This window comes from Theropithecus gelada, chromosome 17, assembly GCF_003255815.1.
Source record: "Theropithecus gelada isolate Dixy chromosome 17, Tgel_1.0, whole genome shotgun sequence".
Classification (NCBI taxonomy): domain Eukaryota; kingdom Metazoa; phylum Chordata; class Mammalia; order Primates; family Cercopithecidae; genus Theropithecus; species Theropithecus gelada.
The window spans coordinates 52970658-53042746 of NC_037685.1; the positions used below are offsets into that span (position 1 = coordinate 52970658).

The 72089-nt window shown below is 43.9% G+C and overlaps 2 protein-coding genes and 2 pseudogenes across 5 annotated transcripts in view; 3 read left to right on the forward strand and 1 right to left on the reverse strand.

The window, feature by feature from the left end:
• The first annotated feature begins 1940 nt into the window (after positions 1-1940).
• EEF1AKMT1 (EEF1A lysine methyltransferase 1) lies at positions 1941-54573 on the forward strand. Of its 3 annotated transcripts, none has more exons than XM_025364850.1 (5): positions 1941-2042; positions 20898-21060; positions 44541-44623; positions 50356-50636; positions 53268-54573. In XM_025364850.1, the coding sequence occupies exons 2-5, from the start codon at positions 20917-20919 to the stop codon at positions 53402-53404; spliced, it is 645 nt and encodes a 214-aa protein (XP_025220635.1). In that variant the 5' UTR covers positions 1941-2042; positions 20898-20916; the 3' UTR covers positions 53405-54573. The 3 variants fall into 3 exon arrangements, with proteins under 3 accessions (XP_025220635.1, XP_025220634.1, XP_025220633.1); XM_025364849.1 differs by having other exon boundaries at positions 1941-1978; XM_025364848.1 differs by having other exon boundaries at positions 1962-2700.
• LOC112610673 lies at positions 3340-10995 on the forward strand (annotated as a pseudogene).
• Positions 37491-38465, forward strand: LOC112611122 (annotated as a pseudogene).
• Positions 54574-59228: 4655 nt separating the features above from the next.
• Positions 59229-72089, reverse strand: part of IL17D (interleukin 17D) — a 22073-nt gene continuing 9212 nt past the window's right edge. For both annotated transcript variants that reach the window (XM_025364821.1, XM_025364820.1), the window contains exon 3: positions 59229-60653. In XM_025364821.1, the coding sequence (XP_025220606.1) occupies positions 60335-60653 (319 nt within the window). In that variant the 3' untranslated portion in view covers positions 59229-60334. The remainder of the gene's footprint in view (positions 60654-72089) is intronic.

Sequence of the window (72089 nt, forward strand, 5' to 3'; positions counted from 1 at the left end):
TGATTTGCAAAAACCATTAAATTACAGTGCACAGGTTTCACCAGGAAAATATTAATCTTACTGTATTACAGTCATGCTGTCTGAGCAATGACGTCTAGTGAAGGTATAAAAAACTCTTTGACATCTATGGTCACTTTAATAGTAAAAATAGTATATAGTAAAATACATGAAGATAACATGTCTTATATGCTATTAAAGCAATGTCAGCTTTGAAAGAAAATGATCTACTGTTTCAGACTCGACTGAATGTAAACTTCTGTTTAAAGTAGTTATAAGCTGAGGCAGTCTCTTGTTTATTGAACACCACCTCCATAAAAAATGCACTCATAAAAGTTGGTTATTGTTTCTCAGTTTGTGTTAATTTCTCTTTTTTTGAGACAGAGTCTCACTTTGTTGCCCAGGCTGGAGTGCAGTGGCACCATGTCCGCTCACTGCAAGCTCCGCCTCCCGGGTTCACGCCATCCTCCTGCCTCAGCCTCCTGAGTAGCTGGGACTACAGGCGCCGCCACCACGCCTGGCTAATTTTTTAATATTTTTAGTAGAGATGGGGTTTCACCGTGTTTGCCACGATGGTCTCGATCTCCTGACCTCGTGATCCGCCCGCCTCAGCCTCCCAAAGTGCTGGGATTACAGGCGTGAGCCACCGTGCCCAGCTGTGTTAATTTCTTTTCGTTTTTTTTTTTTTTAAAAAAACATATTTTCTTCCTGTTCCTTTTCCAGAATACATCTGATCTTGAAATATTTGGTTAATAGACTTGTCATCAATTCAAAACAAAGTCAAAATGTAGCATGGGATATTATAAACTGGAAATAGTTCTTAAAATGGAAATTACGGTACATCCAAAGTTATAAACCTACTGTTTCATGAACTACTTACTGAATAGCATCATTTGCCAGCTGAACAGTTTATATCCTTACCTTATACCAGAAAGGATTTTCACGTTGCTCAGCAGAATATATAAAATTTAGCAAGATCATGAAATTGGTAAAGAAAATGGAGGAAAGGGAGGTAGGAGCATAATATAGATTGATTTCTTGGGGAATTGAAAACAAATACTTTGTATCACTTATAATTTGGTAACTGCTAAAACGTAAGGGAACCTTTTAATAATCAGTGCCTGTATGTGCCCGATAATTAAGGTGTTGTTGACGAAAATCGTACGTACTTACAGTGCTAGATGTCTAAATATATATATTGATCAACGCACTCAACACTGAAGACCCTGAAAGACTAACGAGTTTTAAAGGTTCCCCCCCGCGCACCGCCAATCCGTTAAATTTTACCAAAGCCTCAATTTGATGTCAACATTTAAAGTCAACGATTTGATTAAAAGACTGAGCAATCGACCAATGAAGCCTTGACTTTGAAAACCTACGTGACTCAGTGCAAAACAGTGGGTTTAACTTTAATTAGGATCTTAGTTCCTTTTTTTTTTTTTTTAGGCGGAGCCTTGCTCTGTCGCCCAGGCTGGAGTAGCTGTGGTGTGATCTCGGCTCAGTGTGGCTTCCGCCTCCCGGGTTCCAGCGAGTCTCCCGCCTCAGCCTCCTGGGTAGCTGGGATTAAGGCGCACGCCGCCACGCCCAGCTAAGTTTTGTATTTTTAGTAGAGAGGACGTTTCACCATGTTGGTGAGGCTGGTCTCGAACTCCTGACCTCAGGTGATCCGCCCGCCTCGGCCTCCCAAAGTGTTGGGATTACAGGCGTGAGCCACTGCGCCCTGTGAGGGCCTTAAATATCTCTTGCCACCATCCTTGGAGGCAGCGGATGAGACAAGTGAAGGAACGACTCCAGGACGGAGACAACCCCCAGGATTGTAAACGCGAGATTGAGACGCTGCCGGGAGATGGCCTGTCTTGCGCAAGCGCCTGGGCGGGAGGGTCTGCGCCTGGGCGGGAGGGTCTGCGCCTGCGCGAGCGCGACTCTGGCCAGCCCCTCCCACTGCCCACGGCGAGTCTGGGCGACTGCGCACGCGCGGCTGGTAAGTGGCGGGTTCCGGCGCAGCTGTGGGGCCCGCTGCGCGCCGCTGAGGGGTTTTGGACTGGGTTAGGTGCCTTTGGTGTGTGTGTGTCTCACCTTTTTTCCAGGGCGGTGGTGGTGGAAGAGTTTAGTTAGCGGTGGCTGGCGGATGCCTGAGGGAAGGAGCTGGCGCCGGCCTGAGAATGGGTCCTGGTTGCTGGTTGGGCGCGGTCGGGCCTCGTGCCCGGGTCGCTGAAGAGGCCGCGTCCTGGGCCGCGCACGTTGGCTCCCGGGCCTCAGGCGGCCTTGGTGCTGAGGGGGACGTGAACCCTTAGGCTGCGGCAGCGCGTGGAGGCCTTCCTTCCGCGTAGAAACAGGACTCGGCCTGCGGTCCTTTCCATCTTTGCTCTCAGAAGTTCGCGGAGGGATTTGGCGAAATACCCGACCAGGCTTGACTGTCCGCTCCTGGAGGGCGGGCCCTGTGGCCGGGGCTTCTGAGGCGGGCACCCTGCCGGGTGCGGGGGCTGCGAGGTGTAGACTAGGACGAGGGCGGCTTTGCTGCGAAACGGCTTCACTGCTGCTGCCTTTACTCCGAAGCCAGTAGCTTCGGAGGTGCAGAAGAAGCGCTGGGACGATCCCGGAGGGAGCCACGTGTCAGACAGGAAGGCCTTGCTGATGGGGGTTGTGGTTACACGCGGTGTACATCACAGCGTCGCACTGCACACCTACGACCTGCATTTCACTGTAAGCGTTACCTCCTTTTTAAAGTTAATTTTAAAACAGGATAAATAGAATTCTGGAAAGCTATAAGGAAGGAACTGTTGGAGGCAGGGGGACTCAAATATGAAAAGAGAATCTTTGGCCCTTTTCTGGACGTAAATTGGATTCAGGGTAGAATCATACAGCAATCTATAAAAAGTATTTGGAGAATATCTAGGCCTTACCCATTCGTAGAGGGAGTCTTGTTCTCCTGCGGTTTACTGGAGTCTGGGATGGCTCCTAGGTTAATGCTCTTTCCGCTGGGTCACACTGTCTTAACCTAATTTCACACAAGAATGAATGTGGAAATGATAGTATGGTGGTTTTGCCCTAAGTAAATTTGATAACTTGGAAATTGAGTAATTTTATACCAAAAGAGACTAACCACAGCCCATGAGAAGCTGGCTAATCCCTGCTTACGCTGCAAGCCAACGTGTCTGACCCTTTGGTCAGGCTGTTCCATCCTTCTGAAATCCTCACTCTTCATCCTTACCTTTCCTTCAGGCCGAGTTGAAACTCCACCTGCTCTTTCACTCCTCTCCGCACTCAGGCCCTCCACTCTGATCCCAGAGCGTGAATGGTGCTTCTCTATAGAGGGCCTCCACCTTACCGCTGGTGTTCGCCATGTGTCTGCCTAACCTAGAATTTTTCGGCTGCAGCTTGTGGGGTGGGATACTTCTTTGATGTGGAGGGCTGTCTTGTGAATTTTAAGTTCGGCAGCCTCTACCCACCGGATGCCAGTGGCACCCTCCTTCCCATTTATGGCAACCAAAAATGTCTCCAGGCATTGCCAGATGTTCCCCTTAGCGACAAAAGGGCTCCTCGTTCTGTGAGAACTGCTGATCTAGAGTCTGAGCCACATAAGGTCCAAGGTCAGTTTAATAATAATATAATTTCAATATAATCCATAGGTACAAATTTTAAAATATAAAGAAAAATTTTTTTACTGCCACTTGTGGTGCAGGACTACCCCATAGACAGTGTGCCCAGAGTAGCCAGAAGAAATTTAAAGATAATAATAATATAACAGTACTTCCCAACTCTTTTGGATCATAAACCCCCTTAGAAATTTTAAAAATAATAAAGCTATAATGAAATAGTGATTTAAAAAATGTTAAAAATAGGTTAATTTAATTTTTTTTTTTTGAAATGAAGTTTCTTGTCACTCAGGCTGGAGTGCAATGGCGAGATCTCAGCTGACTGTGTAGCCTCCATCTCCCGGGTTCAAGCGATTCTCCTGCCTCAGCCTGCTGAGTAGCTGGGACTATAGGCGGCTGCCACCACGCCTCACTAGTTTTTGTATTTTTAGTAGAGATGGGTTTCACCATGTTGGCCAGGCTGATACCGAATTCTTTACCTCAGGTGATATGCCCGCCTCAGCCTCCCAAAGTGCTTGGATTATAGGCGTGAGCCACTGCTCCCAGCCATTTCATTTAATCTTTGGTATTTATCTTGCTAACCGATTTCAGTTTTCCTCATTAGAAGTGATGTACTTTTGAACTCACTTTAACAATGTAGGAAACATTCTACGACTCTTAAAATTGCAGCCCCCTATGCTCTCCATGTGTTCCTCTGTTAATCTTACTGTTATCTAACATTTATTTCATACGTATTGTTTTAGTCTGTCTTCCTCTCTAGAATGTAAGCACCAAGAGAATAAGGACTTTGAGACTTACCACCTAGAACAGTGCTTCCTACATGGTAGAAAATGATTATCAAAGGAATGGATATGATACACTTCAAACTTTTATTTTGGGATCAAATTCTTACATAGATTGGAACTTAATTGCCTTTTACAGCTATGAAAGTAGACAGTTTTATTAAATTGCTCTTTGGAATTCCTTGTTTTGCACTTAAAGTCAACTGATTCCTTTTTGGTTTTCATGTTTTATTTCTAAGTGATTAACAAGTTACAGGCTGTAATTTAAAAGCCCTTCTTCGATGGCCGGGCACGGTGGCTTGCGCCTATAATCCCAGCACTTTGGGAGGCCGAGGTGGGTGGATCACGAGGTCAGGAGATCAGACCATCCTGGCTAACATGGTGAAACCCCATCTCTACTAAAAATACAAAAAATTAGCCAGGCATGGTGGCGGGCGTGTGTAGTCCCAGCTGCTGGGGAGGCTGAGGCAGGAGAATGGCATGAACCCGGGAGGCGGAGCTTACAGTGAGCTGAGATCGCACCACTGCACTCCAGCCTGGGTGACAGCAGGAGACTCTGGTAATAAAAGCCCTTCTTCAGTGGTGCAGCTGTGGAAAGTACTAATAAAAATGGAAATGGCTGGGCATGATGGCTCATGCTGGTAATCCTAGCACTTTGGGAGAACAAGGTGGGTGGATCACTTGAGTCCAGGAGTTCAGGACCAGCCTGGGCAACATGAGGAGACCCCTGTCTCTACAAAAATTAGCTGGGCGTGGTGGTGTGCACCTGTAGTCGCAGCTACTCAGGAGGCTGAGATGGGAGAATTGCTTGAGCTGGGGAATTTGAGGCTGCAGTGAGCCATGATCACACCACTGCACTCCAGCCTGGGCAACAGAGTGAAAACCCTGTCTCAAAAAAAAAAAAAAATTATTTCTATGTCAAAGATAAATATATATGCATATGTGTGTATGTATGTGTCTGCATATGTATATGGACACACTCACACACACAAACACACTTTTATTTTTCTTTCAGTGCTAGGCAGTATTGTGGTGCAGCCTTTTTTAGGAACTTGTACTCTTCAATTTTGCCAGGCAACATTGGCTTTTAATAGTTCCCTGATTTTTTTCCTGTATGAACTCACAATTCTGAAATACCAAATTGAAACCTTTTAGTTGTTTGAAGATCATTTTGCCGTGTTTTCTCAGTTCAGCATGCGCACAAGCTAATCTTTGGAATTTTTACTTGGAAATATTCCAGCGTGTTGGGTCCTCGTATGCTTTCCTGAAAATGTGTTCTTTGTGCTTATTGCAGTAAACTAGAACTATTCATTTCAAGTATTCATACCATTCTTTGGTGGGACTTCTATAGACAACCCCGTGTTGACTGAAATTATTTTTAGTTCTAAGTATAAAAACCTTAAAAGTAGATAATCCATCACTATTCAGCTTATAAAACTGAACACTATACCCATTCAACCCTATTCTCCCCTCCCCCAAACCCCTAGCAACCACAATTCTACTTTCTGTCTCTGTGATTTTGACAACTCTAGGTACTTCATATAAATGGAGTTACGCAGTATTTTTTTAAATGACTGGCTTATTTCACTCAAAATAATGTCCTGAAGGTTTATCTATATTGTAGCATATATCAGAATTTCCTTCTTTTCCAAGGGAATCATATTCCATTGTATGTGTATATTTCATTTTCCTATATTCATGCTTGCTGATTCTCTTTTGCCTGCTTAAAACTGCTTTTAATTCCTCTAGTGAGTTTTTCATTTAATTGTTGTACTTTTCAGCTCCAGAATTTCTAGTCTTCTTTTGTTTTCTGTTTCTATTTATATTTCCAATTTTGTTCATATGTCATTTTCCTCACTTACTCTACACCTTTCTTTAGTTATCTGAGAATCTTTAAGATAGTTATTTTAAAGTCTTTGTCTATGAGGCCAACCATCTAGTCTTTCTCAGGGATGGTTTCTCTTGATTTATTTTTTTCCTTTGAATGGGCTGTACTTTCCTATTTCTTTGTGTGCCTTGTAATGTTTATGTTGAAAATTAGGCATTTGAATAATAATGTGATAACTCTGGAAGCCATTGTGTTTGAATGTCTCAGTCCTTAGATGTCTGGCTTCCCGAAAGGGTAAAAAAGAAAAGTAAAAGCATGGGGGAAAGGTGCTGGCACTTTAAATCTGCTGGAAGTCACTTTAGCCAGAGGGAGAGGGGCTTGCAACAATGACCGCCACCTGTGTCTTTGGCTTTCTTATCAGAAGCAGCAAAGGTAGTCAGAACAGATTATTCCAATGTTTGAAAGACAGGTATTTCCTGTAAGTTTTATGCAAGGTGTTCCTCAATGTGTGCATAGCCAAGCTGCTCCTGGAACTATTCTGTGTTTAGATTTTGTGTTTGCCTATTTGGCATGTATTAATTACAGGGATAAACTAAAGGCTAAAGTTGTTTACATCATCCTTTTAAGCCCTCTCTTGTGGGTGCACAAACCTCATATCACAGACTTCCTGGTGACAACCATAGAATGCCTGTTTTTGCTTTATGCCCTATAGGGGATGTCCCCACCTAGATCCTTCCCACTTACTTAGCAATAAAGGCATAGTCTCAGGTCCTTTCTCTGCTTTGTGGTCTCTGCTCATGACAGAGTTTCATGTGGCCCCCTGTGGCATGCCATGACCCTCATTTCTGGGGAGAATTGTAACATTAAACTTTCTTTTCAATGGCATTGATCTCTCCATGTCCTCCCTGTCACCTTTATAAATTAAGACTTAAGAGTGCATGCATAGCTGCTTGTCAGGGGGCTGGAGGGTGAGAATGGGTAGCTGCTGCTGATCAGAGAACTGAAATTCGCTGAAATTAACCACTATTTACAATCTTAGCCTTCCAATAGACCCTTCAAAAGATTGAGGTGTCCAGTCTTTTGGCTTCCCTGGGCCACATTGGAATAAGAATTGTCTTGGGCCACACATAAAATACACTAATAGCTGAGAATCTGGGTAGGCCAAGATGGTTAGAGTGCAAGGCTGAGTACCAGAGAGAATAGAGAAAGAACTTCAGGTATCTGCAAAGGGACCTCCTTGAGAAACTACTGGAAGATACGGAAATAAACATCTGAAAAGATTTGAAGGAACAGTACCTGACTCATTCAAGACCAAGAATAGTGTCTTTTTCTACCAGCTGGACTGGAAAACCTCATAATTTATGGGGCATTGGATAGAGTACTTCAAAGGGTTTTGCCTCAGTAATGGGGCGTAATCAGTCTAGACTAAGTGCTGCTCTGCTCTTGTCTAATAGTCTTAAAAATGAGACCTGAAAGGATCAAATTGTTTCCAAGTAACTAAACTGTGTCTCAGTGCAAATCAAGAATAATTATATAGGAATACAGAAATATATAGCATACAAGTTAAAATTCACAATGTCTGGCATTCAATTAAAAAAACTATCAGACATGTAAAAAATCAAGAAAATACAATCCATAATGGGAAAATCAGTCCACTGAAACTGACCCAGAATAGATGTATGTTAGAAGTAGTGGACAAGGATGCTAAAATAAATTTATATTCTATGCTTTCAAAAAGCTACAGGGAAGATTGAACATGTTAACTGGAAATATGCAAATAAAGACTCATTTAACTTTTGGAGATGTCTGAGATTAAATGTCTGGTGAAAATTACACTGTAGGGGATTAATAGATTAGGCATAGAAGAATAGAAGATTAGTAAACTTGAACACTAGAAATAGAAACCATCACAAATGAAATACAAAGAGAAAGAAGTTTAAAATGAAGAAAGCTTCAAAGAGCTGTAGTACAATGTGAAGCTACTAAATATGTGTATAATTGGAGTCCCTGAAAGGGAAGGGCGGCAGAAGATTACTTGGGAAATAATGGTCAGAGTTTTTCCAATTTTGGTGAAAAACTATAAACCCACAGATCTAAGAAGCTCAATAAACACAAAGTACAAGAAATATGTAAAAAACCACACCAAGGCACATAATAATCAAATACCCAAAACCAGTAATAAAGAGAAAAACCTTTAAAACCATAGAAAACAAAGACATGAAGAAAAATAAGAATTACAGCAGATTTTATGTGTGGAAACAATGCAGTGAATAGACAGTGGAGGACTATCTTTAAAATACCAAAAGAAAACGTGTCAACCTCAAATTCTATACCCACAGTTAAACAGACATTATCAGAAGCAAAAGCTGAGAGAATGCATCACCAGCAGAATTGTACTACAAGGAATGTTCAACGAAGACATTCAAGCAGAAGGAAAATGACACCAGCTGGAAATAGCTATTCAACAGAATGAGGAGTTAAATATATATATGAGTTTTTAATTTAACAATGTAATGTGGCATTTATAACAAATGTAAAAAGTAGGATGTATGACAACAGTAACACAAAGATTTGGAGAAGAGAAATGGATTTATGTATACTATCAGAAGTTTCTTTCCTTTTTTTGAGACAGAATCTGGCTCTGTTGCCCAGGCTGGAGTGCAGTGGCGTGATCTCGGCTCGCTACAACCTCTGCCTCCTGGGTTCAAGCAATTCTCTTGTCTCAGCCTCCCGAGTAGCTGGGACTACAGGCACCTGCCATCACACCCGGCTAATTTTTGTATTTTTAGTAGAGACAGGATTTCACCATATTGGTCAGGCTGGTCTCAAACTCCAGACCTCAGGTGATCTGCCTGCCTCAGCCTCCCAAAGTGCTGGGATTACAGATGTGAGCCATCACACCCGGCCATATACCATAATTCTTAAGCAACCTCTTAAATAGTCACAGCTAGTAAGCTAACAATAGAGAAAGAAATAGGTTTATAAAATGTTTTCACTGCTGTGTAGTGAATATATTTATACTGTAGGAATATATAACGATCTATACTATCTAATAGCTGGACATTTCAGTTGAGTTTAATTTTTTCTATTACATGTTTTTTTTCCTTTTCTTTTCCTTCTGTTTTTTTTTTGAGATGGAGTCTCACTCTTGTCACCCAGGCTGGAGTGCAGTGGTGTGATGTGTGCTCACTGCAACCTCCACCTCCCAGGTTCAAGCGATTCTACTGCCTCAGCCTCCTAAATAGCTGAGATTACAGGTGCACGCCAACATGCCTGGCTAATCTTTCTGTATTTTTAGTAGAGATGGGGTTTCACCATGTTGCCCAGGCTGGTTTTGAACTCCTAACCTCATGATCTGCCCACCTTGGCCTCCCAAAGTGCTGGGATTACAGGTTTGAGCCACCATGCCCAGCCTCTATTATATATTTCTACTTTGAGCATCTTTTCATATATGTATATGCCTACTTGATGTTAGACTTCTTAATTGCGGTCAGTCTGGTAGGTGTATAGTGGTACCTCATTGTGATTATAATTTGCATTCCCTGATGACAAGGTTGAACACCTTTTCATATGATTTTTGATTATCTGTGTGTCATCTTTTATAAAGTGCCTATTGAAATGTTTTGCCTGTTTGTCTTTTGGTATAAAATAATTCTAAAAAGAAAAATTCAAGAAGCATATATGAAAGCTAGAAAATGAAACAAGAATTAAAACCAAGGGAAGAGGGCGGGCAGACCACAAGGTCAGGAGTTCAAGACCAGCCTGGCCAACATGGTGAACCCCTGTTTCTACTAAAAAATACAAAAATTAGCTGGGCGTGGTGGCGGGCACCTGTAATCCCAGTTACTGGGGAGGCTGAGGCAGGAGAATCACTTGAAATCGGGAGGCAGAGGTTGCAGTGAGCCAAGACTGCATCACTGCACTCCAGCCTGGGCGAAAGTGAAACTCCATCTCAAAAAAAAAAAAAAAACCAAGGGAAGAAACAGAAAGCAAATAATGAAATAGCAGACTTAAGCACAATATATCAGTAACAACATTAAGTGTAAAAGGTCTAAATGCACCAATAAAAGAGCTTATCAGTAAGGATTTATTTTTTATTTTTATTTTTATTTTTGAGTTGGAGTCTCACACTGTTGCCTGGGCTGGAGTGCAATGGCACAATCTCACTTACTGCAACCTTCGCCTCCTGGGTTTAAGTGATTTTCCTGCCTCAGCCTCCCTAGTAGCTGGGATTAGAGGTACCATGCCTGGCTAGTTTTTGTATTTTTAGTAGAGACCAGGGTTCACTATGTTGACCAGCTGGTCTCTAACTTGTGACCTCGTGATCTGCCCGCCTCAGCCTCCCACAGTGCTGGGATAACAGGCGTGAGCCACCCACTGCGCCTGGCCAGGATTTTTTTTTTTTAGAAGAAAACTATGTGCTGCCCACAAGAAACTCTTCAAAATTAGCAGGGTGTGTGTGTGTTGAAAGTGAAAGGAAGGAAAATATATACCATAGAAGATTTTTTTTAAAAGCATGAGCACTTTTATTGATAGCAGGTAAAGTAGACATAAGAGTAAAGAAGTCAACTTGGTGGTGGCCACTGCGCAGAGCAGACTTCACTCGTTCTTGCGTGCCTTGCTCCGCTTTTCCTCCGCAACCATGTCTGACAAACCCAATATGGCTGAGATCGAGAAATTCGATAAATCGAAACTGAAGAAGACGAGACTGCAAGAGAAAAATCCACCACCTTCCAAAGAAACGATTGAACAGGAGAAGCAAGCAGGCGAATCGTAATGAGGCGTGTGCCGCCACTATGCACTGTACATTCCACAAGCATTGCCACCTTATTTTACTTCTTTTAGCTGTTTAACTTGTAAGATGCAAAGAGGTTGGATCAAGTTTAAATGACTGTGCTGCCCCTGTCACATAAAAGAACTACTGACAACGAAGGCCGCGCCTGCTTCTTCCATCTGTCTGTCTGGCTGGCAGGGAAGGAAAGAACTTGCATGTTGGTGAAGGAAGAAGTGGGGTGGAAGAAGTGGGGGTGGGACGACAGTGAAATCTGGAGTAAAACCAAGCTGGCCCAAGGTGTCCTGCAGGCTGTAATGCAGTTTAATTAGAGTGCCTTTTTTTTGTTGTTGTTGTTCAAATGATTTTAATTATCGGAATGCACAATTTTTAAAATATGCAAATAAGTTAAAAAACTTAAAGGCTGGGCGCGGTGGCTCAAGCCTGTAATCCCAGCACTTTGGGAGGCCGAGACGAGCGGATCACGAGGTCAGGAGATCAAGACCATCCTGGCTAACATGGTGAAACCCCGTCTCTACTAAAATATACAAAAAAACTAGCCGGGCGAGGTGGCGGGTGCCTGTGGTCCCAGCTACTCGGGAGGCTGAGGCAGGAGAATGGCGTAAACCTGGGAGGTGGAGCTTGCAGTGAGCTGAGATCCAGCCACTGCACTCCAGCCTGGGCGAGAGAGCGAGACTCCGTCTCAAAAAAAAAAAAAAAACAAAAAAAAACTTAAAAAGAGTAAAGAAATCACCAGAACAACAACAACAGAATTACATAATGATAAGAGTGAATTCATCAAGAACAAACAACAATTCTAAGAGTGTATGTACCAAATGAGAACAATTTAAATTACATGAAGCATGAAGTAAAAACTGAATCCACAATTACAGCTGGGTACTTCAATTCCCTCTCAGCAATCGATAGAACTACTAGATGGGAAACCAGCAAGGATACAGGGGACTTAATAACACCATTAACCGAAAGGATCTATTCACATTTATGTAACCCTTCACCCAACAACATCAAAATACACATTATTTTCAAGTATTCATGGAACATTTCACCAACATAGGCCATATCCATAGCCATTACACAAACTTCAGCATTTGAAAAAAGTATTGAAATTATACATGCTAGAAAACCTAACGAAAATCTCCAAACACTTGGAAATTAAACAGTGTACTTCTAAATAATATATGAGCCAGACAGAAATTTAAAAGTACACTGAACTGAATGAAAATGGGTGAAAAAGTATACAAATTTGCTGGGATGTTGCTAAAAGGGAATTTAAAGCACTAAACGCTTAAATTAGAAGAATCGTCTCAAAACAGTGTTCTAAACTCCCAGATCAAAAAGGTAGCTTAAAACAAAACAAATGCAAAGAAAGTAGAAGGAAGGAAATGAAAGGCAGAAATCAGTGAAGTTGAAAACAAAGTCGATGCAAAAACTTATTTTTTAAAAGAGATCAATAAAATTAATGAACCTTTAGTAAGAAAAAAGAGAAAATAGAAATTACTGACATTAGGAATGAAATGGGGATATCAGTACAGATCCTAAAGACATTAGAAACAATTAGGCACTGCTATAAACATCTCTATACAGATAAATTTTAACAACTTAGATGAAGTGGACCAATTCGTTGAAACTACAAACTACTAGAACTCACCCAATATGAAATTGATAATGTGAATAGCCCTGTAAGTATTGAATTTGCAGTTAAAGGCCTCTTATAACAGAAATTTTCAGGCCAGGCATGGTGGCTCATGCCTGTAATTCCAGCACTTCGGGAGGTCAAGGCGGGCGATCACTGGAGGTCAGGAGTTTGAGACTGGCCTGGCCAACATGGTGAAGCTCCATCTCTACTAAAAATGCAAAAATTAGCCAGGTGGGGTGGTGGGTCCCTGTAATCCCAGCTACTGGGGAGGCTGAGGCTGGAGAATCACTTGAACCCAGGAGATAGAGGTTGCAGTGAGCTGAGATCGAGCCATTGCACTGCAGCCTGGTGACAATAGCCAAACTCTGTTTCAAAAAAAAAAAAAAAATTCAGGCCTTAAATGCTAGGGATGCTGTAACAAAATACCACTGGGTGGCAACTATAGACCAATATACCTCCCGAAGATAGGTGACGGAATCCTCAGCAAAATATTAGTAAATATGATCTAGAAATACATAAGAAGAATTATATACCACAATTAAGTGGAACCTATTCCAGGAATGTGAGACTGGTTTAATAGAAAATCAGTCAGTTTAATTTATATCATGAGGTTAAAGAAAAATCACGATTGTATAAGTTGATATCAAAAAGTTATTTGAAAATTCAACACCCATTCATGACCAAACTTGGCAAACTACTAATAAAGGGAACTTCCTCATCTTAACATAAAACATCTACACTCTGGGTGTAGTGGCTCACACCTGTAATCCCAGCATTTTGGAGGCTGCGGCAGGAAGAACACTTGAGCTCAGCAGTTTGAGACCAGCCTGGGCACCAAAGTGGGACGCCATCTCTATAAAATATAAAAATGTTAGCTGGGCATGGTGACGCACGCCTGTAGTCCCAGCTACTTGGGAGGTTGAGGTGGAAAGATCACTTGAGCCCAGAAGGTTGTGGCTGCATCGTACTTAATGGTGAAAGATTGAATGGCTTCCCACTTAAAATGTGGGACAAGCATAGGATATCTGCTCTTACCACTCCTATTCAACTTACTAGAAGTCCTGGCCGGGCACGATGGTTCATGCCTGTAATCCAGCACTTTGAGAGGCCAAGGTGGGTGGATCACTTCAGGTTAGGAGTTCAAGACCAGCCTGAACAGCATGGTGAAACCCCGTCTCTAATAAAAATGCAAAAAAAAAAAAAAAGTAGCTGAGTGTGGTGGCAGGCACCTGTAATCCCAGCTACTCGGGATGCTGAAGCAGGGAGAATTACTTGAATCCAGGAGGTGGAGGTTGCAGTGAGCCGAGAACACACCATTGCACTCCAGCCTGGTGACAAAGAAAGACTCTGTCTCAAATTAAAAAAAAAAAAAAAAAGTCCTAGGCAGTGCTATAAGGCAAGAAAAGGAAATAAATGGTATCTAAATTGGAAAGGAATAAATAAAATGATTCCTGATTTCAGAGATGATTTTCTTTTCTTTTCTTTTCTTTTTTGAGGTGGAGTTTCCCTCTCGTTGCCCAGGCTGGAGTGCAATGGCGCGATCTCGACTCACCACAACCTCTGCCTCCCGGGTTCAAGTGATTCTCCTGCTTCAGCCTCCCAAATAGCTGGGATTATAGGCATGTGCCACCACGTCCAGCCAATTTTGTATTTTAAGTAGAGGGAGGGTTTCTCTATGTTGGTCAGGCTGGTCTTGAACTCCCGACCTCAGGTGATCCGCCCACCTCAGCCTCCCAAAGTGCTGGGATTACAGGCATGAACCACCACACCCAGCCAGAGATGATTTTCTAAGTATAAAATCCCAAGGAGTCTCTAAAGGATCTACTAGAAATAATGTAAGAGTTCATCATTATTACAGGATAGAGCAAAACACAAAAATCAGTATTTTTATATATTAACATTTAACACATTGAATCAAATTTGAAAAAATTCATTTACCATTGCCACGTCTCCCTGCTCCCTGAAATGAAATTGATATAAATCTAACAAAACAAGTGCGGGACCTGTGTGTTGAAAATTACAAAAGACGGATGAGGCTGGGAGCAGTGGTTCATGTCTGTAATCCCAGCACTTTGGGAGGCTGAGGTGGGCAGATCACAGGAGATCGAGACCATCCTGGCTAACACAGTGAAACCCCATCTCTACTAAAAATACAAAAAATTAGCTGGGGTCGTGGCAGGGGTGCTTGCAGTCCCAGCTACTCGGGAGGCTAAGGCAGGAGAATGGCATGAACCCGGGAGGTGGAGCTTGCAGTGAGCCGAGATCGCGCCACTGCACTCCAGCCTGGGCAACAGAGCAAGACTCTGTCTCAAAAAAAAAAAAAAAAAAAAAGATGAAATAAATCAAAGATGAACTAAGTAAATTGAGAGATGTGCTATGTTTTATGTTTTATGGATTGGAAGACCCCCCAAAAATAAAGATATCAATCCTCTCTAAATTGATATACAGTTTTAACACAATGTTTATCAAATTCCCAGGAAGATTTTTTTTTATAGCTATACATAAGCTTATTTTAAACTTTGTAGAGAAAGGCAAAGGAACTAGATTAAAACATTTTTTGTATAAGAAGAGTAAAATACGAAGAAACATGCCAACTGATTTTAAGACTCAATATTCAACTTCAGTCATCAAGAATGGTATTTTCAGTAGACCCAGATCAGTGGGACAGAACAGAGAACCCAGAAATAGACCTATACAAATGTCCCTAACTGATTTTTGACAAAGGTGAAAATGCAATTTCAAAAATAGCCTTCTCAACAAATGTTGGAGCAATTTGTACATCCGCACACAATAACAACAACAAAAAAGAACCTGACCTAAAACTTTTATGTGAAGCATAATAGAAAAAGTTTTATAAAACGTCTTTGGGGCCAAACATGGTGGCTCACACTTGTAATACCAGCACTTTGGGAGGCCAAGGGGAGCAGATCACCTGACGTCAGGAGTTTGAGACCAGCCTGGCCAACATGGCAAAACCCCATCTCGACTAAAAATACAAAAATTAGCTGGTCGTCGTGGCACATGCCTGTGATCCTAGCTACTCAGGAGGCTGAGGCAAGAGATTCACTTGAACCTGGGAGGCAGAGGTTGCAGGGAGCCAAGATTGCGCCACCGCACTCCAGCCTGTGAGACAGAGTGAGTCTCCATCTCAAACAAAACAAAACTTCTTTGGGACACAGTGGTTGACAAATCCTTAGCACCAAATACAAGATCCATAAAAGAAAATGATATATTGAGCTATAGCAAGAGATATGAGCAGAAATTTTACCAGAGATAAAAAGAGATGGCAGATAGAAATATGAGAACACGTTCAACATTAAGCATTCAGGAAATGTGAATTAACACTACCAGAAGCTAGCGCTACAGACACATTGAGACAGCTAAAATAAATACCAAATCCTGGTGAGGATGCAAAGGAACTGGATCTCTCAGATACTGCTAGAGGAAATGTAAAATGGTACAGACACTCAAGAAAAATGTTTGGCAATTACAAAACTAAACAGAACTATTTACAAAAGACTACATATTGTATGATTCCATTTGTACATGGGATTTTGTTATGTGCAGAGTAACCAAATACATACCGACAAAGTAGATTAGTGGTTGCCTAGGGCTAAGTGTGGATGGGGAGATAGGGATGCACGCTAATAAGGTATGGCAAAAAAAAAAAAAGCAAAACTCTTGGGAGTTTTGAAAATGTTCTAAAATGTGATTATAGTGATGGTTGCACAACTCTGAATATACTAAAAGTCACTGAATTATACACTTTATTTTTTTATCTTTTTGTTTTTTTTGACACAGGTTCTCGTTCTGTTACTCAGGCTGGAGTACAGTGGTATGATCTTGACTCACTATATCCTATGTCTCCAGACTTAAGCGATCCTCCCACCTCAGCCTCCCATGTAGCTGGGTCTACAGGCACATGCCATCACACTCAGCTAATTTTTAAAAAACATTTTTTAGAGACAAGGTCTCACTGTATTGCCCAGGCTGGCCTCAAACTCCTAGGCCCAAGTGATCCTCCTGCCCCAGCCTCCCACATTCCACCTCAATTGTACACTTTAAATAGATGAATTGTATGGTATATGAATTAGATCTCAATAAGGATGTTCTAAAATTTGCACATTTCACTTCAGTAGGCATTTCAAAAACAAACTACATGATTGCAAAGAGAACCCTGACTTCTCTGGCCACAGTAAACCGCATAGTACAGGGATTCAGTTCTTCATTTGATAAAACTCTCTTTTAATTTATCATCATGAAATAAATTTTTTGATGTCCTCAAACACACTCTAACCATAAAATCCAACATCATACTCTTGAGCATTTATCCAGAGAAATGAAAATGAATATTCCTATACATTATACAGGAATGTTCACAACAGCTCTATTTGTAATTGCTTAAAATTGGAAACAGCCCAAATGTTTTAGGGGGTGAATGGTTAAGTAAAGTGTGGCCATACTATGGATTACTACTCAGCAATAAAAAGAAATGAATTATTGATACACAGAACATCCTGGGTAAATTTTAAACCATGCTGAGTGAAAAATGACAATCTCAAGTTGTGTAATGTATGATTCCATTTATCTAAAATTCTTGAAGTGACAAAATTATTGAAATGGAGAACAAATTCGTGCTCTCCAGGGGTTAGGAATGGAGGGTGAGGTGGGAGAGGATGGGAATGACTTTAAAAAGGTAGTACAACTCATCTCTGTGGTGCTGGTATATTCTGTCTCTTATCCAAGGAAGTGTTTTCATGAATCTACAGTGATAGCATTATATAGAACTATACACATGTGCATACATGTGCAAATAAATGTGTGTAAAACTGTTGAACTAAATGAGCTCTGTGTTGTACTGTTCATTTCCTGGTTTGACATTGTACTGTAGTTATATAAGTTGTTACCATTGTGGAAAAATAGGTGGAAGGATACATGGGATGGACCTCCATTATTTTTGCAACTTCCTGTGAATCTGTGATTATTTCAGAGTAGAAAGCTTAGGAATGAGAATTGGTGTAGAAAGTAGAAATATTTATGTCCAAATTATCAGATTCCTTTCCAAAAGATTATGCCAATTTAAATTGTTATCTAAATTAGATAGTATACCAGTATCACTACATTCTCATCAGCATTAAGTATGTCCATTATTTCGATGTATTTGTTTTGTCTGTGAATTTTTAAATTTTTATTTTTTAGAATATGTATATTTTTAAAAAATGTTTTATTTTTATTTTTAATTTTAGATTCAGGGCATACATGTGCAGGTTTTTCACATGCGTATATTGGGTGATGCTGGAGTTTGGGTTTCTAGTGAACCCATCACCCAATATTGAACATAGTATCTGATAGGTAGTTTTTTCAATCCTTCCCCTACTCTTTCCTGCTCCTCTTTTGGAGTCCCTGGTATCTATTATTTCTGTCTTTATGTCCACCTGTACCCATTGTTTAGCTCCCATCTACAAGTGAGAGTATGTGGTATTTGGTTTTCTGTTTCTCTTTTATTTCACGAAGGATAATAGCCTGTAGCTGCATCCATGTTGCTGCAAAGGACATGATTTCACTCTTTTTTATGGCTGTGTACTAATCCATGGTGTATATGTACCACATTTTCTTTATCCAGCCCATCTTTGATAGGACACTTATGTTGATTCCATGGCTTTACTATTGTGAATAGTCCTGCAATAAACAGACTAGTACAGGGGTCTTTTTGTTTTCCATAGGATTAACTAACTTACATTCATACCAGCAGTGTATAAGCATTCCCTTTTCTCATATCCCTGCCCACATCTGTTATTTTTTGACTTTTTTTTTTTTTTTGAGACAGAGTCTTGCTCTGTCGCCCAGGCTAGAGAGCAATGGCACAATATCAGCTCACTGCAAGCTCCACCTCCCGGGTTCATGCCATTCTTTTGCCTCAGCCTCCTGAGTAGCTGGGACTACAGGCGCCCGCCACCAACCTGACTAAGTTTTTTGTATTTTTAGTAGAGACGGATTTCACCGTGTTAGCTAGGATAGTTTCGATCTCCTGATCTCGTGATCTGCCCGCCTGGGCCTTCCAAAGTGCTGGGATTACAGGCCTGAGCCATCGTGCCCGGCCTATTTATTGACTTTTTAATAATAGCCATTCCGACTGGTGTGAGATGGCATCTCCTTGTGATTTTAATTTGCACTTCTCTGGTAATTAGTGATGCTGAGCATTTTTTCATGTTTCTTGGCACTTGTGTGTCTTATTTTGATCGTGTACTCTGCCCACTTTTTAATGCGATTCTTTTTTTCTTGTTGATTTAATTTTCTTAATAGACTCTGTATATTAGTCTTTTGTTGGATGCATAGTTTGCAAATAGTTTTTCCGATTCTGTAGGTTGTCTATTTACTTTGTTGATTGTTGTTTTTGCTGTGCAGAGCTTTACCATTGGTCAATTTTTTATTTTGTTGCAATTACTTTTGAGGTCTCAGTCATAAATTATTTGCCTAAGCCAATGTCCAAAAGAATTTTTCTTATATTTTCTCCTAGAGTTTTTATAGTTTGAGGTATTACATTTCAGTCTTTAATACGTTGTGCGTTAATTTTTGTATCTGGTAAGAGGTAGGCGTCCAGTTTTACTCTTCTGCAAATGGCTAGCTAGTTTTCTCAGCACCATTTATTGGATAGAATATCCTTTTTGTTGACTTGGTCGAAGACCAGTTGATTGTATGTGTGTGGCTTCATTTCTGGGTTTTCTATTGTATTCCATTATGTATCTTTTTTTTTTTTTAACCTGTACCATGCTGTTTTGGTTATTATAACCTTGTAGTATAGTTTGAAGTCAAGTAATGAGATGCTTTTGGCTTTCTTCTTTTTGCTTAGAATTGCTTTGGCTATTCATTCTCTTTTTTGGTTCCATATGAATTTTAGAATTTTTTTTTAATTCTGTGAAAAATGATGTTTGTAATTTGTTAAGAGTTGTATCAGATCTGTAGATTGCTTTGGGCAGTATGATCTACTCTTATGTTGACCATCTGTTTCTCATACTGAGGATATATAAGCTAGCCAAAATACGATACATGATTTATATGCCATAATTTGTTTGATGTATATATAAATAAAACTATTCAGAAGAAATTGGCTTTATATGTTTTAGGGAGACATAAGACATCAATCAGTACATGTGAGGTATATAATGGTTTGGTCCAGAAAGGCAGGACAACTGAAAGTGGAGGGCTTCCTGGTCATAGGTAGAGTCAAAATTTTTTTTGATTGGCAGTTGGTTGAAAGAGTTAAGTTATTATCTTGGAATCAATGGAAAGGAGTGTCTGGATTAAGATAAGGGGTTCTGGAGACCAAGGTTCTTATTATTCTGTAGATGAAGCCTGCAGGCAGCAGGCTTCAGCGAGAAGCGATGCTAAATGCCTCTATCAGACTGAAAAAGGTGCCAGACTCTTAATCTCTCCTGGGTCCGGAGAAGACCTGGAAAGAGAATGGGCTTCTCTATAGTATGTAGATTTTCTCCACAGGAGACAACTTTTCAGGGCCATTTCAAAATATGTCAAAAGGTCGGATACAGTGGCTCACACCTGTAATCCCAGCACTTTGGGAGGCTGAGGCATGCAGATCACGAGGTCAGCAGATCAAGACCATCCTGGCTAACATGGTGAAATCCCATCTCTACTAAAAATACAAAAAAGTAGCCGGACGTGGTGGCGGGCGCCTGTAGTTCCAGCTACTGGGGAGGCTGAGGCAGGAGAATGGCGTGAACCCGGGAGGCGGAGCTTACAGTGAGCCAAGATTGGGCCACTGCACTCCAGCCTGGGCGACAGAGCGAGACTCTGTCTCAAAAAAAAAAAAAAAAAAAAAAAAATCAGAAAATATATTTGGGGATATTGGGGATAAAATACTTCAACTTCTTTTGGGGCCTGTTATCTGTTGTGTGTGCTATACTAGAGTCAGATTGGAATTTGATATCTTATTGTTACAAAGAGTCTGTTTTGTCACTCTTTAGATTTCTGTTTTAATGTTAATACTGGTCAGTTGTATCTGAATTCCAAAGGAAGGGGAGTATAATGAGATATGTCATTCCACCGTGGCCTGGTTTTTCAGGTTTACTTGGCCCCAGAAGAGGGATTTATTCAGTTGGCTGGGGGGCTTAGAATTTCATTTTTGGTTTACTTGTATAAAATTCACTTCAGTTTGGATTCTTGCTGTTAAACAAAATTTTAAAAAAATCATTTCTGGATGGGAAGGGGAAACAAAATCTGCATAGAACATTTATTTCTTGATCTGCAGGTTATAAACAACTTGTGAAATGAGTGATTTGGAAGATGACGAGACACCCCAGCTTTCTGCCCACACTTTAGCAGCTCTCCAGGAATTTTATGCTGAGCAAAAACAACAAATTGACCTAGGCGAGGATGATAAATATAACATTGGAATAATAGAAGAGAATTGGGTAAGTAAATGGCATTTCGCAGCCATCAGGAAGTATTGATGTGAAACCTACTCTGTGCATTAGTCCAGTATTTTTCTCACTTAAAACCGGAATCTCTGTCACCTGTCATTTGGGATCTGAACCTCTCTATGGGGAGCTAAGACAGAAAGCAGTTAGTGAACATTTTAGAACAGTGTAACAGCTTTCTTGAACAGCTGTTCTTGATTCTGACTATCAGGCTGGTTGGTGATCAGAAGATGGGGTTTTTCAGATAAGGAGATAATGATACAGGATTTTTCTGCTTGGTCGCTTTGCAAGCTGGGGACCCTCAGCTGGCAATACCCCACCCAGGCCTTGCTTGGCCATGCTGGTGTGCACCAGCTTGGCTGTGTTATAGCTCGTACCCACATTCAGCGGTTCCCAAGCTCTTGTACTACGTCCAAGAAGAATGAGGATATGAGGGACACTGGAGAGTGAAGAGGGTGGGGAAGAATTTTAATGAGTGATGAAAACTGCTTTCAGCAGAGATGGGACGCAGGGTTGGGGATGGTTATGCCATGTGGTTGTGTCTGGGGCCTTTATGGACTCAGAATGGGGACTGTGTGCTGATTGGTTTGTGAGTATGCAAAAAAGGTGAAGGTGAAGGCACCACTCAAAGGTGGGCACAACAGTGTAGAAAAATCAAGTAGGAAAGGGTAAGTATATGTAAAATAGGTAAAGGGTGGAGAACAATCAGAAGAAAGTGTGCAAACGGGAAGACAAGTTCTCAGTCTGGTCCAAGGATTTAACTTGTAGCTTGGCTTTCAGGCTTTAAACTGTCTTTGTCTTGGAGGTAGGGTTTACTAGGGACCCAACCCATCTGCCTAGGCATTTGTCTGCCTCTGTCAATAATACCTTATGTCCAACACAAACTTCTTCCAACACATTTTTGGATACAGATACACCTACTGGTTTTTATGGACCCCAGAAATCCTGGTGGAAAGAGAAAATATTATCATTGCTGGAAATTGGGGAATTAAACATGTATTGAAAAATTGATGAGAAGGAAATTTAAAGAAGATATGAATAGTTTCTGGTGTATAATATGTATTTCAATTATATTTTTATCATCTGAATTACAATAGGGATTAGAAAAAAATGAGTTGAAGGAAACTCCTAACATGACCAGGAACCTATAATTTTTTTTTTTAAAGGAAATAGTTGAGAAACAGACAAGGCTTGAAGTTTGTCTGTGACTACCCCTTGATAATAGGTATATCTTCAACACTTTGCAACTGGAAGGAAGCTTCTGTATGCTTATCATTTTTTTATAGTCTTTTACATTTTTGTGTCCTGTTTGGATCTCTAAGTTAAATAAACTTTTCCTATTTACCCTGTTTGAAACTGTGATAAACATGTTTCTTTCCATTTATTCTACATGTTCCACTTATTCTAAAACCTCTTTCTCACTGCTTCCCTTCTTTATGTCTGTTTACCTTCTAGCTTGATGCTTCTATAAATAACAAATGTAAGAAATTTGAAGTACTGCATTATTCTTGAGGTGGTCTTTTTCTTTTTTCCTTCTTCTTAATTTTTAAAATACTATGTACTTTTTTTCTAGTTATGAAAACTAGTGCTAATCCCACTGCTTAGAATTAACACCTTTTCTAATTTTGAAACTTTGGTTTGATTATAAAATTGAGGAAATGTAGAAAGCATAAAAATTGACAGACAAAATTTAACCATGATGTCTGACTAGAGGTATTGGGTACTTGCCTCCTTCACAAATAAGAACCAAAATAGTGAGCCAATAATCTCACTTCAAATAGATTACCTTAGAGAGAATGCTGGAATTCAACAGGGAAGTGACAGGAAACACCTAAGGTGAGGAAGGAGAGGAAGCCAGGCAGCCTGCTTGACAGGGATCAATTAGGAGCCTAGAGCAGCTCCCCAGTGTGGGGAAAGGCTAAGTGAGTGACTTCTAGCAGTTTATATTCCCACCATGGATTCTGCAGTTCTAGCCACAGAAGAGCCCTTTTGACCCATACAGGCCCTGAGACAAACATAGGGAACTGCCTGGAGACCACGTGATAGCATTGCTCCAGTAAGGGAGCACATGCCAAGTCCCACACAAGGCACCATTTTGAGAGCCCAGCTCCCACAAGACTGCATCCTGCCATGACACCCAACAGCCCCTGCATCTCCACATCTCTGGAGCCCCATTGACTTCCCCCAGACTCAGCTGGGGCTGCTGTGGTCTGCTGCCACCAGGCGTGAAGTATGAGCCATTGGCAGCAAGCAACCCCACTGCCTCTAGTAGCAGGACCACTGCACAATTAAAAGTACCCTTAGGAAAGGCTACCCTGCTTATAGCCATGACTAGGGCCAAAGTGTGCACTTCCCAACCTCCTGTTCATGGCTGCTGCCACTGAAAGCCACACCACCCTCCCTAAGAACAGCACAGCTAGTGCTGTTCCCACCAGGAATCCTGAGTAAAGGCCTGCTTAGCCTGGTTCCATCTTCCCCTACATGACGTAAGGGACACCATAAGTGGCCAATTTTTTAAAAAATTTTCTTTTTTTCCGAGGCGGAGTACCACTCTGTCGCCCAGGCTGGAGTGCAGTGGTGCAATCTCGGCTCACTGCAACCTCTGCCTCCTGGGTTCAAGTAATTACTATGCCTACAGGCATGAGCCACTACACCTGGCTAATTTTTTTGTATTTTTGGTAGAGACAGGGTTTTACCACGTTGGCCAGGCTGTTCTTGAAATGATCTGCCTGCCTTGGCCTCCCAAAGTGCTGGGATTACAGGCAGGAGCTACCGCGCCTGGCTTTTTAAATATTTTCAGTGTCCTAGAAGGCAAAGAGAAGACAAAAGGGATAGAAAACTTATTTTGGCCGGGCGCGGTGGCTCACGCCTGTAATCCCAGCACTTTGGGAGGCCGAGGCGGGCGGATCACAAGATCAGGAGATCGAGACCACGGTGAAACCCCATCTCTACTAAAAATACAAAAAATTAGCTGGGCACGGTGGCGGGTGCCTGTAGTCCCAGCTACTCAGGAGGCTGAGGCAGGAGAATGGCGTGAACCCGAGAAGCGGAGCTTGCAGTGAGTCGAGATCGCGCCACTGCACTCCAGCCTGGGCAACAGAGCGAGACTCCGTCTCAAAAAAAAAAAAGAAAACTTATTTCATGGAATAATAGCTGAAAACTTCCCAAGTCTAGCAGGAGATTTACACATCCAGATATAGGAAGCTTAGAGATTCCCAAACAGATTAAATTCAAAAAAGTCTTCTTTGTGGCACATTATGGTCAAACTGTCAGAAATCAAAAGTCAAAGAGAGAATTCTAAAAATAGCAAGACAAAAGTGACTAGTCACTTATAAGGGAAACCTCATCAGACTAACAGCATATTCTCAGCAGAAATCTTACATTCCAGGAGAGAATGGGGTGATGTATTCAAAGTATTGAAAGAAAAAAAAAAACCTGTCAGCAAAAGATTCTATACCCAGCAAAATTATTCTTCATAAATGAAAGAGAAATCAAGACTCCTTTGAGACAAGTAAAAGCTGAGGAAATTCATCACCCTAGACCAGCCCTACAAGAAATACTTAAAGGAGTCCTACGCATCCTTTAGCATAAGCAAAAGGATGAAATCTACCATCATGGAAATACACTAACGTATAAAATCCACTGCTAAAGCAAATATAGAAAACCACCAAACCGTAATGATAAACAATAAGAGAGAAAGAAGAAACAAAGAATATACAAGACAACCAGAAATAAATTAATAAAATGATAGGAATAAGCCCTCACATATCAACAACCTTGAATGTAAATGGATTACACTTTCCTCTTAGAAAATAGAGACTGCCTGAACAGATTTAAAAAAAAAAAACTTGATCCACCTCTATGCTGCCTACAAGAAACTCATCTCACCTGTAAAGACATACAGACTGAAAGTAAAGGGATGGAAAAAAAGATATTCCATGCACAAGGAAACCAAAAAACCAAAAACAAGCAGGACTAGCTGTGCTTATATCAGATAAAGCAGATTTTAAGTCAGAAACAGTACAAAGAAACAAGGTTGTTATATAATTATAAAGCGATCAATTCAGCTACACAATGATTCTAAACATATATGGACCCAACACTGGAGCACCTGATATATAAAGCAGATCTTATTACATCTAAAAGGAGAGATAGACACAAATACAGTAATAGCTGGATACTCCAACATCAGATAGATCATCTACATAGAAAATTTAGACCAATGGACTTAAGAGACGTTTGCAGAACATAGCATCCAGCAGCTAAAGAATATGCATTCTCATCATCACATGGAACATTCTGCAGTTCCATGTGGTTATGTTTGGACAGAAAACAAGTCTCAACTATTTTTGAAAAATTGAAATGTCAGATATCTTCTCAGGTCATAACAGAATAAAACTAGAAATCAGTAACAGGAGAAACTTTGGAAACTAAAAATACAGGGAATTCAAATATTCTCCTGAATGATCATTAGGTCAGGGATTAAATTAAAGAGGAAGTCAAAAAATTTCTTGAAACAATGGAAAATCAAAGCACAACATACCAAAATCTATGGAATACAGCAAAAATAGTGCTAAGAGTGAAGTTTATAGCAATGTAAGTCTACATCTAGAAAGTAGGAAGGTTTCAAATAAATAATCTAACAGTGCACCTTAAGAAACTAGAAAAGCAAGAACCAGTCCCAAAATGAGTAGAAGGAAAGAAATAATAAAGAGCAGACAGAACTAAACAAAATGCAGAATAAAAAAAAAATCAATGGATCAGTGAAAAGTTGGCTTTTTGAAAACATAGGCAAAACTAAAACTACTAGCTAGACTAACCAAGAAAAAAGACAAAAGACAAAAATAAATAAAATCAGAAATAAAGGAGACATTACAACTGAAGTCCAGGACCAGATGACTTTACCGCTGAATTCTACCAAACTTAAAAAGAATAGTCAATACCAATTATCTTTAAATTATTCCAGAAGTTTGAAGTGGAGAGAATTCTCCCTAATTCATTCTATGAGGCTAGCATTATCCTGACACCAAAACCAGACAATAATGTAAGAAATAAAGAAAATTACAGGCCAGTATCCCAGATGAATATAGACACAAAAATCCTCAACAAAATATAGTAAATAGAATCCAATAGTACATCAAAAAAATATTACACCATGATCAAGTGGGATTTATCCTGGAGATTCAAGGAAGATTCAACACCTGCAAATCAATAAACATAATATATCACATCAACAGACTGAAGGAGAAATATTATATGATCATCTCAATAGCTGCAGAAAAAGCATTTTAAAAAATTCAACATCTTCATGATAAAAACTCTCAACAAACTAGGCATAAAGGAACATACCTCATCATAATAAAGGCTATATATGATAAACCCACAGTTAACATACTGAATGGGGAAAAGCTGAAAGCCTTTCCTCTAAGATCAGGAATAAGATAAGCATGCCCACTTCCACCACTGCTATTTAACATAGTACTGGAAGTCCTAACTAGGACAATCAGGCAAGAAAAAGAAAAAGCATCTAAATTGGAAAAGAGGAACTCAAATTGTCCCTCTTTATAGATAACATGATCTTACACTTAGAGAAACCTAAAGACTCTAGGAAAAAACTTTTAGATCGTATAAATTCAGTAAAGTTGCAGGATACAAAAATCAACATACAAAAATCAGTAGCATTTCCATACACCAGTAATGAAGTAGCTGAGAAAGAAATCGAGAAGGTAATCCCATTTACAATACCTACAAAAAAAGAAATACCTAGTAATAAATTTAACCAAGGAGGTGAAAGGTGTCTACAAGGAAGACTACAAAACTCTGAGGAAAGAAATTGAAGACACTAACAAATGGGAAGACATCCCATGCTCACAGATCAAAAGAATAATCACAGTTAAAATGATTATACCTAAAACAATGTATATATCCAGTACAATCCCTATCAATACTGTCATTTTTCACAGAAAAAAAAAAAAGTCCTGAAATTTCTATGGAACCAAAAAACAGCTTGAATGGCCAAAGCAATCCTGAGCAAATAGAACGAGGGTGGAGGCATCACACTACCTGAGTTCAACTGATGCTACAAGGCTATAGTAACCAAAATAGTATGGTATTGGTATTACAACAGACACATAGACCAATGGAACAGAATAGAGAACCCAGAAATTAATCCACGTATCTATAGCCAACTGATTTTTGACAGAGGTGCCAAGAACATACATTGGGGAAAGCACACCTGTTCAATAAATGGTGCTAGAAATATTACATATCCATATGCAGAAGAATGAAACAGGACCCCTCTCTCTCACCATATGCAAAAGTCAACTCAAGATGGATTAGACTTAAGCATACGGCCTGAAACTATAAAACTTCTAGAAGAGGGGGCGGAGCAAGATGGCCGAATAGGAGCAGCTCCAGTCTCCAACTCCCAGCGCGAGCGACACAGAAGACCCGTGATTTCTGCATTTTCAACTGAGGTACTGGGTTCATCTCACTGGGGAGTGCCGGACGATCGGTGCTGGTCAGCTGCTGCAGCCTGACCAGCAAGAGCTGAAGCAGGGCGAGGCATCGCCTCACCTGGGAAGCGCAAGGGGGAAGGGAATCCCTTTTCCTAGCCAGGGGAACTGAGACACACAACACCTGGAAAATCGGGTAACTCCCACCCCAATATTGCGCTTTAAGCAAACAGGCACACCAGGAGATCATATCCCACACCTGGCCGGGAGGGTCCCACGCCCACGGAGCCTCCCTCATTGCTAGCACAGCAGTCTGTGATCTACCGGCAAGGCAGCAGCGAGGCTGGGGGAGGGGCGCCCACCTTTGCTGAGGCTTAAGTAAGTAAACAAAGCTGCTGGGAAGTTCCAACTGGGTGGAGCTCACAGCAGCTCAAGGAAACCTGCCTGTCTCCTTAGACTCCACCTCTGGGGACAGGGCACAGCTACACAACAACAACAACAACAACAAAAAAGCAGCAGAAACCTCTGCAGACGCAAACGACTCTGTCTGACAGCTTTGAAGAGAGCAGTGGATCTCCCAACACGGAGGTTGAGAGCTGAGAAGGGACAGACTGCCTGCTCAAGTGGGTCCCTGACCCCTGAGTAGCCTAACTGGGAGACATCCCCCACTAGGGGCAGTCTGACACCCCACACCTCACAGGGTGGAGTACACCCCTGAGAGGAAGCTTCCAAAGCAAGAATCAGACAGGTACACTTGCTGTTCAGAAATATTCTATCTTCTGCAGCCTCTGCTGCTGATACCCAGGCAAACAGGGTCTGGAGTGGACCTCAAGCAATCTCCAACAGACCTACAGCTGAGGGTCCTGACTGTTAGAAGGAAAACTATCAAACAGGAAGGACACCTACACCAAAACCCCATCAGTACATCACCATCATCAAAGACCAGAGGCAGATAAAACCACAAAGATGGGGAAAAAGCAGGGCAGAAAAGCTGGAAATTCAAAAAATAAGAGCACATCTCCCCCGGCAAAGGAGCGCAGCTCATCGCCAGCAACGGATCAAAGCTGGACGGAGAATGACTTTGACGAGATGAGAGAAGAAGGCTTCAGTCCATCAAATTTCTCAGAGCTAAAGGAGGAATTACATACCCAGCGCAAAGAAACTAAAAATCTTGAAAAAAAAGTGGAAGAATTGACGGCTAGAGTAATTAATGCAGAGAAGGTCATAAACGAAATGAAAGAGATGAAAACCATGACACGAGAAATACGTGACAAATGCACAAGCTTCAATAACCGCCTCGATCAACTGGAAGAAAGAGTATCAGCGATTCAGGATCAAATGAATGAAATGAAGCGAGAAGAGAAACCAAAAGAAAAAAGAAGAAAAAGAAATGAACAAAGCCTGCAAGAAGTATGGGATTATGTAAAAAGACCAAATCTACGTCTGATTGGGGTGCCTGAAAGTGAGGGGGAAAATGGAACCAAGTTGGAAAACACTCTTCAGGATATCATCCAGGAGAACTTCCCCAACCTAGTAGGGCAGGCCAACATTCAAATCCAGGAAATACAGAGAACGCCACAAAGATACTCCTCGAGAAGAGCAACTCCAAGACACATAATTGCCAGATTCACCAAAGTTGAAATGAAGGAAAAAATCTTAAGGGCAGCTAGAGAGAAAGGTTGGGTTACCCACAAAGGGAAGCCCATCAGACTCACAGCAGATCTCTCGGCAGAAACTCTACAAGCCAGAAGAGAGTGGGGGCCAATATTCAACATTCTTAAAGAAAAGAATTTTCAACCCAGAATTTCATATCCAGCCAAACTAAGTTTCATAAGTGAAGGAGAAATATAATCCTTTACAGATAAGCAAATGCTTAGAGATTTTGTCACCACTAGGCCTGCCTTACAAGAGACCCTGAAGGAAGCACTCAACATGGAAAGGAACAACCGGTACCAGCCATCTCAAAAACATGCCAAAATGTAAAGACCATCGAGGCTAGGAAGAAACTGCATCAACTAACGAGCAAAATAACCAGTTAATATCATAATGGCAGGATCAAGTTCACACATAACAATCTTAGCCTTAAATGTAAATGGACTAAATGCTCCAATGAAAAGACACAGACTGGCAAACTGGATAAAGAGTCAAGACCCATCAGTCTGCTGTATTCAGGAGACCCATCTCACACGCAGAGACATACATAGGCTCAAAATAAAGGGATGGAGGAAGATTTACCAAGCAAATGGAGAACAAAAAAAAGCGGGGGTTGCAATCCTAGTCTCTGATAAAACAGACTTTAAACCATCAAAGATCAAAAGAGACAAAGATGGCCATTACATAATGGTAAAGGGATCAATTCAACAGGAAGAGCTAACTATCCTAAATATATATGCACCCAATACAGGAGCACCCAGATTCATAAAGCAAGTCCTTAGAGACTTACAAAGAGACTTAGACTCCCATACAATAATAATGGGAGACTTCAACACTCCACTGTCAACATTAGACAGATCAACAAGACAGAAAGTTAACAAGGATATCCAGGAATTGAACTCATCTCTGCAGCAAGCAGACCTAATAGACATCTATAGAACTCTCCACCCCAAATCGACAGAATATACATTCTTCTCAGCACCACATCGTACTTACTCCAAAATTGACCATATAATTGGAAGTAAAGCACTCCTCAGCAAATGTACAAGAACAGAAATTATAACAAACTGTCTCTCAGACCACAGTGCAATCAAACTAGAACTCAGGACTAAGAAACTCAATCAAAACCGCTCAACTACATGGAAACTGAACAACCTGCTCCTGAATGACTACTGGGTACATAACGAAATGAAGGCAGAAATAAAGATGTTCTTTGAAACCAATGAGAACAAAGATACAACATACCAGAATCTCTGGGACACATTTAAAGCAGTGTGTAGAGGGAAATTTATAGCACTAAATGCCCACAAGAGAAAGCAGGAAAGATCAAAAATTGACACTCTAACATCGCAATTAAAAGAACTAGAGAAGCAAGAGCAAACACATTCGAAAGCTAGCAGAAGGCAAGAAATAACTAAGATCAGAGCAGAACTGAAGGAGATAGAGACACAAAAAACCCTCCAAAAAATCAATGAATCCAGGAGTTGGTTTTTTGAAAAGATCAACAAAATTGACAGACCACTAGCAAGACTAATAAAGAAGAAAAGAGAGAAGAATCAAATCGACGCAATTAAAAATGAAAAAGGGGATATCACCACCGACCCCACAGAAATACAAACTACCATCAGAGAATACTATAAACACCTCTACGCAAATAAACTGGAAAACCTAGAAGAAATGGATAATTTCCTGGACACTTACACTCTTCCAAGACTAAACCAGGAAGAAGTTGAATCCCTGAATAGACCAATAGTAGGCTCTGAAATTGAGGCAATAATTAATAGCCTACCAACGAAAAAAAGTCCAGGATCAGATGGATTCACAGCCGAATTCTACCAGAGGTATAAGGAGGAGTTGGTACCATTCCTTCTGAAACTATTCCAATCAATAGAAAAAGAGGGAATCCTCCCTAACTCATTTTATGAGGCCAACATCATCCTGATACCAAAGCCTGGCAGAGACACAACAAAAAAAGAGAATTTTAGACCAATATCCCTGATGAACATCGATGCAAAAATCCTCAATAAAATACTGGCAAACCGGATTCAACATCACATCAAAAAGCTTATCCACCATGATCAAGTGGGCTTCATCCCTGGGATGCAAGGCTGGTTCAACATTCGCAAATCAATAAACATAATCGAGCATATAAACAGAACCAAAGACAAGAACCACATGATTATCTCAATAGATGCAGAAAAGGCTTTTGACAAAATTCAACAGCCCTTCATGCTAAAAACGCTCAATAAATTCGGTATTGATGGAACGTACCTCAAAATAATAAGAGCTATTTATGACAAACCCACAGCCAATATCATACTGAATGGGCAAAAACTGGAAAAATTCCCTTTGAAAACTGGCACAAGACAGGGATGCCCTCTCTCACCACTCCTATTCAACATAGTGTTGGAAGTTCTGGCTAGGGCAATTAGGCAAGAGAAAGAAATCAGGGGTATTCAGTTAGGAAAAGAAGAAGTCAAATTGTCCCTGTTTGCAGATGACATGATTGTATATTTAGAAAACCCCATTGTCTCAGCCCAAAATCTCCTTAAGCTGATAAGCAACTTCAGCAAAGTCTCAGGATACAAAATTAATGTGCAAAAATCACAAGCATTCTTATACACCAATAACAGACAAACACAGAGCCAAATCATGAATGAACTTCCATTCACAATTGCTTCAAAGAGAATAAAATACCTAGGAATCCAACTTACAAGGGATGTAAAGGACCTCTTCAAGGAGAACTACAAACCACTGCTCAGTGAAATAAAAGAGGACACAAACAAATGGAAGAACATACCATGCTCATGGATAGGAAGAATCAATATCGTGAAAATGGCCATACTGCCCAAGGTAATCTATAGATTCTATGCCATCCCCATCAAGCTACCAATGAGTTTCTTCACAGAATTGGAAAAAACTGCTTTAAAGTTCATATGGAACCAAAAAAGAGCCCGCATCTCCAAGACAATCCTAAGTCAAAAGAACAAAGCTGGAGGCATCACGCTACCTGACTTCAAACTATACTACAAGGCTACAGTAACCAAAACAGCATGGTACTGGTACCAAAACAGAGATATAGACCAATGGAACAGAACAGAGTCCTCAGAAATAATACCACACATCTACAGCCATCTGATCTTTGACAAACCTGAGAAAAACAAGAAATGGGGAAAGGATTCCCTATTTAATAAATGGTGCTGGCAAAATTGGCTAGCCATAAGTAGAAAGCTGAAACTGGATCCTTTCCTTACTCCTTATACGAAAATTAATTCAAGATGGATTAGAGACTTAAATGTTAGACCTAATACCATAAAAATCCTAGAGGAAAACCTAGGTAGTACCATTCAGGACATAGGCATGGGCAAAGATTTCATGTCTAAAACACCAAAAGCAACGGCAGCAAAAGCTAAAATTGACAAATGGGATCTAATTAAACTAAAGAGCTTCTGCACAGCAAAAGAAACTACCATCAGAGTGAACAGGCAACCTACAGAATGGGAGAAAATTTTTGCAATCTACTCATCTGACAAAGGGCTAATATCCAGAACCTACAAAGAACTCAAACAAATTTACAAGAAAAAAACAAACAACCCCATCAAAAAGTGGGCAAAGGATATGAACAGACATTTCTCAAAAGAAGACATTCATACAGCCAACAGACACATGAAAAAATGCTCATCATCGCTGGCCATCAGAGAAATGCAAATCAAAACCACAATGAGATACCATCTCACACCAGTTAGAATGGTGATCATTAAAAAGTCAGGAAACAACAGGTACTGGAGAGGATGTGGAGAAATAGGAACACTTTTACACTGTTGGTGGGATTGTAAACTAGTTCAACCATTATGGAAAACAGTATGGCGATTCCTCAAGGATCTAGAACTAGATGTACCATATGACCCAGCCATCCCATTACTGGGGATATACCCAAAGGATTATAAATTATGCTGCTATAAAGACACATGCACACGTATGTTTATTGCAGCACTATTCACAATAGCAAAGACTTGGAATTAACCCAAATGTCCATCAGTGACAGATTGGATTAAGAAAATGTGGCACATATACACCATGGAATACTATGCAGCCATAAAAAAGGATGAGTTTGCGTCCTTTGTAGGGACATGGATGCAGCTGGAAACCATCATTCTTAGCAAACTATCACAAGAACAGAAAACCAAACACCGCATGTTCTCACTCATAGGTGGGAACTGAACAATGAGATCACTTGGACTCAGGAAGGGGAACATCACACACCGGGGCCTATCATGGGGAGGGGGGAGGGGGGAGGGATTGCACTGGGAGTTATACCTGATGTAAATGACGAGTTGATGGGTGCAGCAGACCAACATGGCACAAGTATACATATGTAACAAACCTGCACGTTATGCACATGTACCCTACAACTTAAAGTATAATAATAATAAATAAATTAAAGAAAAAAAAAAAAAACAAAAAACTGTTGACACAGGGTCTCGCTATGTTGCCCAGGCTGGTCTCAAACTCCTGGGCTCAAGTAATCCTCCTGCCTCAGTTTCTCAAAGTCCTGGGATTACAGGGTGTTAATTCTTCTTAAATGTTTGGTAGACTTTACCAGTGAAGCCACCTGGTCCTCAATTTTTCTTCGTTAAGACTTCTTGTTAATAGGATCTCTTAAGTGCATTTGTAAATTCCCAGTAATTTAAGCCTAATTTTGTGTCACTAAAGCAAATGATAATGTGCTGTAAAAAAAAAAAAACAAAAAAAAAAACAAAAAAAAAAACTTCTAGAAGAAAACATAGGGGACACACTTTAGAACATTGGTCTAGGCAAAGATTTCATGGCTAAGACCTCAAAAGCACAAGAAACCAAAATAGACAAATGGGACTCTATGAAATTTAAATGCTTCTACACAGCAAAGGAAACAATCAGCAGAATGGAGAGGCAACGCATTGAGATGTATAAAATATTTGAAAACTATTCATCTGACAAGGGACTCGTATCTAGAATATATAAGAAACTCAACCAAAATTTCAAAACCAAAGAATCCCATTAAAATGAGCAAAGGACCTGAATAGACATTTCTCAAAAGAAGACATACAAATGGCCAACTGGCATATGAGGGGAGACTCAACATTACTAATCATTAGTGTAATGCAAATCAAAACCACAGTGAGATGTAATGTTACTCCAGAATGGCTATTATTAAAAAGATTTAAAATAACAGATACTGGTAAGGGTGTGGAGGAAAGGGAGCTCTTTTTTTTTTTTTTTTTTTTTTTTTTTTTTTTTGAGACGGAGTCTCGCTCTGTCACCCAGGCTGGAGTGCAGTGGCCCGATCTCAGCTCACTGCAAGCTCCGCCTCCCGGGTTTACGCCATTCTCCTGCCTCAGCCTCCCGAGTAGCTGGGACTACAGGCGCCCGCCACCTCGCCCGGCTATTTTTTTTGTATTTTTTAGTAGAGACGGGGTTTCACCATGTTAGCCAGGATGGTTTCGATCTCCTGACCTCGTGATCCGCCCGTCTCGGCCTCCCAAAGTGCTGGGACTACAGGCTTGAGCCACCGCGCCCGGCCAAGGGAGCTCTTATACACTGTTGGTGGGAATGTAAATTAGTATAGCTACTATGGAAAACAGTATGGTGATTTCTCAAAAAACTAAAACCAGAACTACCATGTGACCTAGCAGTCTCACTGCTGAATATTTATTCAAAGGAAATTAGTATGTCAAAAAGGTACCTGCTCCTCATGTTTCTTGCAGCACTGTTCACAATAACAAGGATAGGAATCAACCTGTCCATCAACAAATTAATAGATAAAGAAAATGTGATATATATACACAATGGAATACTGTTTAGCCATAAAAAAATAGTGCAGTTATGTCATTTGCAGCAATGTGGATGGAACTGGAGGTCATTATGTTTTTTTTTGTTTGTTTTTTTTTTGAGACGGAGTCTCGCTCTGTCGCCCAGGCTGGAGTGCCGTGGCCGGATCTCAGCTCACTGCAAGCTCCGCCTCCCGGGTTTGCGCCATTCTCCTGCCTCAGCCTCCGGAGTAGCTGGGACTACAGGCGCCCGCCACCTCGCCCGGTTTGTTTTTTGTATTTTTTAGTAGAGACGGGGTTTCACTGTGTTAGCCAGGATGGTCTCGATCTCCTGACCTCGTGATCCGCCCGTCTTGGCCTCCCAAAGTGCTGGGATTACAGGCTTGAGCCACCGCGCCCGGCCGAGGTCATTATGTTAAGTGAAATAAGCCAGGCACAGAAAGACAAGTATTGCATGTTCTTACATGTGGAGGCTAAAAATGTTGATGTCATGGAGTTAGAGAATAGAATGATAGATACCAGAGGCTCAGAAGGTGGGGTAGGGGTGATGAAAAGAGATTGGTAAATGAGTACAAACATATAGTGAAATAGAAGGAATAAGATCTGATGTTCTATAGCAGAGTAGGGTGACTATAGTTAACAACAGTGTATTGTATATTGCAATATAGCTAGCAGAGAGGACTTGAAATGTTCCCAACACAGATAAATATTCAAGGTGATAGATATCGTAAATACCCTGACTTGATCATTACACATTCTGTGCATGTAACAAAATATCACATGTACACCATAAATATGTACAAATAGGAAAGAAGACATTGGAAAACTAGCATAAATCCAGGAGGCTCAATATTCAACAAATAAGATTCCAGAAAAACAGAACAAAAAATGAAGAGGGAAGGAAAGCTTTAAAGAATATTAGAAATTTCCCAGAACTGAAGACCCTCATTAAGACACATGATTATCATGATTATGAAAATTCTGGATACAGATGACAAAGAACATCCTAGAACCTTCCAGAATAAAAACAGGTCTCCTACAAAGTCTTCAGACTATGAGTTACATTGCACTTCTCAATAGCTTTATTAGAAACTTTTGAAAATAGAGCGATGCCTTCAATATTTTGAGTGAAAATTTTGTTTGCCCTAGAATCCCTCTCCCTCTCCCTCTCTCTTTTTCGAAATGGAGTCTCACTGTGTTGCCCAGGTTAGTCTCAAACTCCTGGGCTCAAGCAAACTCAGCTTCCTGAGTAGCTGGGATTATACACATACTACCACACGCAACTATAGCCTAGAATTCTATACCCAGCTACACTATTACTTGTGTGAAGATAAAATCAAAATATTTTAGATATGTGAAGTCTCATTTACATTTCCCTCTTGTGTACTTCTCAAGAGCTGCAGAGTGTTTGCTGCAAGTGAGAAGAAAGAAGACTTGAGCTCCAAGGAATAGGAAATCTGATGCATGTAGTAGGAGAAGGAATTCCCAGGATGATGGTGACACAGAATGTCCCAGTGTAACAGTTGTGCTGCAAGTCTGGAGAGCAGCCAATCTAGGTTGTTGTGGGAGGATGGCGTGTTCCAGGACAGAGATCTTCAGGGGAAAAAATAAAAGTGATAGGATATCCAATATGTAGAAAATTGTATTGAAAGGCCAATAGAGGATGTTAGAAGAATTAGGGATGAATACAAACTAACCAAGCAAATGAAACAGTCATGCATTTACTTACTCTAAGAAAAACAAAAAGGAATTCTAGTGAAAAGAAATGCTATTATAGTACACCACTTGGCTCAATAATGAACACTGATACTTAATGCTAACTAATCAAAACTTGCTTTAAAACTACATTGGGGCTGGGCACGGTGGCTCACGCCTGTAATTCCACCACTTTAGGAGGCCTAGCGGGGTAGATCTCCTGAGGTCAGGAGTTTGAGACCCTCCTGGCCAACATGGCAAATCCCATGTCTACTCAAAATACAAAAATTAACCAGGTATGGTGGTGTGTGCCTGTAGTCCCAGCTACTTGGGAGGCTGAGGTAGGAGGATCACTTGAGCCTGGGAAGCAGAGGTTGCAGTGAGCTGAGATCGTGCCACTGCATTCCAGCCTGGGCGACAGAGTGAGACTCTGGCTCAAAAAATAAATAAATAAATAAATAAATAAATACCATATTGGGAGGGTGAAGGAAAGGCAAATGATGTGTATGAGAGGGCAAAATCCTCATCTATCATAATAAATACATAGTGTATATATGATGGATTATCAAGGGATAGCATTTAAAACACAGTATTTAGAGATGTGGGGATAGATGATCAGAGAAGAGCCAAGAGTTGAAAATGGTTGCTTTTGAGGAGTGAGGCTCAATGGCAGGAGGTCATGGGATACAAGACTATTGTTTTTCTTTATAAGCCTAGTAGTGCTTTTGACTTTTAAAGCCACATTCATGTAACATATTAAGAGCAGGATTCTCCTCAGTTGGACAGGCAGAAAGACGCTTCTGGAAGGAACATCATGGTGACTGCCCAAGGAGAGTCCCAAGTCCAGTTCAAGCTTATATTGGTTGGTGATGTTGGTACTGGGAAAACTACATTTTTGAAATGTCAGTTGGTGAATTTGAGACGTACGTAGCTACCTTGGATATTGAGGTTCATTGCCTTGTGTTGCACACCAACAGAGGACCCATTCTTTGTATGGGATACAGTTGGCCAGAAGAAATTTGGTGGAGTGAGAGATGGCTATTATATCCTAGCCCAGCATGCCATTATAATGTTTGATGTGACATCGAGAGTAACTTACAAGAATGTGCCGAGATCCTCTGGTGGCTCACGCCTGTAATCCCAGCACTTTGGGAGGCCAAGGTGGGCGGAACTCCTGAGGTCAGGGGTTTAAGACCAGCCTGACCAACATGGTGAAACCCCATCTCTGCAAAAATACAAAACTTAGCTAGGCGTGGTGGCATGTGCCTGTAATCCCAGCTACTTGGGAGGCTGAGGCAGAAGAATCTCTTGAACCCAGGAGGCAGAAGAATCTCTTGAACCCGGGAGGCGGAAGTTGCAATGAGTTGAGATCATGCCGTTGCACTCCAGCCTGGGTGACAGAGAGACACTCCATCTCAAAAAAAAAAAAAAAAGACTGTGCCTGACTGGCACAGAGATCTGCTATGAATATGTGAAAATATCCCTATTGTGTTGAGAGCAACTGAGTGGGTATAAAGGACAGGAAAGTGAAGGCAAAATCTGTTCTCTTCCACCAAAAGAAGAATCTTCAGTACTATGACATTTCTGCCAAAAGTTACTACAACTTTGAAAAGCTCTTCCTCTGGCTTGCTAGGAAGTTCATTGGAGACCCTAACTTGGAGTTTGTTGCCATACCTGCCCTTACCCCATCAGAGGCTGTCATGGACTGAGCATCAGTGCAATATGAGCACGATTTAGATAGAGGTTGTTCAGAGATCGTCATCTCCCTGATGAGGATGATAACCTGTGAGAATGAAGCTGGAGCCCAGCATCAGAAGTCTAGTTTTATTTGTCGTGTAATATCAGTGGTACAACATGTGTGCCCATTTATTATGTAGGTAAGTGGAACGTGTGCTTCATCTGTGAGATGCTGGAGATGAATGGGCTTCAAAGTGAATGTCACAGTTTTAAAAATACCTAAATTGTTTGGACTTGCATATTTAGCTGTTTTGAAATGCAGTTGATTCCTTCTTGAGTTTCAAATACAAGACTGCTACAGTCACATCACAGTGCTCAGTGGTAAAATCTTGTTTGTTACTGTCATTCTTATTCCTCTTCATTTAGAATCAGAATAAGGTTGTATTTCAAGTATCTTAAAAAAAGGAGTGGGACTCTTTATCTTTATGGAATGATATGAGGAGAGCCAAAATCTATCATTGTGCCCTGATGGTGTTGGAGTGAGGAAGAAGGGCAGTTCAGTAGTCAACCAGCAGACAACTCTTACCACTTATGGTGCGTGGTAGCAGATACTGTCTGCCACCTCCCAAATCAAGTGAACTCAAAATCCTTCCATTTTCTGTATGCTAGGGACTTTCTTCCAGCTCTCCTTTGCAGAGGTAGAGGTCAGAGCTAGGCATTTTTCCTGTAGATAAGAATGGATAGACATGGCCAGGCGCAGTGGCTCACGCCTCTAATTCCAGCACTTTGGGAAGCTGAGGCAGGCGGATCACGAGGTCAGGAGTTTGAGACCAGCCTGACCAACATGGTGAAACCCCGTCTCTACTAAAAATACAAAAAATAGCTGGGCGTGGTGGCATGGACCTGTAATCCCAGCTACTTAGGAGGCTGAGGCAGGAGAATCACTTGAACCCAGGAAGCGGAGGTTGCAGTGAGCTGACATTGTGCCATTGCATTTCAGCCTGGGTAACAAGAGTGAGGCTCCATCTAAAAAAAAAAAACAATGAATAGACAGATGTAGATATGAATTAATACATATACCCACATGTATATGTACATTTTGTCTTTGGAAATATTTTAAACCTTGACTTATGAATAAATATTTAGTAAATAGCATGCAGACATCCAGATGGGAAATATTTGAAGCAATTCTCTTTTTCATTATATTCAGTAAATATTTATTGGTTTAAAGATGTGTTATTAATATTTTCATTCATACCACTTGCCACTTTGAATTGTACCTTGTTTTAATTGTTATAGTCATTTTGAATGCCAGCTTGTTTTATTTTTATTTTTTTTCAAGACAGAGTCTCACTCTGTCACCCAGGCTGGAGTGCAGTGGCACAATCTCAGCTTACTGCAACCTCTGCCTCCTGGGTTCACGCAGTTCTCTGTCTCACCTTCCCAAGTAGCTGGGATTACAGGCACCCGCCAGCAAGCCCAGCTAATTTTTGTATTTTTAGTAGAGATAGGGTTTCACCATCTTGACCAGGCTGGTCTTGAACTCCTGACCTCATGATCCACCCACCTCAGCCTCCCAAAGTGCTGGGATTACAGGTGTAAGCCACCACGCCTGGCCCACCACCTTGTTTTGAGTGATTTAGAACCATTCCATATTAGTAAGACCATCCAGATAAACCTTTTAAAAGGTCCAATAATAGACAAGCAGAGAGCCAAATCATGAGTGAACTCCCATTCACAGTTGCTACAAAGAGAAGAAAATACCTAGAAATATAACTTGCAAGGGACATGAAGGACCTCTTCAAGGAGAGCTACAAACCACTGCTCAAGAAAATAAGAGAGGACATAAACAAATGGAAAAAAATTCCATGCCCTTGGGTAGGAAGAATCAATATTGTGAAAATGGCCATACTGCCCAAAGTAATTTGTAGATTCAATGCTATTTCCATCAAGCTACCATAGACTTTCTTTGCAGAATTAGAAAAACTTACTTTAAATTTCATATGGAAAGAAAAAAGAGCCCGTATAGCCAAGACAATCCTAAGCAAAAGAACAAAGCTGGAGGCATCACACTACCTGACTTCAAACTATACTATAAGGCTAGTAACCAAAACAGCATGGCACTGGTGCTGAAACAGATATATAGACCAATGGAACAGAACAGAGATCTCAGAAATAATACCACACATCTATAACCATCTGATCTTTGGCAAACCTGACAAAAACAAGCAATGGGGAAAGGATTCCCTATTTAATAATGGTGCTGGGAAAACTGGCTAGCTATATGCAGAAAAGAGAAACTGGGCCCCTTCCTTATACCTTATACAAAAATTAACTGAAGATGGATTAAAGACTTAAATGTAAAACCCCAGATCATAAAAATCCTAGAAGAAAACCTAGACCGTACCATTCAGGACATAGGCATGGGCAAAGATTTCATGACTAAAACACCAAAAGCAATTGCAACAAAAGCCAAAATTGACAAATGGGATCTAATTAAAATGAAAGAGCTTCTTCACAGCGAAAGAAACTATCATCAGAGTGAACAGGCAGCCTACAGAATGGGAGAAAATTTTTGCAATCTACTCATCTGACAAAGGTCTAATATCCAGAATCTATAAGGAACATAAACAAATTTACAAGAAAAAAACCAGCCCCATCAAAAAGTGGGCGAAGGATATGAACAGACACTTCTCAAAAGAAAAGAAGACGTTTATGTGACCAACAAACATATGAACAAAAGCTCAACATCACTGGTCATTAGAGAAATGCAAATCAAAACCACAGTGAGATACCATCTCATTCCAGTTAGAATGGTGATTATTAAAAAATGAGGAAACAACGGATGCTGGCACAGCTGTGGAGAAATAGGAATGCTTTTACACTGTTGTTGGGATTTTAAATTAGTTCAACCATTGTAGAAAACAGTGTGGTGATTCCTCAAGGCTCTAGAACCAGAAATATGATTTGACTCATTACTGGGTATATACCCAAAGGATTACAAGTCATTCTGCTATAAAGACACATGCACACATATGTTTATTGCAGCACTATTTACAGCAGCAAAGACTTGGAATCAACCCAAATGCCCATCAGTGATAGACTGGATAAAGAAAATGTGGCACATATACACCATGGAATACTATGCAGCCATAAAAAAGGATAAGTTCATGTCCTTTGCAGGGATATGGAGGAAACTAGAAGCCGTAATTCTCAGCAAGCTAACACAGGGATAGAAAACCAAACACCACTTGTTCTCCCTCCTACTTGGGAATTGAACAATGAGAATACATGGCATGGACAAAGGGAGGGGAACACCACACACCGGGGCCTGTCAGGGGATGGGGGTCAAGGGAGGAGAGAGCATTAGGACAAATAACTAATGGATGTGGGGCTTAAAACCTACATGATGGGTTGATTGGTGCCCCAAACCACCATGGCATGTGTATACCTGTGCCACAAACCTGCACGTTCTGCACGTGTATCCCAGAACGTAGTAAAATAAAAATACAAAGGACAAAAAAAAAAAAACAAAAAAAACCCCACAACATCAAGTGTAGTATAACAATAAATAAAACACTGCCCTTGCTCTCAAGAAAACTATTCTAAGACAAAACTGATTATTGGAGCAAAATGGGGAGCAAAATGCAAGGACACCTCCCCAGACTTTTGAGGTGGAGGGGAAGTCAAGGAAACCCACTCAGAGAAAGTGACAGGTGTGAACTGAGTCCTGATGTATCCTAGATTTGGAAAAAAAAAATTCAATCCTTATAATCCATACACAAAATTAAAGTCAAGGTGGATTAAAGAGCTAAACATAAAAATAATAAAAGTATTAGGCCAGGCACATTGACTCACGCTTGTAATCCCAGCACTTTGGGAGGCCGAGGCAGTCAGATCACTTGAGATCAGGAGTTTGAGACCAGCCTGGTTAACATGGTGAAACCTCATCTCTACTAAAAATACAAAAATTAGCTGGGTGTGGTGGTGCACACCTGTAATCCCAGCTACTTAGGAGGCTGAGGCAGGAGAATTGCCTGAATCCGGGAGATGGAGGTTGCAGTGAGCTGAGATTGCATCACTGCACTCCAGCCTGGCGACACAGCAAGACTCCATCTCAAAAAAAAAAAAAAAAAAAAAAAAAGTAATTACAATGTTAAAAAACAACAAAGAAACAAAGGATGCTATTGACAGAAATTTCAGTAAATTTCTGGAAGAAAGAAAGAAAGTGGTTGTAAGATGGTCTGTGGAAGAGCAGAGAAAACTATCAGCCTCTGTGGGAACTGGAGCAAAGATGAGAGTCTTTCTTCCAGAGAAGAAGCAGAGACTCTGGGTTCCAAACTCAGAGGCTGTGAACATAAGTGGTAAAAGTGGCTCATGGGCCGATTTCTGCGTGATTAATTAAAGGATGGCCTGCTGACATCTTTGGGCCGGTTGCTCTCTTCCCCTTCTGATCATATCCAGAAGGCATACATAGCATCGGAGGTACCCACCTCCAGGCTGAATCCCTGAGGATTTTTCACTAAACAAACTGGAGAATCTGCTTTGGGATGTCCTAATTTGGGTAGGAAAGCCAGAAAGAGACACAGAATAGAATCTAAGATAACTCCAGAGCTCCACCATAGCATAGAAAGAAGGAAAAAGTCAGCTCCATTCAGGAAGGAAGTACACAAAAGTCCTCCATACTCTGAGTAAAGCTCTCCTTATTTAAGCAGATCTCAGTTTTGTTGAGATATAATTCACATACCATAAATTCACCTTTTAAAAGTAGAGAAGTCAGTGGTTTTGTTTGTTTGTTTTTGAGATGGAGTCTCACTCTGTCTCCCAGGCTGGAGTGCAATGGTGCAATCTTGGCTTACTGCAAGTAATCCGCCTCCTGGGTTCAAGCGATTCTCCTGCCTCAGTCTCCTGAGTAGCTGGGATTACAGGAACGTGCCTCCATGCCCGGCTAATATTTTGTATTTTTAGTAGAAGCAGGGTTTCACCATGTTGACTAGGCTGGCTCGAACTCCTGGTCTCAGGTGATCCACCCGCCTTGGCCTCCCAAAGTGCTGGGATTACAGGTGTGAGCCACCACACCCGGCAAGTCAATGGTTTTTAGTAAATTCACAGATAGGTCCAACTATCACCACAGTCAATTTTGGAACATTTTCATTGCCTCTAAAAGACACCCTATGTCCTTCAGCTGTCACCTCCTAATTCCCCAATTCTCCCAACGCCTGGCAACCACTAATCCACTTTCTGTCTCTGTAGACTTGCTACTTTGGACATTTCATATAAATGGAATCACATAGTATGTGGCCTTTTGTGTCTGATTTCTTTCGTTCAGTATAATGTTTCCAAGGCTCATCCATGTAGCGTATATCAGTACCCTGTTCCTTTTTATGGCCAAGAAGTATTTCATTGTACGGATGTACCACATTTTTTCTGTCCGTCCATCAGTTGATGGGCATTTGAGTTGTTTCCACACAGGGCAGATTTTTAAAGCAGAGAACCCCCAGTTGGTATGCCCCATGCAACTAGCTGCCCCCAGCCTGCCATTCAGGGAAGAGAGAGGCCTGTTGGAGAAATAGGTTTGTATGATTGCAGAGGAAAACCACGCTACTTCTTCCATTAAACTCCTGCTTAATTTATAACTATGAATAGATAATTAAAGATCACTAAAATTTTTTTTAAATCATCAATTAGCATGAAACAGAAGGAGCAAGATGAAAAACAAACTTGCCCCCAAGGGAAAAACATGTAATTCAGGAAACATGCGTAAGGTAAGATGAGGCTGTGGGCAAGGAGCACAGTCTGGATGTTGCTGATTGTGTTCTCTGGTGTTAGTGAACTCCTTCTTCCATCCTCTGTGTTTGTAATTCTTTTCATTGCTAGTTGAACCTAGAAGCTTAGATTCAAGTTCTATTTTCTTTTTTTGGCAAAACTCATACAAAGGTAGGGGTATGTTCTATCGGGAGAAACACTGGTTGTCTCCTTTTGTGGTGTTAATAGCCATTGATACTCAATGCCTGGATTCCATTCATTCATTAAGGGCTTGTATTAATTTAAAGTAATTTCAAAGAAAAATTAATTTTCAAAAGAAAAAAATTTTAAAACTATCTGTCCACTGGTATAGTAGATACAAATTAAAAGAACAAAGCTTATGCCAGTTCTAAAATGTTATCAACCCATTTCTCTGTTACAGCAGTTGAGCCAGTTTTGGTATAGTCAGGAAACTGCTCTGCGACTTGCACAGGAGGCAATTGCAGCTGTAGGAGAAGGTGGCAGGTGAGATTCAAATTTTGTTTCTCTTTTTGGCTTCTAATCTAATGGAATATTTTGAATGTCCTTCCTGGATGACAGATGGTTTGTAAGAAGTCTGAACTATAATCTGCAAATATTGTAGATCATGGTTTGCAGCACATGACAGATTAAGACCTGCTTCAACACTGGGTTTAGAGACCCACTCAGAAACCTATTCATTGTGGAAGGTCTTATCTCTTTTCCTTTTAACATTTTCTAACCTGTTTCTTATCCTTATAGAGTTCAGTTCAAAAGAGAAAATCTTAATGTTTGACCATTTTGAAGTTTTAAGAATATAGGTTTTCTTTTTCGTTAATTTGGTATGTATATATGTATTTATTAATTATTTATCTTGAGATGGAGTCTCGCTCTGTCGCCCAAGCTGGAGTGCAGTGGTGCGATCTCGGCTCACTGCAACCTCCGCCTCCCGGATTCAAGCGATCTCTTGCCTCAGCCTCCAAGCAGCTGGGACTACAGGCACGTGCCACCACGCCCAGCTAATTTTTGTATTTCTAGTAGAGACGGGGTTTCACCATATTGACCAGGCTGGTCTCGAACTCCTGACCTTGTGATCCACTTGCCTTGGCCTCCCAAAGTGCTGGGATTACAGGCGTGAGCCTCCACGCCCAGCCTGGTTTTTACTTTTATCAGAACTTTGCATGCATATAAAGAGTCAAATGGTGACTGGGCGTGGTGGCTCATGCCTGAAATCCCAGCATTTTGGGAGGCTGAGGCGGGCAGATCACCTGAGGTTAGGAGTTTGAGACTAGCCTGGCCAACATGGTGAAACCCCGTCTCTACTAAATACAAAATTAGCTGGGCGTGGTGGTGCATCCTGTAATCCCAGCTACTCAGGAGCCTGAGGCAGGAGAATTGCTTGAACCTGGGAGGCAGAGGTTGCAGTGTGCCAAGATCACACCACCGCACTCCAGCCTGAGAGACAGAGTGAGACTCTGTCTCAAAAAAAAAAAAAAAAAAAAGCCAAAGGGTTCTGAAAGGCTTAATGTATTCTATATCCATATCCCTTATTAACCCCCGAACTCTCTGTCTAAATATCCTATCAGTAAGTTCAAACATATTTCAACTTCTTTAAAAAAAACCTGTTCCCAGGGATCTGCCACCTGTCCCAGTCTGCATGGTCTCACGCTGGTTTTGCTCCACCTCTTTTCTTGGTATCTCCCTTCATCATCATGCTGGAGTCCTTATACCTGTCTTTCGTTCTAGATTCCTTATTTCCCGTACCTCATCCTAAGTTTACAGCCTTATCATGGTGGCGTACCTCCTCCGATAGCTGCTACAGAAAAGGCACGTAGGAGGGGAGTTTTTAGAACCTTTCATGTCTGAAAATGCTTTTTTCCTACCCTTCCTCTTGATTGTGATGGTTTTGTTGGACAGCAATTCCAGGTTTTGAAGGCGTTGCTCCATTGTCTCCAAACTTCCATACATGCTGTTGAGAAATCCAGTAGCATTCTGATTTCTTATAGGAAACTTGCTTTTTTCTATCCATCCCCAGTATTCAATGTGCCTCACTGTGGAGTTTTTATCTGTTGTCCTGGGTACTGGAGCGCCTTTCATCCTCAACACACATGTCCTTCCGTTTAAGAAATTATCTTACATTATTTTTTTGATTTCTTTCTCCACTTTTTTTTTCTGTTCCTCTTTTTGGAACTTCTTTGAATACTGTACCTGATCTTTTAATTTTCTTCTTTTTCTATTTATTGTCTCTTTACTTTCTGGGAGAATTCCTCAACTTTATCTTCTAAACTTTCTACTGAGTTTACCATACCTGCTACCATGCTTGGAATTGTCTGCAGCTCTTTTTTTTGGTCTTTGGGTATTTCTTTATTATTGTGTCTTGTTCATCCTTCTGAGGATATTACAGAATTTTTTAAAGTTCTCTTTTCCCTCTATAGTCTCTGTTTACCTCAAAATGCTTTTTCTGTTTGTTAATTTCATGTGATATATTTATATAATCTGTGTTCCTTAAGTGTCTGTGGACATTGAAGGGTGGGGCACTCGAAAACTGGGAGCCTCATCTGCTTTGATCTCTACAGTTGGAGCATCTGAATGAGCCATTCTCTTAGGGAACCCCCGTGTCTAAGACTCTTCTTGTAGTTTTGTCAGTGGTCCAGGGAAGGTTCTCCTAATTCCTGACTGGAAGTTACACATCTAGTTGACATCATCCTTGGAGGCATGTGACTGAAAGGCTGGAAGTTTCATCGTCCACTGCGTTTAACTTAATCCTCCTAATTTCCACACAGCACATCATCATCCACTGTGCCTGGCATCCTCCTTCCAAGCATCCCCCCATCCAGAAAACATCCCTCCAGTTTTCTGCCACCGTCATGGGGAGGCAGGCTTTGGGATGTAGCAGATAATCCTGAGAAAGAATGCTTCTTAAAATAGGCCTTTCAGTGAAACCTCCCAGTTTTGGCCCCACCTTCACCTCTGCTTCTTGAGTTACCGAGTTCTGTGGCTTCCTGAGCCCTCGCGTGTGCCACCTCGTGAACCAGGGCGCTTCTCAGCTTTCCGGGTGCCAGTGCAGGATTCGGCCATTGCAGGTCTGCCGAGCCCCACTACCCACCCATTTGCTCTTCCGCTTCCTCAGCGTGATTGCTTTAGTCTCCGCTGACACACCCCTTGGTTTTTGTTCTTGTATTCCTAAATAAGACAACATGAAATCGCACTCTTGTTTTTAGTGGGCTTTCATGAGGGAGCACATTTACGTGAATGTGTTCAGTCTGCCATCGGTAGTGGGAAATCTTCCATTTTTCTTTTCACTGTTCTTTTTCTTTTTTTGATTATATGTAGTCGTTTAGTAGGTTTTTCTTAGTGACACTGCTTTTACATATACTTTCCTTTTTGCCACTAATACGAGGGCCTTGGAAGCAACTTTTAATCTCATCTGAAAGTCAACTTCAGTATTCACAGGAACTGAGTCATCATTTTAAAGATGAGTAGGAACTGCATTTCTTGAGTGCTTACTGTGTGCCCTCTCCTGCTGTAAGTGTGTTGTCAGGGTCATCTCATTTTATCCTCACATCTCTGTGCATTAGTTCCTGTTACACTCTCCAGTTTAAAGACAGACACTGAGACCAGAGGTTCAGCTACTTGCAGAAGGTCACCCCGTGGGAAGTGGCAAAGCTGGGCTTTGAACATAGGTTCTCTGATCCCACTGCTGCCAGGTAACCACCACCATCCCCACCAGACCCACCAGTCTTTCTGCTCTCATTCCTTCTTGCATCCTGGACCACTGTTCTACCTGAAGTACATCCTTCAGGTGGATTTCTCAGGGAACGCCTGCTGGAGGCAATTTTGTTGTCTGAAAATATCTTTATTTCACCTTCTTTATCGGAAGATGTTTTCATAGTGTGCGTATATAATCCTTGGTTGCAGTTCATTCTCTGTCAGCACAGTCAGGCTATAATCCCACTGTACTCCAGCTTCTTTTCCCCTCCCACCGCACTGATCCAGAGCTGCCGTGCAGGGAGAGTTGTGTCCTGCCAGCAGGAACACATGTTTCCATAGAAACGTTATGTGATGTCACTGGTTCTGTTATCTGCTGCAGTGTCTTTGGGCTGAGAAGCCTGCTTAGCCTGGCATGGGTACCTAAGATGGGTACCTTGTCTCTGTTAAGAAATGTATCACATATTTTTAAAGCTGAGCGTAATTTTTAAATTAGGTCCTTTTTTGAATGACAATATATGCACATATAAAAATCCAAACGTGACAAAGGAATTGTGAGAAAAGGTCAATCTCTTCTCCATTGTATCCACGTCCCCCAGGCACTCTCCCATGAGGCAGCCATGGTCACTGTCTCTTGGATAGAGGTCACCTGTATAACTATAAGCATATATCCCCACTCCCAGGAAAGCATACTTTACACCGTTCTGTTCCTTGAATATATCTAAGAGATCATTCCTTATCAGCAGAGAGAGGGCTGCTTCACCCTGTTTTAAATGGCCACAGAACTTTCCATTGTAATAGGCATACCAGCTGGGCACGGTGGCTCACGCCTCCTTTGGGAGGTCAAGGCAGGCAGATGGCTTGAGCTCTGGAGTTTGAGACCAGCCTGTGTAACGTGGCAAAACCACATCTCTGCAAAAAAATATAAAAAATTAGTGGCCGGGCAGAGTGGCTCACGCCTGTAATCCCAGTACTTTGGGAGGCCAAGGCAGGTGGATCATGAAGTCAGGAATTCAAGACCAGCCTGGCCAACATGGTGAAACCCGTCTCTACTAAAAATACAAAAATTAGCCAGGTGTGGTGGCAGGTGCCTGTAATCCCAGCTATTCGGGAGGCTGAGGCAGGAGAATCACTTGAACCTGGGAGGCAGAGGTTTCAGTGAGCCAAGGTCATGCCACTGCACTCCAGCCTGAGCAACAGAGTGAGACCCCGTCTCAAAAAAAAAAAAAAAAAAAAATAGGTGTATCACAGTCAACTCAATAATTCCATGTTTAGGTTACTTCTAAGCTTTTCGGCAGTTGCTTTTATTTTTATTTTATTTATTTTGTGTTTTTGAGACAGAGTCTCACTCTGTTGCCCAGGCTGGAGTGCAGTGGCGCTATCTCGGCTCACTGCAAGCTCCACCTCCTGGGTTCACGCCATTCTCCTGCCTCAGTCTCCCGAGTAGCTGGGACTACAGATGCCCGCCACCATGCCTGGCTAATTTTTTATATTTTTAGTAGAGACGGGGTTTCACCGTGTCAGCCAGGATGGTCTCGATCTCCTGACCTTGTGATCTGCCCGCCTGGGCCTCCCAAAGTGCTGGGATTACAGGCATGAGCCACCGCGCCCAGCCAGCAGTTGGTTTTAACAGTTAACTCTTGGAATGCTACCCATTCATAAACTGTGGGCTGCTGTAATGAGATAGATACTTTAATTTCCTTATACAATAAAGAAGCAAAGCAGAAATTCAGAACAGCTTGTCTGCAGTGAGATCGCATTTTAATGTATCTTTGTGGAGAACTGGAGTGAGCTGGGGAGCTAGTTGGGTTTATCTTTCAAGATCATGAATATTACAAAATGACTTTATAGTATTTAGTTGGGACAAAAAGTACTTAAAATAAATATCAAAGGCCTAGCATGAAAATAATAGGTAAATTTAGGCTTTGGGTTAACTTCAATCTAAATTTTGTCATAATGTGTTCCTGCTATTTTACATTTTTCACTATAAAAACTATAGTCTTTCATATCTCAAAGTTATAAGTTACAGGCTGGGCGCGGTGGCTCACGCCTATAAGCCCAGCACTTTGGGAAGCTGAGGCAGGCACATCACCTGAGGTCAGGAGTTCAAGACCAGCCAAGCAACATGATGAAACCCCATTTCTACTAAAAATACAAAAAAATTAGCCAGGCGCAGTGGCGCGTGCTTGTAATCCCAGCTACTCGGAAGGAGTAGCAGGAGAATCGCTTGAACCCGGGAGGCAGAGGTTGCAGTGAGCCGAGATCACGCCACTTCCCTCCAGCCTTGGCAACAGAGTGAGACTCCATCTCAAAAAAAAAAAAATTATAAGTTACAGACTTTTAAGTACCAGATTCCTCAAAAGTGAGACACTATAAAGTTTTTTCTCAACATTGACTATTACACCAGTTTGCATTGTTTCCTGTAAGAAAATCTGAGCACTCAGACCTGTGTGTTTTTTAGTGAAGTAGTTGTTAACACCGTAATCTCTCTATTAAAGATGTTTCATGAGTGTGTTCATTTTGTCTCCTAGAATCGCATGTGTGAGTGCCCCTAGTGTTTACCAGAAACTCAGAGAGCTGTGCAGAGAAAACTTTACTGTATATATCTTTGAATATGACAAAAGATTTGCCATGTATGGAGAGGAGTTTATTTTCTATGATTACAATAATCCATTGGACTTACCCGAAAGAATTGCTGCACATAGTTTTGACATCGTAATAGCAGATCCTCCCTATCTTTCGGAGGAATGTCTCAGAAAAACGTCAGAAACCATCAAGTACCTGACACGGGGCAAGATTCTGCTGTGCACAGGTAGGTGCTGCATTTCATATCTCATGAAAGTCACTGACAGTGGCTATTCAGGTCTTAAGGGTCAAGAAGAAATCCTGAGTCCACCACCTCCTGTGTGACTTGTGAACAAGTTATTTAACTCTTTGTGCCCTGGATTTCTCACCTGTAAACTAGGACTGATAATACTCTGCCATTAAGGATCCTAAAGAATTAAGTGACACAAAGTACCCAACACCGGGTCTGGTGCATGGTGACTGCTTGATGAACGCCAGCTGTTACTTTTACGTACCATCATCAGTAGTAGTGGTATTTTATCCAGCCTCTACACGTTATCAAAGAGAAATTTAGAATCTATAGAGTTTAAGTGAATTGCCTAAGGTTACAGAGTAGACATTAGATTGGGTTAATGTAGAAGATTTTTCCTACTGGTGAGATTGATATACCTTTTTTTTTCTCTCTGTAACCTCAAACCACTGGGCTAAGCAGTCCTTCCACTCAGCCTCCCAAGTAGCTGGCAACCAGGCTGGATTTGATATACTTAAGGCAGATATGGTAAAATTCAATAGAGTAAATCTGAGAACTTTAAGGTGGGAGGAAACCTTGGGGCAAGGAATTCTAGACCAGGCTGCGCAACATAGCAAGACTCCATCTCTACAAAAATTTAAAAAATTAGGTGTGGTTATGTGGGCCTCCCAGCCATTTGGGAGATAGAGGTGGTGTGTCTGGAGTGTCTTCCTTCGGGTGGGTTCTTGGTCTCACTGACTTCAAGAATGAAACCGTGGACCTCGCGGTGAGTGTTACACTTCTAAAAAGTGGCATGTCTGGTGTTTGTTCCTCGTGGTGGGGTGGTGCTCTCACTGATTTCAGAAATGAAGCCACAGACCCTCGTGGTGAGTGTGACAGCTCTTAAAGTTGGTGCAGACCCGAAGAGTGAGCAGCAGCAAGCTTTATTCTGAAGAGCAAAATCAAAACTTCCATACCATGGAAGGGGACAACAGACGGTTGGCTGCTGGCTGGGGTGGCCAGCTTCTATTCCCTTGTTTGTCCCCACCCACATCCTGCTGATTGGTCCATTTTACAGAGTGCTGATTGGTCCATTTTACAGAGTGCTGATTGGTCCATTTTACAGAGTGCGGATTGGTCCATTTTACACAGTGTGGATTGGTCCATTTTACACAGTGCTGATTGGTGCGTTTACAATCCCTTAGCTAGACACAGAGTGCTGATTGATGTGTTTTTACAGAGTGCTGATTGGTGCATTTACAATCCTTTAGCTAGACACAGAGTGCTGATTGGTGCGTTTACAATCCTTTAGCTAGACACAAAAGTTCTCAAGTCCCCACTAGACCCAGGAAGTCCAGCTGGCTTCACCTCTCAGTGGGATGATTGCTTGATCTCTGGAGGTCCAGACTACAGTGAGCTGTGATGGTGCCACTACACTCTAGCCTGGGCACGGAGCAAGACTGTCTCAAAGAAAAAAAAAAATCTGAGAACTGAAACCTTACCAACTGACCCATCTCTTTACTTCTGGGCACCTGTGGTGTCCACACCCTTGAGTACTGTTATGGACGCTATACCCCAGTCACTCCGGGCTGCGTTTGTACCCTGGGCACCCTGCTGGGAACAGGGCTGGGCCGGGAGTGGAGCCACGGGGAGCTGTTCGATGTTCTGGAGCTGGAGTGTGGGGAGGGGCGCCCTGTTCGCACAGATGCCACGGTTGCCTGCGCGCTTATTCACTCCATTGCTTCCTTGACCTCTGTGCACCGCTCTGTGTACCGGCAGGCAGCGCTCTGGACTCATGGAGTGTGCATTTTAGTTTCAGGGGATACTTTAAAAAAATAATAATAAAATAGACTAAAGACTGGAAGCACTAACCCTGAGAAGAGTAAGAGAGACCCAGGCACCTGCACTTTGCCCCAGGGAGCTGAGGGGTCAGGAGCCACGGCCGCAGCGGCCCGGGAGGGCAGAGTCGGGGCAGGAGGCCCCCAGTGCCTAACAGAGGGGACCGTGGGCATTGGGGTTTTCTTCGGAAGCCCCAGGCGACGGGACGCAAATTGTCTGAAGACGTAAGACGTTCGCTTTAACTTGACCGAGGTTTTGGGGCGCGTGAACCTTGGCACCGCGGGCTGTTGCTGCACCCCAGGGAGGGCGGTGGCGTCAAAGAGATACTTTGAAGATGAAGTTGAGAGAGCTTGCTGTGTTCGAGTGTGGAGGGGAAAAGAGGAGAGGAATCAGGGCTGTGGATGCCACCTCCTGCGGGGATGTCGCAGGGTAGCTGGCTGTGTGCGGTGGGCCCAGGGCAGGGAGAAATTGGGAGGAGGTGGCAAAAGGGAGTGGGAATACATTCGCACCTGTGTTTGCAAGATTGGATATTACTGAAAAAGAGTCTTGGCTCAACGTTGGGAAATGCTAGTTTTTAGTAATTATTTTTGCTTTGCATATATATGTGTGTGTTTTGCACACATATATTAAATTGCAAAAATATTGGAGAAGGTGAAACGGAATGTAAAGAAGACTCGCTCCCTCCCCCTACTTGTGAATTGTCAACTAATTGCCACCGGTGGTTCACCTAGAGCCCCCCTCACAGCTCAGGACACACTGAGCTCCGGCTGGGCTGTCACTCTCTGGATTCATTTGCTTTGTTCTCTTCAGGTGCCATCATGGAAGAACAGGCAGCAGAGCTCCTTGGAGTGAAGATGTGCACGTTTGTTCCAAAACACACCCGGAACTTGGCAAATGAGTTCCGCTGTTATGTGAATTATGATTCTGGGCTGGACTGTGGGATCTAATTACAGATGGTGACATAACACAGGAAGGAACCCTGTCACATTCCCCTTTTTGTATTTTCCTAGTAGATTTAAAATATATACTCTCTTCCCCTCCCCGCAAACTGGAGCCGACCTTGCCTGATTTTCAAAATAAAGTACATGACCTTCATTATTGTTTCCTTAGGGAGGGCTTGGCCTCCCTAGAGCTCAGTCTTCTGCCAACCTGAATCCATGGAATTCGAGTTGGAAGAAACCTTAGAACCTGCCTGATGTACTCTCCTCGTTTAACATATGTAAAAACAGCAGAACAGTTGCGTGGCTTGCCCAAGGGCTACTGAATGAGACAGGATCTTGGCCTCTGCCTTGGGCCAGAGCAGTCTGGTAGCATCCTAGGGGTTGTGAGGACCCCCACCCCCATGTCCCACCCCAGCCCTCCAAGGACACAGACTTGCCTCCATGAAAAAAGGCAATAATCCAATAACTAGCATCTGAATGCCTCTTGGAGCTCTCCTCCTCCAGGTTCTAGGTGGGCTGCGAGGTGCCCAGGTGCCCTTCCCATGTGGCTCAGACTCAGCACCCTCCCTGTGAACTGCCTGAGAAAATGAAAGACCCATTTGTAAACCAAACACCAGGACCAAAAAATGAAGCTGGGACGAGAGTGCTAGATTCTCAACTGTTCAGAAAATATGCCTCTGTGCATACCCCAGAGCACGTCTCAGCAATCAGAAGTGAACACGCAGCATGGCTGGGTCTCGAGGGCGTGATGCTGATGGAAGAGCTGCGCCGCACAGGCCACACACTGGATGTTTCTAGGTATGACATTCCAGGGAGGAGAGATTCGTGGGTGCAGGGGGAGCATCAGGATGGGGCGAAGGGGATGGGTGGCCCACAAAGGGGAGTTCTCCTTGCTGGTGGCGTGTTCTTTGTCTTGTCTGTGGTGGTGGCTTCATGAACGTGCCATGTGGCAGCATCGCATAGAACCGCACAGAGATGAGCTCGTGTGAAACTGTTGAACTTGGAATGGGGTCTGTGGGTTGAGCCAGTGTCCATTTTCTGATTGTGACACCGCACTATAATTATGTAAGATGTTACCATTAGGTAAACTCGGTGTAGGGCATGAGACCTATCAGTATATTTTTGCAATTTCCTGGGAATCTACAATCATTTCAAAATAAAAACTTTCCAAAAAATTAATGCCCTCTTTCTGGGAAAGGATTATACTTCCCCACCTGATAAGACTTGCTTTGGCCAACAAAATGTGAAAGATGGCCGGGTGCTGTGGCTGCTGTGGCTCGTGCCTATAATCCCAGCACTTTGGGAGGCCAAGGAAGGCGGATCAGTTGAGTCCAGGAGTTCAAGACCAGCCTGGGCAACATGGTGAAACCTTGTCTCTACCAAAAATAAAAAAAAATTAAAAAATTAGCTGGGCACGGTGGCACACTTCTGTAGTCCCAGCCACTTGAGAGGCTGAGGTGGGAGGATCACCTGAGCCCAAGAGGGCGAGGCTGCCGTGAACCGTGATGCACCACTGCACTCCAGCCTGAATGACAGAGCCAGACCCTGTCTCAAAAACAAAAACAAAAAAACCCCAAAATGTGAAAGGAAGTGATGTGTCATTTCCAGCCTCTGGCTGTGAGTGGAGCTGGGCCACCGCCCACCTGCCAGGGATGCGAGGAGAACCAGGAATGAGCCTGTGTCATTGAACCATGGGCTTATTACCCACTAGAGTAAAACCCAGTCTGTCGTGACCAAGCCAGAGAGGAGGCCTGGGTCAGGGAAGCCTGGAGAACAGGCCTGGTCTCTTTTGCTGCTGCTTAGCCCTCAGCTGCCCGACTTCTGGACAACTTTTAATTTACTTTAAAAATCACTCTTTTCAGCGTGGTGACTCACACCTGAAATCCCAGCACTCTGGGAGGCCGAGGCAGGTGTATTACCTGAGGTCAGGAGTTAAAGACCAGCCTGGTCAACATGATGAAACCCCGTCTCTACTAAAAACACAAAAATTAGTTGGGCATGGTGGCGGGCGCCTGTAATCCCGTCTATTCGGGAGGCTGAGGCAGGAGAATCACTTGAACCTCGGAGGCAGAGGTTGCAGTGAGCTGAGATGGTGCCATTGCACTCCAGCCTGAGTGACGAACAAAACTCGATCTCAAAAAAAAATCACTCTTTTTATGAGACATTGGTATTTTTATCACTGTACAGGCACCTGGCCTTTGTTAAGTATTCAGTAAGTGTTCTTTAAAAAATAACCCCTACCTTATTATTTCCATATGTAGTTTGCTCTGTGTGTAATTTGTTACATTGTAGTAACAAACTATGTACAGAAATGCAATGTTTAACTTAGGAACTGTGGGAGAGTAGTAGTCTAGAAATAACAGAATTGTAGTTGTCCTATAAATCCAGCGTTTAGTTGAAGAGAAACCTTATTTTTTCACAGGAGGTGAGGGAGAGAAGGGACAAAGTTGGATTCCTATCAAAAAATGTACAAACATTGTAAGTTAGGAGGCTCATGAAATGAGGTGACGGCATTTTTTGTTTAATAAGCAGCCAACATGTTTCATGGCTTTGGACCCTGGTGTGATTTTGATTTTAGCAAATCTGTGTTCGTATATGATCCACTTCTAGGTTTCATAAAAGGCCATCTATACCTCTGCAACCTTATATTTAAAAAAACTCATTAGGCCTGGTATGTTCCTTTGGGCGGTTAATTAGGTGGGAGGCGTTGGGCTGGGCGATGCCCACAGTTGTCATGCCATCTGGAATCCCCAAGGCTCCCTCACCGCCTGTACCTTAGCAAAGCACTGCAGAGGTTAAAAGGAATGTTTTTAATCCACGTTTTTTAAGTCCTTCCTGATTCGTGGGAAGGGGTAGAAGAATAATTTCTGTTTTGCTAACAGAATTCCAGCACTTCTCAGAAACTCTTCAGATGTGTGTCTGGGGTGATGAGGGCCTGAACGGCAAGAACAGATGAAAGGCAGCGGGAACTTGAAGACCCCATTTCAGATGGGGCTTCTGTACTCCTCCTTTCATTCCTTCCTAAAATCAGAGCTGGCACCAGTTACTAAAAATGACCATTTCCCCCCTTTGCCCTGCTGGAAGAGATGCGGTAAGACATAGTGAGATAACTGGCCCCTGACTGTGGAACTGTTGGTATTTGCAGAGTGTTTTTGGATTTCTGTTCCCAAATGATTCCATTTTTGTAGAACAAGTATATAATTGAAATACTGTCACTTGGAAACGATCTTCAGGAACCAGCAAAGCACCTCCACTCCAAAGGCTGCCACAGACTCCTCCAGGTAGAATTCATGTGAAGGAAACAGGCACTTTTCTGGGCGGAGGGGAAGAAGCTCTGAAATGTGCAATATCATGTGTTGCCCCCCCACAAATCCTGGGAATGAAAGGCATGGAGGGAAATGTGTGAAATAAACCAAGTGGATCTGGGAGTAGGGAGGGAGATGTCACTGAACTTTGGCTGGCACAATTTAGCCAGTAAACTTCCTTATTTGTTTGATAAAACACAATACCAACCTCCCATCTCTGCAACACCCCCCCACCAAAAAAAACCCTTCAGTTTTAGCAAGAGAAAAAAATTTTGTCCCAAAAAGATCTTGTTTTGAAACAGTACCTTCCCAAGCTTAGCCACCACCTCTAATTTCAACATATTATATTTAAAAGCTGCTGCCCAGTTAAAGTTCTACATTTTGTTTTATTTCTTTATTATTTTACTTGTCAGGTTTTTTTGTTTGTTTTTTTGCTTGTTTTGTTTTGTTTTGAGACAGAATCTTGCTCTGTCACCCAGACTGGAGTGCAGTGCCACGATCTCAGCTCACTGCAACCTCTGCCTCCCCAGTTCAAGCAATTCTCCTGTCTCAGCCTCCTGAGTAGCTGGGACTACAGGCACCCACCACCGTGCCAGCTAATTTTTGTATTTTTAGTAGAGACAGGGTTTCAGCATCTTGGCCAGGCTGGTCTTGAACTCTTGACCTCGTGATCCCCCCACCTTGGCCTCCCAAAGTGCTGGGATTACAGGTGTGAGCCACCACGTCCAGCCTTTTTTTTTTTTTTAATTGAGATGGAGTTTCACTCTTGTTTTCCAGGCTGCAGTGCAATGGCATGATCTTGGCTCACCACAACCTCCGCCTCCTAGGTTCAAGTGATTCTCCTGCCTCAGCCTCCTGAGTAGCTGGGATTACAGTTGCACGCCACCATGTCCAGCTAATTTTTTTGTATTTTTAGTAGAGATGGGGTTTCACCATGCTGGTCAGGCTAGTCTCCAACTCCTGACCACAGGTGATCCACCTACCTCAGCCTCCCAAAGTGCTGGGGTTACAGGTGTAAGCCACCCTGTATTGAAGCACCCAACCCAGTGATTTCATTTTAAACTTATCTTTTGTACAAAAAAAGTGTACAGACTGTCACTTACAATCTGTCATTGTAAGTGACAGATGCCTCCTAAAGCGACATAACATGGAGAAGGCTTAGCTTGATGTTTATTTTCAGTGTGGCTTATAAATGACTGCAATGATGCGTCCATGTCCACACATGTGTTCATGTGTGCCAGGCACTGTGCCAGGTACTTTGCTAACAGTGTTGAGTCCTCACAGGGTGGGCCTGTGACCTCATTTCACACGGAAGGAAAATGAAGCGTAGTGGGGCAAAGGGAGCAGGTTCATAGAGTGGCACCCAGGCGCGAGGTGCTTGAGCAGCTTTGTGGTTTCATCATTTTAGTGGACGAGGGAGATTGTCTTGCTCACCACCGCCTTGCAGGAGCTAGTGACTGGAACCAGGCAGGTGCCCAGTAGATGGTCACTAAGTGGATGAATGTACAGTACAGAGAAAAAACACAGAGGCTGCCTTTCTCGATCTTCAAATGGAAAGCTCATTTCTTCTGTTGGGAATGTGCTACCTTTTAGCAAGCGGAGGGTAAACGAATAATTAATGCAGTGAATAAAATCATGACATTTTCCCCACGCAGAGAGGTTTCCTCTCCTTGGGTGCCCTTCCTCCAAGGCTTGCACTATTTATATTTGAAGAGTGACCTGGAAAGTGTTACACAACAGCAGTGATAATGGAAAAAACACCTAAGTCGCTGCTTTAAAAGGCGGTTCTGGGCCGGGCGTGGTGGCTCATGCCTGTAATCCCAGCACTTTGGGAGACCGAGGCAGGCGGATCACGAGGTCAGGAGATTGAGACCATCCTGACTAACACAATGAAACCCCGTCTCTACTAAAAATACAAAAAATTAGCCGGGCATGGTGGCGGCACCTGTAGCCCCAGCTACTCGGGAGGCTGAGGCAGGAGAATGGCATGAACCTGGGAGGTGGAGCTTGCAGTGAGCTGAGATTGCGCCACTGCACTCCAGCCTGGGCAACAGAGAGAGTCTCCGACTCAAAAAAAAAAAAAAAAAAGGCACTTCTTTTTACTGAGTGGATTTGTGCTGTTGCTCTGGACCTTCTGGTTGCTGGACGGGAATGTGTTGTAGACACACCACCACCAGAGGATCCCGTTCTTCCCCCAGAGGTTGAATGGGAAGTACAGTCTGGAACTATCCATAGCTGCTGCTTTCCAGTTTGAATTTTGTATTTGGAGAAAAGTGTGGATTTGCTCAGTGATGTGTTTTTCATGCACAATTTCTGTCAATTCTAGTGGGAGCTGGAAGTCTCTGGGGGTGTCACAAAGATCCAAGACATTGGCCTTACCTGACTAGTGGATCTTTCTAAGACCAAATCAAATCTCTATGAATTTAAACCTCAAGATAAAGTGAAGACCTTAGGAAACACATGATTTCCTCTAACAATTAGTCTGGCCCATCAAGCAGAATTGAGAGAAATACACACAGCCAGTGTATCCTTTAGCAAGACTCTTTTAATGACTTAAAAAGAACTTCTACCTTTTACAAATAATTGTGTTCAGAGACAGACTTTCAATCTAAAGAAAAGAGCAAGGACCTAGTACTCGTGGCAGAATGTAGAAACAGAAGCCTCCAGAGTGATCCCTGCAGATTCTAACGTGGCCCACCTTGTCCTCATATTCGGCCTGATCCTAAAGCTCTTACAACTAAGCCAATACCTGCTTGGATTCTTCCTGACAACTGGCAAAGATGTCACATTCCACTTCTTAACTCACCACCTCTTAACCACAAATTGGCCCCAGGGGCTTTCAAAAGGGAAAAAAAAAATTGTACAAGTTTGAGACTGTTTGTGTACTCATGACTCATAAAACCAACTCTGAGATCTCTGGAACTCTTAGCTGGCCCTGGGGCATGCGAGCCGCCTGTGCATCCCTTTGTCCGCCTGGAGGCCGGTGAAGACCTTCAGTGGAAGGAAGAGTGCGTCAGATCAGACATGTCCATTTCATCAGGACCCAGGCCAGAGTGTGCCAGCTAAAAAATTTATCCAAGGATTCCAATTATGCTTAAAAAAAAAAAAAATCCGACCAGAAGAAGTAAAAAAAAAAATGTTTATATGTTAAGTAAGAAATGTTAACAGAGTAGCTCTAATTTGCTAATATAAAATAGCTCTGCCTCTATTCAAAACAGTTGATTTTAAAAGTAAGTATATAGTCGCTCTACTTATTATTATTTTAGATGGCTTTAAAAAGCATATGCGTCCCTATCTCTTTGGCAAGCACCCAGCGGTGAGGCACGCCCTGCACCCGCCGCAGCCGGCCTGGGAGGCTCCTCCGTGCACTTCTCCAAACCCTCCGTGCGGGCCGCACACAGGTGGTCGTCCCGGGTCGTCTCCCATAAGCTTCCAGCCACCCTGCTTGCCTGTGGCTAAGAGCAGCCAGAGATGCCCGCGTCAGACGAGTCTCCGTGCAAAGGCGGCGCCGATGCTCGCGCTTGGTTGCTCGGTGCGCGCTCTTCAGAGGTCGCCGACCGAGCCCTCCAGACCGCTCCAGCCTGGGCGCCTGGGGACGCGGGCCGGGAGACCTCCCGGGGCAGGACCGGCCTCACGGGCCAGCGGGCGCGTCGTTGGGGCCCAGCAGGAGCTTGGCGCCCGGTTTGTCGATGCTGGAGTTGATGCTGTCTGCGTCCTTCTCCGGCTCGGGGACGCAGGTGCAGCCCACGGGGATGGTGACGTAGGCCTCGGTGTAGACGGACCGGCCGCCGGCGCAGGCGGGGGTGCGGCGCAGCACCACGGTGGGCATGTAGACCGGGGCGCTGCGGAAGCGCACGTCCTCCTCGCCGAACAGCCCGGTCAGGCAGCCCCGGCACAGGCAGTAGGCTTCGGGCAGGTACCTGGGGTACCTCGCCGGGTCGTAGGAGATTCTGCAGGGAGAGAGCACGGGTGAGGTCACGCCTGGGGGCAGCCCCGCGCCGCGCACGGAGATCCCTGGTTGGAGGCACCGGGGAGGGCCTCGGGACGGTCCTGCCCTCGGCCTGCGGGCGCGTGCGTGCGAGGCCGGCCGACAACGGATCTGCCCAGCGCTTCCTTACATTTGAAATGACGGCGCATCTAACCGGCCCTGAGCCAGGCCGGAAAACTGCTTCCAGAGACTGGGCTAATGTGCGCAGAAAAATAAAACCCAGGCGGCCTGCACGGGCCCACAGGTGCCACCAGAACAGAATGAGGCGCCCTGTCTGCCCAGGGCCCCGGAGCCGCTGCCTCCCGCCGGCTCTGCAGACCCCGAGGGGCGCGTCCACCTGGGGCCTCGGCTGGGGGCAGGTAGGGCGGGTTTCAAGGACAGGCTTGGGGCAGGCCTAGAAAAAGAGGGGTTGGGGGAGGACAGTGCTGACTGGCCGGGAGCCAGAGGCCTGCAGGGCTCTCACGGGAGTGAAGGACAAGCGCTTTCTCCATCAGGGAGATTTGGTGCCGAGTGCCAGCTCTCAGTGGTCTATGAAGGTCGGGGACTCAGGAAGGCATAGGATTCTCTTCTTCCGTTTGTGTCTGAGGGACTAGAGCACGCCTGGGAGGTGACGAGTCTGGGAGTGGTGTGCTCTCGTCACTGGAAGTGGATCCAGTGCCACCTTCGTGCCAGGACCTAAGGAGGGAGTCTGCGGCGGGGGAAAGGGGAGTGGACTGGTGTAGGAAGAGCCCAAGGCCACCCGCCAGGCTGCCATCAGAGGAAGTCGGTGACACAGGACTGCACCCAGCCACCTCTTGTGCTTGTGGAACCCCAGAGGGACATTCCCAAGCACTAGGCCACTGTTTGAATGTGGGGGATGAGGTCGGACAGAAAGTCAGCAATGAGTCCAAGGCTTCCAGTCAGGGTGACCAGAGGATGGGGCAGCACAAGGATCAGGAGCTTGGCCAGGTGGCCTTGCTGGCAGTGGAGCCCCAGAGGTGGGAGCCCAGGTGAAAGCATTGGAGAGGGCAGTGGGGACCGCCTGCAAAATGCACAAGTTGTCTCTGAAGCAAAAACACAAAACACAATCTGACTTCATTTATTCATGCTTCCCTCCAACATACACCCAAATAGTTGCAGAATGTTTTTCACAGGTCTCATACCACTGCACTCCAGCCTGGGTCAGAGTGAGACCTGTCACCCAGGCTGGAGTGCAGTGGCATAATCATGGCTCACTGCAGCCTTGACCTCCCCGGCTCAAGTGATCCTCCCACCTCAGCCTCCCAAGTAGCTGCGACTACAGGCCCACACCACCATGTCCAGCTAATTTTTTTTTTCTAGTTTTTGTAGAGAGGGAGCCTCACTGTGTTCCCCAGGCTGGAAGAAATTCTTTTTCAGCTTCTCATGGCTGCTGTTTCTTCAGTTCTGTAGCTGGAGGCCTCTAAGGCACAACAGCGTGACCCACACCAGGATGGATGAAGCCATCCTCTCCCTCTGGCATCCCACATTCCAGGCACCTCAAAGTGGAAGGCCCCTTACAGGCCCCACAGTCAAGATGCCGCCTTCTCCAAGCCACTGTCAACTCCATGAAGTCTTCCTATATTTTAAGGTCCAATTCATTATCATTATCTTAAGAGTTTTCAGATGTCCTCAAATTCAACTCCTTCCTTCTCCATGTGTTCATAACCTGTGAACACCACACAATCCTAGTCTGCCCTGCTCAGGAAGGGTAAGGACTGAGTTGTGATTTCTCTTGGTGCCCTGATGTGCCTGTCACAGCGCCTTCTAGAGGAGGAGCTCCGGAGCCAGGAAGCAGGCGAAGCTGACCCTGGGCCCTACCAGCTTCCTGTTCTTTTTTTTGTTTTGTTTTTTGAGATGGAGTTTCGCTCTTGTTGCCCAGGCTGGAGTGCAGTGGCGCGATCTCGGCTCACCACAACCTCCGCCTCCCAGGTTCAAGCGATTCTCCTGCCTCGGCCTCCCAAGTAGCTGAGATTATAGGCATGTGCCACCATGCCCGGCTAATTTTGTATTTTTAGTACAGATGGGGTTTCTCCAAGCTGGTCAGGCTGGTCTTGAACTCCCGACCTCAGTTGATCCGCCCACCTCGGCCTCCCAAAGTGCTGAGATTGTAGGCATGAGCCACCGCATCCGGCCAAGCTTCCTGTTCTTACACCCTGAGGTCGGTATAAGACCCCGACTTAATGTTAGAAGGAAAAGGAAATCCTAAATAGTTAGGATTTGTAATATCTCCAATCACTTTCAGCATTTATCTAACAAGTATCTGAGTGTTCTTTCAGGCAATGGGGCTAGAGATGAAACGTGTACCCAAGGACTCACTCTCTGGAGATAAACATGTAGGTGAACACAGAGTGCGCTCACTCCGCCCATGGCCACCGGTGGCTCCTGGGGGATTTATCCAGGTGAAGAAGGGAGAAGGGCATGGCAGGCAGAGGTCAAAGCACAGGGTCAAGGGACAATCACCACCAGGAAGTACAAGGAGAAAGAGTGCCCCTCAGATGGAATTTTAGAAAGTTCCCTCAGACTATGGGGTGGAAGATGGTCTGGAGCCCCAGAGGGAGCTCTTGGCTAAAGGCAGAGTTTTAAGTTGTCCATTGATAGATGGTGGTTAAATAAGATAATCTCGGGGGGCACATGGAGGGAGAACAAATAGAGGCAGAGGAGAGCAGAGTACACCAGCTTCCCAGGGAGAAGGCTGATGGTGAAGACTGGGTGCATCCTCGGTCCATGAAGGGGAGAGGCTTGAGGGGGCTGGGTCAAACCTGAACTGGAACCCGATGGAGCCAAGCTACCAGAAAGAGAGAGAAACGACACTATGAGGACGTGACCAACAAAGGACAGAATGTGGGAAACTTGAAATGTCCCGTGTTGTTCCGGGAGAAAAACAAGAGGGAGGGAACCTACACCTGAGAGCCCCGAGTAGAGGAACACAAGCTGGGGGTGTCCTGGCTGGGCCCACACCTCATCCTGGCACAGCGACATGAAGCCAGCCGCTTCCACTCCCAGTATCACCACCAGCACAATCAGTTACCAAACACATGCAACCCAGACTCAGGGACATTCCACAAAACCAGTGGCCACTAGAGGTTGGATCCCAGGGCAGAAAGGGGCATTTGTGGACCCCCTAAAGAAGGCCTGCGGGGCAGATAACAGTGTCATGTCTGTTCATTTCCTGATCTTGAGCATTTTGCTGAGTGATGATGCTGACATTTGGGGAACCCAGGTAAACAGTATATGGGAACTCGTCCTAATTTCACAACAGTTGTATTAGTTTGAAATGATTTCAAAGTGAAGTATTAGAAAATAGAGAAAATCATGTATGGGACAATCACGGAAATTTGTGAACACGAGTATGAGCATGTGTGTGAATGTGACAGGTGTGTGGGTGTGTGGGCAGGTGTGTGTGAGCGTGGGTAGGTGGGTGTGGGCAGGTGTGAGTGTGGGAAGCTGTGAGCATGGGCAGGTGTGTGGGCAGGTGTGTGAGCATGGGCATGTGTATGAGCATGGGCTGGTGTGTGTGTGGGTGTGTCAGTGTGGGCAGGTGTGTGTGGGTGTGTGGGGGCAGGTGTGTGGGTGTAGGAAGGTGTGTATGGGTGTGTGGGTAGGTGTGTGTGGGTGAGTGTGGGCATCTGTGTGAGTGTGGGCAGGTAAGTGTGGGCAGGTGTGTGTGAGCATGGGCAGGTGTGTGTGAGCATGGGCAGGTGTGAGCATGGGCATGTGTAAGTGTGTGAGCGTGGGCATCTGTGAGCGTAGGCAGGCATGTGTTAGTGTGGACAGGTGTGTGATCGTGGGCAGGTGTGGGTGAGTGTGGGGAGGTGTGCGAGCATGGGCAGGTGTGAGCATGGGCAGTTGTGTGAGTGTGGGCAGGTGGGGGCAGATGTGTGAGCGTGGGCGTGTGTGTGAGCATTGGCAGGTGTGTGTGGGTGTTAGCGTGGGCATATGCGTGTGGGTGTGTGAGTGGGCAGGTGTGTGAGCATGGGCATCTGAGAGTGGGCAGGTGTGAGTGTGGGCAGGTGTGTGTGGGTGTGTGAGCGTGGGCGGGTGTGTAAGTATGGGCAGGTGTGCGTGAGCATGGGCGTGTGTGTAAGCATGGACAGGTGTGTGTGTACTCACACGCACGTGGCATGCAACAGGCTGGAGCCGTGGTGAGCTATTTCAGAGGTGCACAGGGGCCCGAAGACCACAGCAGTTAGTCTGGACGTGATCTTGCTCCTGGAAACTCATGAAGGGCACTGGGCAGCTGCACACACGTGAGATGTGGGTTTGAAAAGGCTGTCAGAGCAGCACAGAGGATGTGCCGAAGGAAAACCAAAGGCGGGCGGGTCAGGCATTTCTCTGTGGACTCAGTCTCTTCACTGGTGGGGTGAGTTTGATCTGAGGGCATTGCCTGGCTCTCTGAGTTCTCGTCACCTGGGAATGGTCTTTCCGTGCCCTCGGTATGTAGGTAACTGCTCATATTTCACCATCGTTTGGGTTCTTCATGAACAACTGTCACTCAGGCGTCACCCCCGGTAGTTTTGTAGGTGATAACTGACAGTCGCTTGGATGCGGTGAGGGTCAGAGTTTCATCCGCCTAAAAATATACAGCGCAGCCCTCCAGTGGACTTGGGACTGAAATTGCCGCCACCACTGGGATGCCTCTGGACTAAGGCCTCTGACAAGACACCTCCCCCGATGGCTGCCTGGGCCGTGGGAGATCAGAGGTATAAACAGGGGTGGGTTTCAGGCTGTTCTCTCACAATGGGAAGGTGCCACTAAGGGGGGTGCCATGCATCTATCATGCCCTGCTGCCCAGGGTGTGGGGGCATGAGGCCTGCAGTCCCAGAAAAGCAGAGAGACAAGGCCTGCACCTTCGGAAGGACCCAGCGGGGGCCTGGGAAAGAGGTCATGAGAGAAGCCTGGGGCCCTCGCTGGCACAGACAGAGGGTTGAAGTCCCTCACCCCAGCCTCCTGCCTGGGGTCTGGGGACACCAACAGCTAGGTGTGCTTTTTGGTTAAGGAAAGCTGCCACCAAAAAGAAACAGCAAGAAACTGCAACGGGAGCCTTTTCTCTTACCAAACATGGACAAGCAACCGAGCAGAGTTCTGCCGTGTGCCGCGCCTCCTGTGGGCAGTCATTCTTTTGTCTTCACATTTTCTGCGTGCTGCTCTGCGGAAGCTTGGCACCGGGGCACGCTTGAAACACATCAGGTTTTTCCCTCTGATGGGATCTCTGAAGTGTCCCTGGCCACGTGGGAAGCTTGGCTTGAGAGAGTGACAGGTGGCCCGGCTTAATCCAGGAACAAAGGACAAGTCCTCCAGGGATGATTAGAGGTGATGGAAACCGAGCTGGGAGAGGAATGTAAGTGACAGCAGAGACAGAAAAAGAGCTCTGCCCCTGGGACCGGACGTGGTAGGAAACAATTTGAAGCGGCTCCGGAGCTCAGAAAACAATGAACACATTCCGAGGGAGGATCGGGCCACCTGACGTGTCCTCTAACCGATGCCCAAGGAGGATCGCTGGGGCACTGGTTGGCACACGTGCCTTGATGTGGCTCACCCTCCCACCTTGCAGAACATGAAATGGTTTCAGAGCAGCAGGGGCTCAGGATGACTGTTTATCTCACAGCAGTCAAAAGACCCCAGCCCAGGAACAAAGTGGGGGCAATGCCTTCTCCAATCCTGGCTGGAACCCACAAGCACCTAAATGTGTCCGTGGAGACAGCCTGCCTCGGTAGCATGGCTCGCCACATCTGAAGGTCAGTGAGTTCAACCCAGCAGACTCTCTTAAAAAGGGAGGATGGAGTCATGAAGAGTCTGGGACCTAAAACTGTAGCCCAACTTAGTCACCACCAGTAACCTTGGGCAGAGAACTCCACCTTGCCTGATTCTTTGCAAAGTGAAGGAGATGGATTTGATGAGCACTTCCCCCAATTTCCTGACGGTGGGACTGATAATGTGACATTTTCACCAATGTTTTATGCTTAGAAAAGACACTGGCAATACATTGAGTCTCTAAGGTCTTGGAAAATTCCAATTAATCTATAAAGTCAGTGCAATTGTAACCAAATCCCAGAAAGATTGCTCTGAGAACTTGGCAAGCTGATCCTACAATTCATAGAGAGAGATGAAAAGGGCCAAGAATACTCAAGACAATTTTGAAAAAGAATGAGGGGGCAGACTCACACCAGAAGATCTCAAGACGTTATACAACCATGGTAATACCAAGACATCCGCTGTCCTTTGGGGACACTGAGGGACATGTATCATCCCTCTCCAAGAGCTGAGAGTCCTCTGAAAAACACTAACCTTTGCAAGAGATAAGGCAGCGGCACAAACAAGATTTCTAAAACGTGGTTTTCAGACCACCTGCATGAAGCCTATATTGGACTCTTGTTAAAAATGTAGGTTCTGGCAAGGTGCGGTGGCTCATGCCTGTAATCGCAGCACTTTGGGAGGCCTCTTGAGCTCAGGAGTTCAAGACCAGCCTGGGCAACGGTGAGACTCCATCTCTACAAAAAATATTTAAAAGAATACAAATGAGCCAGGCATGGTCGTGCACGCCTGTAGTCCTAGCTCCTTAGGCTGAGGTGGGAGGATTGCTTGAGCCTGGGAGGTCGAGGCCGCAGTGATCCATGATCACGCCACTGCACTCCAGTCTGGGTGACAGAGTATAACTCTGTCTCAAAAAAATAAAAACAAAAAAAGATGTATAGATATATCTATATCTCCAAAACTTTTAAGTTAAAAAAAAATTTAATGCAAATTCTCAGACTTAACACTACACCCAAGGAGTCGGAAGCTCTCCACACTAACAAGCTGTCCAAGTGATCTGTTTCACTCATTTAAGCTGTGGAGTCACTGGTTCAAATGAATCAGCAGAAACCCATTTCTGGCTGCACAGTCAACTACGTAAGCGCTATCCCTAGAGGCGAGCTGGCCATTGGCTAACCTCGGATCTATCGATTTGCAGCTGATGGCAAACAATTGGATGATGGCATTTCCCCAAGTGGGTGTGAATTTCAAGACCATACCGGCCCAGGACTTTTTCTACATTTCCTCCAATGAGTACATAAGGTCATTATTAACCCAGTAAGCAATCGGTGTTGCCAATGGGATGGCTTCCCTGGAGGCACACAAATGAGCTTATAAAAAATAGTAATCAGTGTCCCCCCCGGCCCCCAGAGATTCTGAATCAGTTGCTCTAGAGTGGAGCCCCAGTTGGTATTTTTTAAAAGCTCCCCAGATAACTCTTAATAGACAGCCCTGGTATAGGCCAATTGGTCTCTGTGTTTAAGAGAAGTAATGACTCACGAAGACAGGTTTGTGTTAGCCTTCCAATCTCTCATTTTCCCTTTGGAACAGGCCCAGCAGCTGGGAGGGGGAACGGTTTTGAGACCACAGGGGAAGGAAGGGGCAGGACCGCCACGTTGGAAGCACTGTGTGCAGCCAGGCCGGCTGTGGGGCCAGGGCTGGGTATAGTAGGGCTCTGTTGGCCGGCCAGGGAGTAACTGGAGACCACAAACAGCTTCCCTGTTGCCAAGCTGTGGCCAGCAGACCCATCAGCTCCACCCTCCTTCCATGCTTTAAGGCCCCAGGGAGCCAAGGATCTTCGATATGTGCTGCCAAGAAGCTCTGAAAAATGCTTTTCTGGCCCCTACAAGAAAACATCAGTCGTGCATTTCTCATGAAAGAGGACATGGAAAAATCAGCCTGGGATAGCAATGAGGTCTGCCCAGGGCACTCATCCCTACTGGCTTCCCCAGGCCAAGGAGAACTAGCGGTCAGTCCTGCCCTATCTGGGGACTGAGGTTGACTTTGGTGCGATCCTGAACTTAACATCAATGTCAGGGCTCCAGAATGAACCCTGCTCCCCTGCCAACTGACCGGCTCTGGGCTATTAGGAGCAAGAAGGCTTAGCCTGCCCACCCTCTCCTGTCACTCATGAGGAAACTGAGGCACCAACAGAGTAGCAGACTTCTCCAAAGTCTTCCAGCTCTCCTGGGTTAGCCCAGCCGCCTGCACTGCCCCACAGAGCCAAGCTGCCTAAGCCTCATGGTAATAACAGACGCGGTGCTGTGGTTTGTGGCTATTTAGCAACCAGCCAGGTGCTTGGTAAATGGTGAAGCTACAACCAGGAAATCCATTTATTCTGGGGAAAGTTGTTCATCTGGGAGGTAGCGGAGGAGAGAAAGACTAATGCTTTGGAAAATAATTTGGAAGATAATTCAGAAAAAAAAGTTTTACAGAGGGAAAGGGAGAAAAAGAAATGAGAATGAGAACCCACATTTCTTGAAGGGTTTTATTCTTTTGTCATGGCAAATGCCACACATTCATTGCAGCTGGGAAACATCTCTTCAAAGGGAAAACACGACTCATGCCCACGGGCTGGCTCAGCTATCCGCCCGGGGGAAGCTGCAGAATCTGGGTTCAGAGCCATCTTTGAAGTGTCTGTCCTTGGGGCAGGCGCCTGTGTGCACCAAGGTGGGAGCCCACCCGACCGCCAGTGAGTCAGTTGTGGCCACAACACTGGTTATGAGGAATAATCGCTATCACAACATGAGTCTGGACTCTAATTCTGGAAGAGTTTCTGGCAGATTCTTTTCTCTTTGGCCTCTTATTAATTTAGTGAGCAGTGCGCTCACTGCCAGTTTTTCATGTGTCACTTCTGGAAGACAGACAGCATAAAGAACTTCACTTCATGGCATGTGCGGAACTTCCTGAGTTTGCCCAAATCATTCTGTTGGCATTAGGGCACACGCATTTTATTCAGGTGAGGAGCACTGCCAGAGGCGCTGATGGAATGAAATATTATCATCATCCCTGGTTACTCTAAGAATGCTATAGTAATACCCAGGCAGTAAGGGGAAAATAACTATCAAAGCAAAACGAACATACCTATTTTCAGAACGAGAGACTTTAATCCCATGACAATGCTCCTGACAATGCTTTTATTTTTACCCTGTGAAACCGTGATAGGTGCAGTAGAGCCTGCTGTATTTTAAGAAGCTGGGGCAAGGGGGGAGTAGCGGGGTCTGTGCTGTGCCTTGGCCAATTCAAGGTCATTTATGCACACAAACATTTTAGGGGGAAAATACCAATATTTCTTAAATAAGTTGCTTTAAGCAACGAATGTCTCTTTTTCTCCAAGAATGAATGAGGATGAACAATGCCCCGCCGGCGGTCTCACAGGATGTGACTGAGACTTTCCCAGCCAGGCAGCAGAGCCCCCTCTCCTTCACTCTTCCTGTCCATTTCTCACGCCCCCGTTTTCTCAACAAAGCGTTATCATTAGAGGACGGCGGCGAAAGGACGCTGCACCTGCCCTCATGTACTGTGTGCAGATATCCGTGAAGGCGAGGCTTGGTTTGCTTCAAGACCTTAGAAAATAACCCCCAGTTTGGAAGCAGGGACCCAAGGAAAAACGTTATAAAAAAGAGGGAGGGAAGGAGGGAGGAAGGAAGGAAGTTAGGAAGGAAGGAGAGAAAGAGAAAAGAAAGGTGAGAAAGAAAAGCACCTCCCATCCCCGAATTCCGGAGACCACGCGGTGGGCGGGCCCGGGAGCTGGTGCGCGGGGCGGGGACGCCGGCGCGGTGCTGCCCCCTGTCGGCCACAGACGCTGCTGCAGACACCTTCGCGGGCCGGTGCCCAGGACCGTGGGGACGCGCCTACCACGGGGGTCTAAGCCTGCGGGGTGGGTTTTTTTTTTTTTTTTTTTTTTTTTTAGGGTCGGCACACACATTTGAAAGTGCATTAAAGACAGGCGTGCATTTGTTAAAGGGGTAGAGGATAAATGGGAGTTTTTGTTTGTGAGAGCTGGTTTTGCTCTGCCGCCCAGGCTGGAGTGCAATGGCGCGATCTCAGCTCACCGCAACCCCCGCCTTCGGGGTTCAAGCGATTCTCCTTCCTCAGCCTCCTGAGTAGCTGGGATTACAGGCACCTGCCACCACGCCTGGCCAATTTTCTATTTTTAGTAGAGAAGAGGTTTCACCTTGTTGGTCAGGCTGGTCTTGAACTCCTGACCTCAGATGATCCACCCGCCTCAGCCTCCTAAAGTGCTGGGATTACACGCATGAGCCATTTTTAAGATTCCCGGCCTGGAATCTTAAAAAGAAGGATAGCTGTAGTGAGGATAGTCTTCCCTAACATTATACTCCTAATCTCTCTAGCTTTCTCTAATGTTATAACCCCTTTGATAAATTTTTTAAAAAAGATTTGATGGAGAGAAAGTGATGCGAACAGTACCTTGTGACTGCAGGAGGAGTGTCATGGTCTGTGGTTCCTGGCTGTATTTCGGGGGGCCTGCCCACCAGCCCCCAGACAATATTTGATGAATGAACGTGACCCTGGGTTTCAGTATCAGTCAAATGGAATAATTAATGGACAGCCCACTTGGGAAACAGGATGTTTGGGTTAGCTAAACGTAAGCGTTAGAGGAGGGGTAAGTAAAAATATCCTTTTTATAAATCCAGCCTTTCTTGATGACAACGTTGCTAAAATACAGCATTGCTAAATACCAGATGATGGACTTACCAGAGCATGAGGGTCACAGTGAATGGGCCGCTGCTGAACCGCCCACAGGTAACTGGAAGCTGAACTTGGGCACACGTAGGAAGTAGGGGATGTCCTTAGGTACACTGAGAGCCGCCAGTCTTCACAGCTGTATAGTATTTTATCTGACTAGCCGCCTATCGGGGGTCGTTCAGGTGACTTCCAGTCCCTGGCTATTACACATCTGTATCCCAAGGTGGCGCTTTTCAAATGAAATCCCTGAAGGGAATTTATTTTCTTCTGATTTTCCCTCTTCCCAAATGTCATCTGCTGAAAGTTCTGGTAACTTGGGTTCTCCACAGGAAAAGACCGGCTTCCTTCAGCCGGGGTACCTGCACTGGGCTGCTGGGGAGGGTCTCATGGCCTCTTCAAATGCCGCTGGTGACCTGCTGTGTCTATCTGAAAGTCACTTCATCTCCTGTCCCCTGTTCTCCCTACTCTCCTTTACTCTCTGCTATGGTTTGTGTCCCCCCCAAGAGTTCATGTGTTAAAAACCCAACTGCCGTGGTAACAGGGTGGGAGGTGGGGCCTTGAAGAGGTGATTGCGTCAGGAGGGCTCTGCCATCCGAGGAGAGGTTCCTGGTAAAAGGATGAGTTCTGCCCTTCCCTCTCTGTCACTTGCTTCCACCTTCTAGCGTGGGAGGACTCTCACCAGATGCCAGCACCACACCCTTGGGCTGTTGGGCTTTCCAGCCTCCGGAGCCATGAGTCAAATACACTTGTACTTTTTTTTTTCTTTTTTTGAGACAGTTTTGCTCGTTTCCCAGGCTGGAGTGCAATGGCATGATATCAGCTCACTGCAACCTCTGCCTCCCTGGTTCAAGTGATTCTCCTGCCTCAGCCTCCTGAGTAGCTGGGATTACAGGTGTGT

What these genes read in the sequence shown, in the direction of transcription:
- EEF1AKMT1 (XM_025364850.1), top strand. Translation starts at nt 20,917, where the DNA reads ATGAGTGATTTGGAAGATGACGAGACACCCCAGCTTTCTGCCCACACT. An exon ending in GCTGTAGGAGAAGGTGGCAG is followed by an intron (nt 44,624 to 50,355) that starts GTGAGATTCAAA and finishes TTTGTCTCCTAG; the next exon opens with AATCGCATGTGTGAGTGCCC. An exon ending in CAAGATTCTGCTGTGCACAG is followed by an intron (nt 50,637 to 53,267) that starts GTAGGTGCTGCA and finishes TGTTCTCTTCAG; the next exon opens with GTGCCATCATGGAAGAACAG.